The sequence below is a fragment of the Nicotiana sylvestris genome, chromosome 4 (assembly GCF_000393655.2).
Source record: "Nicotiana sylvestris chromosome 4, ASM39365v2, whole genome shotgun sequence".
NCBI classification, from domain to species: Eukaryota; Viridiplantae; Streptophyta; class Magnoliopsida; order Solanales; family Solanaceae; genus Nicotiana; species Nicotiana sylvestris.
The window spans coordinates 24,856,115-24,926,913 of record NC_091060.1 but is presented as its reverse complement, the minus strand read 5'-3'; the positions used below and the strand labels follow the sequence as shown (position 1 = coordinate 24,926,913).

The following is a 70,799-nucleotide window of genomic DNA, read 5'->3' as shown; positions in this document are numbered from 1 at the left end:
CTTTGCCTATTCCTAAAAGGTCAGTATAATCTCGAGAAGAGGAGAATTTATTATATAAGTAGTGGATGTATGTGCACTTATATATACAAAATGGCTTATAACTTAGTAGCTATGTTGCTCGGATATCCCAAAAATGAGTGATTTTTGGAGGATTTGACATACAGCCGACAACATTTTTAAAAGGATCCAAGCAACATACCTTAGTAGTACTAGTTAAGTGTGAGTTCAATTCTCACTATCTTCTTTCTCCTTATTCCTTCCCCCCTCTCCCTATTAAATAGCAACAATATAAACAAAAACTACACATACACAGTAGCAAATATTAGCAAGAAACATTGACTCGCATACAAGAAAAGTTAAGAAAATAAGTTGATAACGCTTCCAGCTTACATGCCACTACATATATTTATACAAAAAATGTGAAAAGAGTAAAATATGCCTGATACACATGTATGTCAGTATATGAAGATGTGCATATGCCTATTTAAATCATGGATTCGCCTCTATCCTAGAAAGACCTATAGTTCTACATACCACATCCATTATTTCTACTTAAAACAGGTACTCCTAATAAAGGTTATAGGAGTACCTTATTATAAAAAAAAATAGTAGGAGTACCATTTTGATGGAGATTCAAATTAACTGCTATTTCAGGTTTAAGAAACTTGATCGACCTCACTACGAATTCAACACCTTGAAGCTGGAGAACTTAGGAATGAAATTCAAGTCCATTGAAGAGATGTTTGACGATTGTGTCGCATTCTTCAAAGACAAAGGCCTTATCTCTTCCATCTAAGAGACAGCATTTCTGCATAAAAGCTCTTTACTGTATGACCCTTTGGATGTTTTATTTTTATGTACCTCATGTGTTGATCCTTAGTTATTTATACCAATAGTTACCTCATCTATGTATTAGTAAATGGAAACTTGCTGTTACATGGTAGCACATGCCCCGATTATACGATTCAAGGCATCTTTTGTGTCTGAATCCTTAGCATTTTCAAACATTGACAAAGCATTTCTAGCAAACCACAATAGCAGATTAGCAGCACAAAGGAAACAAAAATAGAGAAAAAAGGGACTTACTTAACAATAAAAGACAGGCAATTTTCATCTGGATCTGATGATCCAAAAAGCAACCAGAGGTTGATATCCAATGAATTAGCAGTCAAATTCAGTGCCCTTTGTACCTTCCAATTCCATGAGCTTTTGCTTTTTTCGACTAGTAGCAACTACCTAAACTAACCAACAATAGTCGTTGTCACATTGTTACATACATACAATCGGAAGAAGTGGTACAAAATAGCTTAAGAAGAAAATAAAAACCAAGTTTCACTAAATCTAAAAACTCAAAATTTCCAATTTCATCTCGAAAAGTCCCTGAAATCGCAATTATTAAAGGATCAGCTTTTTTTAGAAAGAGACTCACTAACTACGAGTTCATTTACCAAAAACTATGAACCCATCGTAACTGTCGATGAAAATGCAGATGATACACAAACACGATTAGATAATACTCCCAAAGTCCCATTTTATGTGGCACACTTTCTTTTTAGTCTATACAAAAGAATGACATATTTATATATTTAGAAACACTTTAAATTTAAACTTCTCATTTCACGTTTAATGAGATGATTTATAGCTATATTAATATATATGGCTTATTTTAGACCACAAGTTTTAAAAATTTTGTTTTCTCTTAAATTTCATACCCAATCAAACAACATTACATGAATTGGGCCTTAGGGAGTAATCTAAATGGATAGGAAAAGAGGATCATATTTTAGCATTGTTGTTAGAACTAGAACTATACTCCTCAATGAGAAAATATGAATTAAGGAAGAAAGTATAAACTTTGAAGGCATTTACATAGGACGCCACGCGATCAGCAAGAGAGATTCCACATTAGGTAGCAAACACTGAGAGTTCACTAAAGGTCGAAATAATACTGCTAATTGATCACCAAGATAAAAATAAACAAAATAAAAAAAATTAGAGAACCCCATTTGAGAAACTTTTTAAAAAATGAAAATTTTGCAGAATCCACTTGGGGTAAAGGGAAGAAAGAATGAAAATTTGGGAGCAAAAAAGCCATTCGGGAAAAACAAATTGAAAACTTGGAGAACCCACTTGGGGAAAAGTGAAAAATAAAACATCCAAAGGGTCATACAGAAAAATAAAACATCCAAAGGGTCATACAGAAAAATAAAACATCCAAACCATATTTCTATATTTATTTTTCTGTACCTCATGTGTTGTTAGGCAACCCAACAACAACAACAACAACAACAACTCACTATAATCTCACAAGTGGGGGTCTGGAGAGGGTAGCATGTATGTAGCCTTACCCCTATCCTGGAAGTAGAGAAACTGTTTCCGATAGATCTCGGCTAAAGAAGGTGAAAGAAGCCTTGATAGCAAGTAATAGCAAGACAAATAATTAGAAAACTAAATCAAAGATAGCAACAGAGAATATGAAAGAGGTATCGATAACAAGTAATAGCAAGACAATATATTTAGAAAACTAAATCTAAGGCAGCAAACGAGAATATGAATGAAGTACTACTAGCAAACTACGGAATTACCGATGGCAAGTAATAACAGAACAAGACATGCGAATATAGCAAACTATGGAAAAAGGGTACAGTACTAGCACTAATACTATCGAACTAGAGAAGACAAAGGGAAACGCACGGCTACCTACTAAACTTCTACTCTAATCTTCAGCCGTCACACCCTTCTATCTAGGGTCATGTCCTCGGTTAGCTCAAGGTGCGCCATGTCCCGCTTGATCACCTCTCCCCAAGACTTCTTTGGCCTACTTCTACCCCTCTTCTCACCTCCCAAGGTCATCCTCTCACATCTACTGACTGGGGCATATGTGCTTCTACTCTTAACATGCCCGAATCATCTCAACCTCGCCTCACGCATCTTTGCCTCCACAGGGGCCACTCTCACCTTGTCCCGAATAACTTCATTTCTAATTATATCCAATCTAGTATGCACACACATCCATCTCAACATCCTCGTTTCAGCTACTTTCATTCGCTAGACATGGGAGTTTTTTACTAGCCAACACTATGTCTCATACAATATAGTCGGTATAACTACTACCTTGTAGAACCTACCCTTAAGTCTCAACGGCACATTCTTATCACACAAGACACCGGAAGCGAGCCTCCACTTCATTTACCCTGTTCCGATACGGTGTGTGACATCCTCATCTATCTTCCCATCCTTATGAATTATAGACCCCAGATACCTGAAACTTTCTCTCATGGGAATGACTTGCGTATCAAGCCTCACATCCCTGTCTGCCTCCTGGGTAACACCACTGAACTTGCACTCCAAGTATTTTGTCTTGGTCCTGCTTAATTTGAAACCCTTAGACTCCAGACCTCAATGCTACCTCATGTCTCATCAATCAGGACTATGTCATCCGCAATAACAAGTACCAAAGCACCTCCCCTTGAATGTGTCGCGTCAATGAATCCATCACCGGGATAAGTGTTGATCCCTGATGCAACCCCATCTCAATCGGAAAGTAGTCAGAGTTTCCTCCTGCTATCCTAACCCATGTCTTAGCTCCATCATACATGGCACTCCTCTAGCCTCCAAACAACTCCATAGAACCTCCATCGTGACTTTGTCATAAGCTTTCTCCAGGTCAATGAACACCATATGCAAATCCTTTTTCATCGCCCTATACTGCTCCACCAATCTCCTCACAATGTGAATGGCCTCAGTAGTCGACCATCCCGGCATGAAACCAAACTGGTTCTCGGGAAAAAAAAAACTTTAGGCAGCCCAATTTTTAATTTTTTTAGAAAGCATTGGAGAAGAGGGTAGACTGGGGAGTAAAGTATTGCTGTCCAACGGGACTAGTCGTCCCATTCTGTCTCGGCCCACTTCATTCTAAACGGGATGGGGCCATGTTAAACGGGACACGGGATGGGATGGGATGGCCATTTCGTCTAATTTGTCCCATCCCTTCCCGCCTGTCCCACGACCTTTTTTTTTAAATTCTAGCCGTTGGGCAACGGTTTCAATTGCAAAAACAGCCGTTCCCAATGGCCAAAACGACTATAATTAGCCTCCACCCCTCCCCCCCAAAACACCACCTACCCCCACCTCTAAGTTTATTAAATTATACTTTGACCCTATTTTCTATTATAAATATCCCCCATCCTTCTTCATTTTTTCCCACAAAAATCAATCATTCTCTCTGAAATATTTTACATTCTATTTATATTTTATAATTCTCTCAATTTTCTCATTATCAAGTGATAACTTTCAAGTATTTGGGCAAATTTTTGGAGCAACTTTCAAGCTTCAAATTAATTCGTCAAGTATTTGGAGCAATATTTTGGGCAATTTCTTCAAGTTTCAATATTTAATCATGGTGCACTCGTTCCATCTCCTAATTTTAATATATAATTTTGTGTATCATTTTAGTGCTTAATTTTTGTGTTTACTTTACGTGTTATATTTTCGTATTTCATTTATGTGTTTAATTTTTGTTGTTAACTTTTTAAATTTAATTTCGTATTTAAATTATGGCACCTAAAAATATATTTGGCTTATTTAAAAAAAAAGTAGTAAGAAAATAGTAAAGATGAAAGTAGTAGTAATCATAATCCTAACCCTTCTCCTAGAATTAGAAAACATATAGATGAAATGACTCATGTTGATGAAACTTCATTTTCCCAATCTCCCGCATGTTATAATATTAATTTCGGAGAACAACTAGATCATGAAACTTTGCAAAGAGAATTTGGCAATGATATTTTTTTGAGGACGAAGAAAATGAGGAAGAAGAATTAGATGAAACACCCACTAGTCCTGCAACAGAAGCTCCAACTCAGAGTCAATCTCGGTCTGGAGCTTTACCCCCTGTACCTCCTGTAAGGGGTAAGCCTAAGGCTGAACGTACCAAAATATCACTTGTATGGAAATTTTTTAAACATGATAAATTCAATCATCATACTATATGTGAAAAATGTAAGCAACAATTTGCACACACAAAAAGTGGTGGGACGGGGGGTTGATAGAATATATGAGTCCACCAAATTATATAAAGACCAGGTCCTCTATTAGTTTCCACTGAGAATGCTAATGAAACAGTAGGTAAATAGAACACGGAGTTTTTACGTGGAAAAATCCCTGCTCAAGGGGATAAAAAACCACGACCTACACTGGTAGGATTTCAACTTCACTATGAACAACTTTAGATTACAACCTATGCAATCTAGGAATTAAACTCTTAATCCATCACTAACTTGTAATACACATATTACAAGCCACTTTGCAATACACCTATTACAAAGTCTCCAACTCATGACAAATCTAGTCACGACACGAACACTAAAGGTTTATGGTTTACAAGGGGTTCCTAAGTAACACTTCTAAATAAGAAAAGTAGGAATTACAATGAAGAATAATTACAAAGTTACAACTCAACTAAGGACATACAAGACATTAGTTGTAGGAACTGGTCCATAGTAGTGTTAAACTTTGTTCTTGATGCACTTGAGAATTGAATGCTTGATTGTCAGATGCTTGAATGAATTCTTAAATGTTCAAGTGATGTTTTGTTGTAATGTTTTATGTTAATAAAACATGGATGACATCATTTGAATGATGTAATCACTTGGTAGGTCAAATGAAGTGATTGTAGAATTGCGCTGCACTGTTTCTGTGTACAGTGCAGGCAGTCACTTTCCAGCTGTAGATAGTTAACTTCGTACTGCTATCAGGAAAACGCGAGGGTATCAGGTCCCTGTGTTGATTCTCTATCTTCTGAAGTCATAGCAACTCGCATTCGCTGAAGTCCGTTGATTTGAGTTGTAAATCAAGTGTTTCAGGTCCTTATCTGGTTCTTTGACAGTAAGTTTATTAGATCATCAAAACATTAAGTTAAGGTCCTATAAACCCATCAATTTCCCCCTTTTTGATGATGACAAACTTAGAAATTGATAACATATGACTTAGAGCAAAATTGACCAGATGAAGTAGCAGGAACTTCACAAGTTTCCCCTGACTTTATGCATCCCCCTTAATAAGATCCTTGTTTCAATTATACTTCCCGATTTTGGGATCATTAAAAATATACAAGCAAGCAATCAGCATAAAAAAGTCTAACCTAGCTAACTCATGTCGGATATGTGCACAAAACATGATAAAAAAAGAGAAGCAGAGAAATATAAGCAATAAACAGCAAAAGAGGATAGTTTTTATAAAAGTAAGCCTTTGCCATTACAGCAAAGGCAGAATTTGGACTGTTATCAGCGGGAGCAGTACAAGTACATTCCATCCACACCACAAAAGAAAAACAAAAACAAATGCCATAGTCATCAAAAACAAAAGAGATAAGCCAGAAACTGGTCACTGAAGGGTTAACCTAGGGGACACTAGAAGGAGAGGGCTTAGAAGTTGCAGCGAGGGTGTGAGAATGAGATCAATTTGGGCATTGGCCGACATTTGCTCTGCGAGCAGTTTCTCCTTCAGGTTCTCCACTTGTTGCCTGAGATTAACATTTTCTTTGGTTAGGTGAGCAATCTCCTCATTTAATCCTGGTGCCCCTTGGGCCTGCTGACTCTCCGGTATGGCATTCCTTGCCTTCAGATTCCTAATCTCCTCAGTAGCACTATTTTGGGCATTGATAAGCTAAGAGATTGTCAAAGTGCTTCCTACTCTTCCTCCCTTTTCAACACATTCGCATTCCTCCAAAGTAGTTTGGGAGAAGGTCTGCTTCTTAGTCCCTATCTTGGGTTGTCCCAAAGTCACATCGAAGAACTTAAAGACATGCGTTAGAAGAAATCCATAAGGAAGACCATGGTTTTCATCTTTGAACGTTGCCACCTTTTGCATGTGCTCAATCATGATGGCTGACATGTTTACAGCTCGGAACCCATCCAGTGCTTCCATCAAATATAGATCAGACTTGGAAGTGATGGACCTTCTCTCAGCACGGAGTAGAAGAACCTTGTTTACCAACTCAAACAATAGCTGGTAAACAGGAAGCAGAGATTTCTTGTGAACCTGTTCCCCCTTCTGGACTGCGCCTTCCTTCACAATAGCATTCCTAAAATTTGACCCACACACGTTCTTGACAGAGGACATACCTTCAGCTGGGACCTTAAGAATGTCCCCAAGCAGAGCAACATCCAACACAATATCAACTCCATTGACCAAAGCACAGATATGATTAGTTTCAACAGGAAAGAGGTTTGCATAGAAACTTTGGACCTCATCCTCATAGACTTTAGAAACATCTACCTTGAACAGATGGACCCACTATTGAAACTCGAACATGTCTATTATTTGTCTCATTCTGGCCATTTCAGAGATTTCTGGGTCAAAAGTGCAACCCCACAGAACCTTTTGGTACCTCAGTCATTCCTTAGCAGACATACTCTCACACTTCACTCTTTTTGCAGAATCAGGTTCCATCACCGTTTCCACCTTCTTTTTTCTAGACTTCACACTTGATTTACCATTTTCAATGGACCTTACTAACACATCCTCATCAGACAATGACTATTCACTTACTACTTGTTTCAACTTTTCACCACTTTTCACTAATTTTGAACTTGGCGTAGCAACACCTTCCTCTTGCTTCCTTTTCGGAGACCTTTTGACCAAGGAACTTGGTTCCTCTGCTGCTTCCTCATCTACTTCCGCTACAGGAATATTTTTGTCACACACAACCTCTCCATTTTTCACCAACCTCTTTTTCTTCTTCTTGTTACTCCTTTTACTCTTCTGCAGGGAAGATTCAAAAGCCTCATTTGCTTGCAACCTAGTAGTAAGTCGCAGGAGAAGGCTCAGGAATGGTTATTACCCTCCTCTTGGCAATGAACGCATCTAGAGCAACATTATCTTGATCTTTTTCATCACTGGACCTCATAGCAGGAGCCTAAATTTCTAAGGGCTTAATATCAAAGTGTAGAAAAGTATCAAGGTTGAAACTGACCTGGGAAGAGAATCATTGACTTGTTTCCTCAGGAGAGGGGTCAGGTCCTTCAAGAGGGGTCCCAGTAGTTTCTGCTGGTGCAGAATTTTCAAAGAGCACCACAACTCCTTCTTCTATTAACAACTATATCTCTTTCATCAGAGACTCAGGCACAAAAGAGATCACCCCAAACATTATTCTGTATGCAGATATGGCCAATATGTTTTCTACGACCTCTTTCTCTTGAGACTCCATGGGTACCACAAACTCAGACGCGGAAACAACTATATACTAATAAATGCTAACCTATAAGACCTCTACTACCTGTGGAACTTACTCTGTTCCCCATCCTTGCTTTATTCAGTAAGAATCTCAGGCGATAGAGATGAAAGGCTATCGGGTTTTGGGGTTTCTAAGTTCTCAACATTTAGAGGGGGGGAGAGGTATGAGAGAGTGACATGAAATATAGAGGGTGAAAGAGAGTCAAGTTTGGGAGTATCCTCTGTAGTGGTGGTTGAAAAGGGGATGGTGAGAGGTGTTTCACTAGAAGGGGAAGAATCAAGGATTTGCTCTAGGGGTTTCTCAACTAAGGAGGGGATTATCGATTGATCTTCAGCCATGACAGAGAAAAAGTTTGAAAGTTTTGGAGAAAGACTGAAGAGAAGATATGATCGTTCAAAGAGATGAAGGGGTTTTAATGGGAGAGGAGATAATTATGAGGGAGAGAGAAATCATTTCTGAAACAGCGATAGTTTTGGGGGGAGTTATAATGTTTCAGAGGGAGATGAAGGTATTTGAAATGAAAAGACGTGAAATAAAGGGTCTGAAAAGGTTGATGACATGACACTCGATTTTTTTTTGCATCCTTTTAAGATATGTATGAAAAAGCACAAGACTACTAACCTGTGGTACAAGAACCAGGTTCTTGACCTGTCTTTCAAAAATTTCCATCCTTTTTTACCACTCATGCAGTGCATCTACAGCCTTTATAATCATCATGCGTGTCTACCTGCAATGGTATTGAAGTGAGTTACACTTGGCCAGAAAACACTTTTAGCTAATGTTACCTGAATGTGACTTTCATAGCCAACTGATGGGGATCAGGTTCTCAATTAGACTTTATTAGCCCCAGCTCCAGCCTATTTCTCTCAAAATGTTCTCTACTCAGTGCTTTGGTGAAGATATCTGCAATTTGGTCTTCTATACTACAGAACTTCATACATATAAGCCCTTTCTCCACGTTGTCTCTGAGAAAATGATGTGTCATATCAATGTGCTTGGTTCTTTTATGTTGAACCAGGTTCTTGGCCATGTTGAGTGCACTGGTATTGTCACATAGAAGAGGCACACAGTCAGTGTACACACCAAAATCTTCTAATTGTTGTTTGATCCATAAAAGCTTAGCGTAACAGGAAGCTGCAGCAACATATTCTGCTTCAGCTATTGAAAGAGCCACTGAATTTTGCTTCCTTGTGTCCCATGAGATAAGACATGATCCTAGAAAGTGAGCCATTCCAGAAGTACTCTTCCTGTCCACAAGATAACTTGCATAGTCAGCATCAGTATACCCAATAAGATTAAAATTATCACCTGAAGGGTAGTATAGGACCAGGTCTTGTGTTCCCTTAAGATATCTCAAAATTCTCTTGGCAGCCTTCAGATGAGATTCCTTGGGATTTGACTGAAACCTTGCACATAGACGCACACTAAAGACAATATCAGGTATGCTGGCAGTGAGGTAGAGAAGAGACCTAATAATGCCTCTATACATGATTTGATTTATAGGAGAGTCAGATTCATCCATGTCCAGTCGAGTAGCAGTGGCAATAGGAGCGTCAATCACTTTTGATGCTTCCATATCAAACCCATTCAGGAGCTCCTTGATGTATTTCTGTTGACTGATGAATGTACTCTTGTTGGACTACTTCACTTGAAGACCCAAGAAGAAGTTCAACTCACCCATCATGCTCATCTCAGACTCACTTCCCATGAGTTTGGAAAAATTTTCACACAGTGAATCAGTAGTTGCCCCAAAAATGATATCATCAACATATACCTGAACGATGAGCACGTTCCTCCCTCGTTTCTTCATAAACAAAGTGTTGTCAATTTTTCCTCTTGTGAAACCATTTTCTAAGAGAAACTTTGATAGTCTTTTATACCAAGCTCAAGGAGTCTGCTTCAACCCATATAATGCCGTGTCCAATTTAAACACATATTCAGGGTGTTCATGACATTCAAAGCCTGGAGGTTGCTTTACATAGACTTCTTCCTTAAGGAATCCATTCAGAAATGCACTTTTGACATCCATTTGGAACAGCGTGAATTCCATATGTGATGCAAATGCAATGAGGATTCTAATAGTTTCCATGCAATCAACCGGAGCAAAAGTCTCATCATAATCAATTCCTTCCTCCTGATTGTAACCTTGAACCACTAGCCTAGCCTTGTTCCTTATAGTGTTTCCATGTTCATCAAACTTATTCCTGAATACCCACTTGGTTCCTATGATGGTTCTATCTGAGGGTCTAGGTACCAGGTGCCATACATTGTTCCTTTCGAACTAATGCAACGTATTTTGCATAGCTGCAATCCAGTCTGCATCCTTTAAGGCTTCCTTTATGTTTTTGGGTTCTATTTGGGAAAGAAAGGCTGAGAAGGCAAGTGAATTTCTGGATTTTGATCTAGTTTGTACTCCTGAATCCAGAGGGGTAATTATGTTGTCAAGAGGATAGGAGATTTTGTGTTTCCAGTTGGGCACTTGAGCCTCATTTGTAGAGGAGCTGGGTAAGTCTGACTGGTTCCCTTGCATTCTTCTCTCAACTACCGGTGGAGTACTTTGGACTGCATCAACTACTCTTTCTTCAGCTTTAGTGGTTGTAATTGTGGTACCTGGTTGCTGTCTGGCTGATGAAAAAGACACTACATTGTCTTCATTTGGCTCCTTCAATTGACTCATCATGTCTGCCTTTCTATTTGTCATGTCAATGACTTTACCTGAAACTAGCAGAGGCTCTCCATTTTGATCGTCCTTGTTGCTTTTCTCATATGAAGGATACGACTCGTCAAAGATTACGTGTACACTTTCCTCAACACACTAAGTCCGCTTGTTGTATATCTTGTAGGCTTTACTTTGAGAAGAGTACCCCAAAAGGATTCCTTCATCACTTTTGGCATCAAATTTTTCAAGTTGATCCTTTCCATTATTGAGAACATAACATTTGCACCCAAATATTCTTAAGTGAGTCAGCTTGGGCTTCCTTCCATTCAGCAACTCATAGGGGGTTTTGTTCAAGAGAGACCTGATCATGCACCTGTTCACCAAGTAGTAGGCAGTGTTGATAGCTTCAACCGAGAAGTTCATAGCAATCCCACTGTCGATCAGCATTGTTCTTGCCATTTCCTCAAGGGTTTCGTTCTTACTTTCCACAACTCCACTTTGTTGGGGAGTCCTTGGGGCTGAGAAGTTGTGAATAATGCCATTCTCGTTACAGAATTCATCAAACTTAGCATTGTCAAACTCTGTTCCATGATCTGATCTAATGCATGCTACTCTTGATTCTATCTTCACTTGGATTTTCTTCATAAAGTCTACGAATACTTCAAAGGTTTAATCTTTTGTTCTAAGGAATAGAGTCTAAGTGAATCTGGAGTATTCATCTACTATCACAAAGATATATCTTTTTCCTCCCCTGCTTTGCACTCTCATAGGGCCACATAAATCCATATAAAGGAGATCAAGTGGTTTTGAGGTGCTGGCATCCTTCTTTGGCTTGAATGAGGATTTTACATGCTTCCCTCTAGCGCAGGCATCACAGACTTTGTGTTCTTTGAACTTTGACATGGGCAGACCACGAACCAGGTCCTTCTGAATCATCTTATTCAGTAGAGAGAAGCTTGCACTCCCTAGTCTTCTGTGCCACAGTTCAGCATCATCATCAAATGCTTTCAAGAAACTTAGATCACCACTTTGTAGAGACTCGAAATCAGCAACATAAATATTCTTTTATCTTTTGGCCCAAGTACCACTCCACTAGTTACTAGATTTGTAACTGTGCATATATTGGACAAAAATTCTACCTTGTTTCCTTTATCACATATATGGGAGACACTCAAGAGACTGTACTTAAGGCCATTGACATAGTACACATTCTCAATTGAGTGAGAGAGTGACTTTTCAATTTTTCCAACACCAAGAATGTACCCTTTTTCTATTTCCAAAGGATACACTCCCTCATTGTAGGGCTTTTAGTAAAAGAAAGTCCATGGTATTTCCAGTCATGTGCTTTGAGCATCCACTGTCCATGAACCATTGTTAATTGTTTCCTTTCATTGTTCCCTGCACAAGGAGATCACGGGTTAGATTTAAGAACCCAAGAAAGGTTGGGTCCCTTGTAATAAGCAAGAGGATGAATAAGTGCTCTTTTAGCCCATGCAGGTAACATGCATTTTTTAATAGTGGCACCTGGTCCCTTTTCAGCAAAAACATTGTTTTTTCTATAGAGACTGAATCCTAGCTTGGCAATTTTCTTTGAAATGCCCATTGTTCCCACAGTGGGTACACAGCCAATTATCGGGTATAGTAACATATTTGCTATGAGAGTTGTAAGGAGTTCTCTCCCTTTGAAACCTTATTCCCTGCCTGTTTTCACCATTATTAACATGCATGGCAGTAATAGCACCGAGGACCAGGTCCACTTAAGGGACTTCTCAAGATCATGTTTTACTCTTTCCAGTTCTGCTTGGAGCTGCCTATTTTTCTCAAGTTCAGCACGCAAACTAGTTCTCACAATATTTAACTTGTTTTCAAGCTTAATGTGTGCCTCACTAGCTACTTCTTTCCCTTTTTCAGAATTTTCGGGCTTACACTCAGCTTTGAGTTTCTCTATTGTTTCCCTTAAGTCTACAGTCACTATTAAGAGGTCATCTCTCTCCTGCTCAATAACAGTCACTTTCTCCACTAGGGAATCTTTTTCTTTACTGAAATTCTCAATAGTTTCTCTTAAGTCAACTACTACTACCATCAAATCATCTCTTTCGTGTTCTACACTAGTGATTTTCTCAGTTAGAACCTTCTTTTCATTTTCTAGATTATCTGCAGTTTCCTTCAAATCAACCACACAGACTACCAAGTCATCTCTGGTTTGCTCAGTATCTCCTAATTCTATGGGCAAGGCATCCTTATCATCTACAAGACTATGATAGACATCAATTAATACATTTGCTAATGACATGAGTTTCTTAAGAGAGTAGGATTTCAGATTTCTCTTAACATCCCTGAAGTTTACCTCATCATTGTCATCATCTTCATCATCGTCTGATTGAGCCATCAAAGCAAATATTGAATCATATTTATTTGCTTCACTTTTAACTGCCATCATAGAACTATCACTTGCTTCAGTTTCTTCTTCAGACTCACTGGAGGAATCTCCCCATGCTACAAGAGTTTGCTTCACAATGTTGTCATCATCATTCTTTCTTTTAAATCGTTTGTCAGGAACCGGGTTCCTCTTGGCTGCTTTATCAGGGTTGTACTTGAAGTGTTCTTGCTTCAAGAGAGGGCAATCTTTGATAAAATGCCCTGGCTTCCCACATTTATGACAAAGGTCATAATTCTTTGGTCTGTTGGAACTGCCTCTCTTGGGTATCCCTCCATTCCTTCTGACTATTTTCTAAAACCTTTTGGTTAGGTAGGCCATGTCACAGTCCTCCTCACTTGAGTCATTGCTTTCAGCTTTGAGTACCAGGTTCTTTTCTTTCTTTGGTTCTCTTCTTTCACTATCCTTCTTCCTCTTCATTTCGTAAGTTTTAAGATTTCCAACTAGCTCATCTATATTTAGGGCCTGAAAATCCTTTGCTTCAGTAATGGCATTCACTTTTCTCTCCCATGAACTAGCAAGACACTGAGAATTTTCCTCACGAGCTTATTCCTGGGAATGATTTCACCAAACGAGTGTAGCTCATTTATGATGGAAGTGAATCTTGTGTGCATATCTTGAATAGATTCATCGTCCTTCATCCTGAAGAGCTCGTACTCAGTGGTGAACATATCAATCTTTGATTGCTTTACTTGAGTGGTTCCCTCGTGTGTTGTTTGCAAAGCTTCCCATATTTCCTTGGCGGATTGACAAGCTAAGATCCTATTGTATTCATCAGGTCCTATGCCACACATCAAAATTTTCTTGGCACGAAAGTTTTTCTCCACAACTTTCCTATCTTCATCGTTGTATTCCTTCCTGGTTTTTGGTGTCGTCACTGAAGGGTCTCTGACCTTCTTTGTTGGGATATAAGGACCATCACATATAACATCTCACAACTCAGAATCTTCTGCCATGATAAAATCATGCATTCTTGTCTTCCACCACCCATAGTATTGCCCATTGAACCTGGATGGTCTATACGTAGACTAATCTTCTTCAAAATTTGGTGGAGTAGCCATGAGGATCCTTTCTACGTGTTAACCTGATAGAAAGAACCCGCTCTAATTCCAATTGATAGAATATATGAGTCCACCAAATTATATATAAACCAGGTCCTCTATTAGTTTTCACTGAGAATGCTAATGAAACAGTAGGTAAATAGAACATGGAGTTTTTACGTGGAAAAATCCTTGTTCAACGGGATAAAAAACCACGACCTACACTGGTAGGATTTCAATTTCACTATGAGTAACTTTAAACTACAACCTATGCAATCTAGGAATTAAACTCTTAATCCCGCACTAACTTGTAATACACCTATTACAAGCCACTTTGTAATACACCTATTACAAATACTTCAACTCATGACTAACTCTAGTCATGACACAAACATTAAAGGTTTATGGATTACAAGGGGTTCCTAAGTAACGCTTCTAGATAAGCAAAGTAGAAATTACAATGAAGAACAATTACAAAGTTACAACTCTACTAAGGACATACAAGATATTAGATATAAGAACTGGTCCGTAGTAGTGTTAAACTCTGTTCTTGATGCACTTGAGAATTGAATGCTTGATTGTTAGATGCTTGAATGAATTCTCAAATGTTCAAGTAATGTTTTGCTGCAATGTTTTATGTTAATACAACATGGATGACATCACTTGAATGATGTAATAACTTGGTAGGTCAAATGAGAAGTGACTGCAGAACTGTGTTGCACTGTTTCTGTGTACAGTGCATGTAGTCACTTTCCAGCTGTAGATAGTTGACTTCGTACTATTGTCAGGGAAACACAAGGGTATCATGTCCCTGTGTTGATTCTCTATCTTCTGAAGTCATAGCAACTCATATTAGCTGAAGTCCGTTGGTTTGAGTTGTGTACCAAGTGTGTCAGGTTCCTTATCTGATTCTTTGACAGTAAGTTTGTTAGATCATCAAAACATTAAGCTAAGGTACTGTAAACCCATCAGGGGTTTAACCAGACTTACTTAAGGAACACAAATCGTTATGGATACAAGCTAACATAGAAGGCAGAAAAATTATGGACCCTAGCACCTGTACTGGCACTCCTAGTGGATCTGGGGGGTTCTAATTTTTTACAACAGCAGCTTGACCCTGCTTCTGGTACTGTTTTACGCCCCTATAACAAATATAGAGATAGTGAGAACTTAGCAAAAATTGTGGTTGTTTGTGGCTTACTTTTTACTTTTCCTTCTCACCCTGCTTTTGTGCATTATATACAAGAAACTTATAATCCTGTTTTTCAAGGATTTTCTAAGACCACAGTTAGAAATGATGTTTTTAAATTTCAAACCGAATATCTTCAGTGTATTCGTTGTGTATTTTTCACTTAGATTGTAAAGTGTCTCTCACATCTGATATAGGTTGTAGTCCTAATAGTTGTGATTATTTAACTGTTACATGTCATTGGGTTGATCATCACTAGAACATGCAAAAATGTATTATTGGTTATAAATTTGTAGATTCAAAACATATTGGAGCATATATTGCAACTACTGTTCTACAAATACTTGATTTTTATGGACTCATTGATAAAATTTTAACTATCACCTTAGATAATGTTTCTGCTAACACAATCTCAACTACTAGCTTAAAAACTAGACTTTGTCCAATTAATCCAGTAATTTTTCATGTTAGATGTGCATGACATATTTTTAACTTGGTTATAAAAGATGGTATTAATTTATTTTCTGATGCTTGTAGTAAAATACAACATGCTTGCGGCTATATTTTTCGTGCTAATAAAGCGAGTAGAATTCGTGAATTTGCTCAACAATGTGCTAGTGCTAACCTTCCATATAGAAAAGTTCCAAAAGATATTTGTACTAGGTGGAATTCTACTTATGAAATGCTTAAAGTTGCTTATGATTATCGGGTGCCTATACAAAAGGTATTTAATATGCATAATGGTATCCTTGCTGATCAAATTGTTGATTCTGATTGGGATGAGATCAAAGGGCTTACTAAATTTTTAGAAAATTTTTATTATGCTACAAAATAATTTTTTGGGTATATATTATCCTACTGTTACACAAATATTATGGTATATTTATGAAAATTCTGTTGTATGTGGTAAGTATAAAACAAATCCAACTTATGCACCTGCCATTAATGAAATAATTTTAAATTTTAAAAAGTATTTATTCACTATTCCCCAAGTTTATTTAATTTCTACTCTACTTAACTCATCTTTAAAACTAAGAGGTGCAAAGGGACTTGTTCGTAAAATTTATGAGAATTTAGCAATTCAAGAAAATGAACAACCATCTCTCGAAGACTGCCAAGCTAGTATATATTCTTATGCTAGATCAATGTTTGATAAATATAAATCTATGGAAACAACAGGTGGTGAAACTGCTCCTTCTACTTCTAAATCTAGAGCAGAAGTTTTATGGAAGATATGGATGATATAACAGGATTTGATTCCTGGATCTATTGATGATGAACTTGATTCTTATCTTAATTAAGGATTGGAAAGTATTAAAGATGAAGTAGGCAACGAACAACTTTTGGTATGGTGGAGGGAGCATGGCAAAGCTTTTCCAATACCTTCAATAATGGCCCGAGATATCCTTGCTATTCAAGCATCATCAGTAGCATCGGAGAGTGCTTTTAGCGCGACAAGTTTTCAAATTGGAGATCATAGACATTCATTAGCGGAGGATAGTCTAGAGATTTCCGTATTATTCAGAGTTTGGATTCATTCAGAAAGAAGAAATCTTGGTTTTGAAAAATTTACCACTAGGGAAGAAGAAGAAGAATACAATGAGATACTTAGCACTGGGAGCGATGACGGCATGGAGCTCATGGAACATCAATCAACATTGCCAATTCCAGAACAATGTCCAAGAGAAATTATATACAAGTTACAAAGAAGCTATATAGGAGCTTACAAATATTAGTATGATAATTTGTAATTGGCTACTAAGAGGCCTAGTTCAAACAGAACCCTTCCTAGAAGGTGGTTGCGTAGATTATATGCTCTTCAAAAGAATTATATTTGTATGTGAGATTTGAAAGTTCTATTAATAAAATAAAAGGCACTAAGCGTTGAATTTTTTTTATGAATTGTCTTAGTTACTTAATAGTTTGAAATTATATTAAATAAATTATAACTCTATTATAATTACTAGAATATTTCATTACAAGTCTTTTGTTTTAATATTTTATAATTATTTACTTAGTTTTCTAATTTCCGTTTTAACATTTAAGTTTATTAAATAAGTCGAAAAACTAGTCGTTGCAAACTTTAAAAACTTAGTCATTGTCAAAAAACTAGACGTTGCCAAACTTAATGCTTAAATAATTTTTTTTAAACGACCCTTAAGGCCCGTGAACCCGTCTCGTCCCGTCCCGTCCCGTTTGTTAGCGGGACGGGATGGGCCTATTGTTTCATCCCGTTTGTCCTGACCCGTTTCGTCCCATTCCGCCACCGTCCCGGCTAAATATCGTCCCGTTCCATTAATTTTGTCTCATCCCGTCTCGTCTCGTCCCTCCTGTCCCGTCCCGTTGGACAGCCATAGAGTGAAGTGGGATTTTGAACTGAGAGGCCATTGTTATCATAAGAGTCTCGTACATCGCAATTGACAAATTAATGCGACTTATATGTCTGCAATTGACAAATTAATGCGACTTATATGTCTGCAATTGACTAATAAGAGTTATACATCGCAATTGACAAACAACACTTACAAGTCGCAATTGACAAACAACACTTACAAGTCGCAATTGACAAACGAGACTTACAAGTCGCAATTGACTAATGCGAGTCTACCTCTTCCTACAAAACCAACCCTTGAAGTTTGAACAATATAACTTTTCCCCTCTTAATTTATCTCCTCCCTTTATCCCTCAATTGAACATTTTAAATACCTATTTCGCAGTCTAAATTATCAGTCTATCTCAGTTTATTTCTTTTTAATATTATGATATTTTTTTTCTTTTAAGCTATATTATAATCTCACCTATAGACTTCATAAATCTTATTTATGACTAAACAATATTGTAAAGCATTTCTATTTTTGGAATGAAAGAAAAAACGTGAAAAAGAAGAAAAACTTTTTAAACATATATTAAAACTATATAATAAATACATTAGTGATTCTCTATTAAGGTGTATATATATATATATATATATATATACACACACACCTTAATATTAAAAGAACAGTCATACAAGATATGGTATATTTTATTTTAAAAAATTGACAAAATTAAAGGATATTCTACTTATACTTTACATGAACTTAAGTACAATTTATATTACTTAATATAGCCAAAGAAGCTAGGTGAAAGGATAAATATCACCTATAATAATAATAATAATAATAATAATATATTTCTATATATTATTTTGGTAGAATTTGTGTAACTTATCTTCTTTTTTTCCCCTTCTTATTATTGCATTTAGTGAAAATTATAACGACACTGACAAAAAAACACAGTAAGACCTCTTGAATGGATATTAAAAAATATTTTTTAAGAAAACAAAAAGAATCCATAGACTTTTTCTTTTCTTATGGAGTATAAGTTATAACATCATTAAAATAAAACATTTACTTCATTTTAGAACCATATTTTATTATTTATATTCATCTACATGCCACAGGTAGCAACACATAGATTGGTACACAGATAATGAAAGAGAACAATACGCGTGCTGGTGTTGCTTAGAAATTATGAAGGTATTAAACATAGCACACAATATAAAAAGGCAATCCGGTGTACAAAACATCCCGCATTCGTGTAGGGTTCGAGGAAGAGTCGTATTCTAAGGGGTGTAATGTAGACAGTCTGTCGTAATGCAAGTATTAGTTGCTGCTTCCATTGCTTAAACTCGTGACCTATAGGTCACACAGAGACACACACGCAATCTACATATAAAATGCCACACCCTCCTTTAGCTGCCCTTCAAAGAATCCAAAAGCAAAATTATCAATAAGTCTAGATTTATACAACTGAAAATAAGACAGATTATGAATCAGTCCCCATTTCCTAAAGTTTATGACTGCTCAAGAAAATACAGCTAAACTCTCACACGAATGAATTCTAAAGAGATATTTGCAAGTATAATGAACATAACAACTAAATCAGATAAGGATGAAACACTGGCATTTGAAACAACAACAATAACAAATGCAGTTTAATCCCATAAATCGGGTCTGGGAAAGATAGTATGTACGCAGCCTTTGAGAGGTTGTTTCCACTAGACCCTCGGCTCAGGAGAAACATAGTCACAACATTCGTTGAAAAGAAAATAATAGTAGTATATAAACCATGGATAGGAAACAATAACATGAAATAGTACCAACAAAAGCAAGATAACAAGAAAACCTGCTGAAACACATGATGATAAAGAGTCTCACTATGATCATAATTAAACTGTCCACATTGATAATCTATCAAGAGGTAAACATTGGAATTTCCCATTTGAAACAACAATGTAAGCAACAGCATTGTTGGAAGAACTAGATCAAATCAGAAAACAAAAGAACAGCAAAAGGAAAAAAAACACATTGTTGTATTCACTGGCTACTTGAACCTAAGCATTGTAAGAATCAAAATGCAAACACTTTGTCCAAATTTTCTAAAGAACATATAACATTTGGTTGTGAGCCTACAACTCAATACTTACGCCGATTTCTATCTGGAAAAACCTTTTGAAATCCCACCCGTTCACTTTTTATCCTTCATTTTCTTCTCAATTATCCATAGCTAGAACAGTTACACTTTCTTGTTATCACCATGCTTCTGATCCTTATTCAATTTTTCCTCGTCGCCTTTGGCTCCTTCAAATCTTCAATCTTGGAATCAGGCAAATCCTCATAAACAGGCAATGCCAATGAATCCGAAAACTTCAAATGAAAAGCTCTAACACCACCCAATTTCTTTGGAACAAACTCAACAATTCCTTCAATAGCAGCCAAAACATTCTCCATAACTTCACCACTCTCCATCCCTCCCCTCCCAACCTTCAAAACACTACACGTCCCACTCCCTAAACACAACAAACTCGACGCGCAGGCTCTTTCTATCTCCTCTTTCCAACTACTATTCCCCCTCAAATCTACTGGCACAGGTACCTTCCTCTTCTTCTTGTAAAATTGCTTCCCTAATAAAACAGGAAGCAAGTGTACCACTCTTTTATCAGTCAAAAACAGTTCATATGAACCATACAACTCCCTTTTTGCCTCAAAAGACTTGTACTCAGCCTTCAACTTTGAAAATTTCAAAACTTTAGTTATTGGTATTCCTTCAGCTTTTATCTTCTTTTGCACTGTTTCAACATCAAGTTTGGATTTTGACATATGGGGTTTGTTCTTTTGCATTGTTTCAGCATAAAGATTGGATTTTGAGTTAAGGGGTTTTTTGGGTCTGTCATCAATAATGAGACAAATATCGGAAAAAGATTCAAGGGGGTGAAAAAGGGGGTGGGGGAGGGGGATTTTGTGGGGGGTGGTGAGTTCTTTTGGTGGGATTTTCTTGAGAGTTAACATAAGATAAATGAAATTATCTTCTAATACCTCAGCTTCTGTTTCTTCTTCTTGTTCTGCTTCTTCATCTGATAGTAAAGATTGGTTCTTGGATTGAAGTTTCTTCCATTTGAGGAGAGCATTTACTGCCTTGAGCACTTGAGCTTCGTTAATTTTCGCCATTGTTGCTGAGTTGAGGAATGGTGACGGCGACTGTGAATTTGCTTGGTTAGGAAAAGGGTGAATTACAATTTTGGTGCAGAAGGTTTGGAAGTTGTGAGAATATTGTCCTCCTTTTATAGATTTTGCATATAGATTCCTTACTATCGAAATTTTGAACCTTAACCTAAAAAACAAATCAATTTCGTTATGTATTATCAATAGATTAAGTTATATTTGTTACGATAAATATCATATCATGGTGGATGTCTACTCTTCCTTCATGATTTTCATGTCAAATGTTTGTTGACATATTCACTGACATATTTTCTATGTTCAATAACATATTTCATGACATATTTTCTTCATTTTTCATGTCTATATAAAGACCTTGTAATAGATAGGAAAATACACACAATTGAAGAAAAAAATCTCTTCCTTCTCTCTATCTCCATTTCTTGTTCATGTTTTACTAAATTATTTTTATTCTTTATTCCATATTGCTACTTTGAGTTATATGTCATAACACGTTATCAGCACGAGTCTCTAACCAATTCTATATATATCTACAAACTTGTCCTACATCCGAAAATATTGCAATCAGAAGCCATATATATTATTTCATGGTTGAAAGTAAAGAGAAATTACATATGGTAAGTAATGAAACATAAGAAGGTATGATTATCTTATACTTGTCATTCCTCTAATGTCTCGTATGCACACAACTTCATACCATACATGTATTACATAAGCACATATTAATATTACATCTTTCATATCACATGAATGGAATAAAATTTTCGAAGTTCTATATGTGAAAATCATAGTAGCAGTTAATTGTTGATATGAGGCATGTCATAGTAACCAAGGATATGTTATATAAGTTGTCTTATGCATATTTGTGTGTTAACTATCTTAAATATATCCTACCGCTTTTAACATTTTCTTTTACTTGGATGAATATTTTTTCCTTTTGGATTTTTGCACTTGCATATAGTACCAAAAAAAAAGGGAGAATAAAAAAATGTCATACTGATTAGAAGCATAAATCATCTTGAAGAAAACAAGAAATACTTCACATCTTTATCTAGGTTGATTAATTATTTCTTTGAAATTTGGAAAATAAATCAGCTACTGAGAAAGTATACTTCATAATTTATGGTCGTATCATTTGAAAGCAAACAGTGATTAGTATGACTACTAGAAGAGGAATTTTCGAGTATCCATGATCTACTTGATGCTTGCTACTGACTTACCATTTTCAAGTATTTTATATGAATGATGCATAAGCTACAACTGGTAAGTTGTTACCTATAATGTCACTTTTCAGGTAATATAAATGCTGAATTTATATATTAGTACTATATATGTGTTGTTACCTATATGTTGTACTTTTGATAAATTTATTCACTAATTGCTTAGTTGAATTGAGTGAAGGAAAGTCATGACGTTAAATCAAATCCAATAGGTAGGGTATACCCCGAAAACAACAATATTTTCGAGAGAGGCTCAATAAATATTATGACAATGACTTTATGATCCAATTAAACTCTAATAGAATTTAGAAGAAATATTCTGACTACAAATGGTTGTATTTCATATAGATGCTACAAATAATTGATAAAGCTTTACGCTGATTTGAGATTTGTACACTTATTTAAGAAAACAAATTTGATTTGTTAAGTTGCAAATTAGTTGTGTACAACTTTATTGGCATGTGATTGAAATTAAGGCTTGGGAATGAATCTCAATATTGTTTAGCCTATTATGCCATTGATTGAGAGTAAGACATCAGGATCAAGTCCTGATGCTCCATAATGATAAGAGTTGGGTTTGAGTCCCAATTTATTATGGCCTAACATGCCTTTCTACTGGTAAGACATTGGGTTTGAGTCTCAATGTACCATATTGATGATATAATGATGACTAAAGAAAAATAATATATTTTTCATGAAAAGGCATGAAGATTGTCCCACTTGATTAGCTCTATTCTTGAAGTGAATGTGGTAGCAGTGCATAATAAGTCTAAATGAAGACAAGTAGTTGAACAATGAACTGAGCGTTCCAAATAATAATAATCATCACAATGATTATAAAAGGAGAACAATAAGGGTTCTCAAAATAGTCCTTCAAAATATGAAGGCAATGTTTACCATCAAATTGGTATGAAGCACATCGCTCATTATGATCCATTCCTTGAAGAGAATGTGACTTGTGATAAGCATTGAGAATGCTGACTCATTCCTAAAGGTGAATGTGGTAATATGTGATAAAAGTAATGAATAAAGACATGCAAGGCATGATTGGATGAATAGCACACAACTCACCTTTAAGGGAGGTTTGAGTGAAATAAAGAGAATAAATATTATTGTGTGGTTACATGAATATGTCATTGGTCTCGTACATGTGATACGCCAAAATATTTTGACATGCCTTATAAAAAATTATTAAAGGAAAAATTAAAGCAAGAAATGATTTTGCTTATGATAATTTTGACCATGACAATTTATTATGATATAATTTTCTCAGTAAAGGAGACATTTACCATATGAATGGTATGATAAAAGATCTTGTAGTACAAAAGTTGTTAAGAGCTCCGAAAAAACTAATTTGTTACTATCCGGATGAATAAAATTATTCATGCCATTGATATTGTAAAGTCTCAAAAGAAACTTTTCTAATTTCAAATGTATAAGTCAAAGTGATTGGCACATTGAGACTATAAATGAAAGGAAGATTGAATATCTTCATATTTCTATAATCATACCAGGTAAATATGAAAGATTACCCGATTTTTTTTAATTTGTACTACACAAATATAAGCATGATGCTGGAATTATATGCCACAAGTAAACTAGAGGTTTACTAAAATAAATATTAGTTGGCATGACCAGTTGACCATTCCGGTTCAATTATGATGCAAAAAATTAATTAAGAATTACATTGACATATATTGAAGAATAGAAGATTCTTCAAGAATTCTCTTGTGCTGCTTATTCTCATGATATACCAGTTAAGGTTGGGATTGAATCCCTTGATTTCTGGAACGAATAAAAGGTGATAAATATATGGGCCCAGTCACCTGCCATATGGACCATTTACTATTATATGATTTTAATAGATGCATCTATTCTATGGTCACATGTGCATTTGTTATCAACTTGCAATTTGACTTTTGCAAGATTGCTTGCTCGAATTATTAGAGCACAGTTCCAGAATATAAATTATGATGATTTATCTTGATAATACTAGTTTAAATCCAAGTTGGTTTAGCAAAAATTGTATGCCTCCAATTATAGCTAAATCATTGGTTATGAGAACAAAACTCCCAAAAATAAAATTTGGTATGAGATGTATTATTTAATATACACCAGCACTTGTACGCATCTAGCCAAGTTATGAAAATTTCTCCCTATCACAATCGGTTCAGGGTCAGGAACCAAATAATTTCTATATAGAAATATGAATGTGCTATATGATTTAATTATGCCACCACAATGCACAAAGATGGGTTCCCAAAGAAGTTTAGGAAATGTGTTGGTGATCCCAACATTAGGGGGAGAAAATGGATAGCTGAGAAAGTGATACGTGAAATGAATTATTATGAATACATTGCCAGTGATAATATGAACTTGAAGTTCAAGTGATAATATGAACTTGAAGTTCAAGTGATAATATGAACTTGAAGTTCAAGTGATAATTAATTTATAAATTATTGCCAGACGCATTTGCTGACCTAAAGCTAAATGTCATATTTCAGTTGTTAATGCTCCAAACAGAATAAAGTCCATGAGGGACAGAGTCTATGGCACACATGAAGCGTAACAGACTAATCGGTTCCAAAGATAAAACTCTTTGAAGAAGGAGAAGGGCAAATGTTCAAAATGATCATAATAAGGAGGCAAGTGCTCTAGAAGAGCACCACGATATAATACTTCGTAAGACCTCTTGTGAGAGGCTCAGGTACCTGAAAATAATGAGATAAAGATATCTCAATAAGTTATGTCTTTATTGTGTAATAATTGAACTGATATAAAATGATCATCGACGATATTGTTAACATAAGTAGCGCTCAATATTATTAATATTGATGAGGATCTTGAGCTCAAATCTATCATGAAATTTGGACAGATAAATGAATGGTCAAATGAAAAATACGCAATGAAAATTGACTTCACTTGAAAAAATGTAAAGTTGGGCGGATAGTCCCAACACTTGAAAGTATAAAGCCAATGGAAGTATAAATGTGTTCTTGTGCAAAAAGTTCATGTCGATAGACATAAAGACGACTTGTGACACAAGAAAATTAGTAAATATCCTCACATTGATTATATGGAGAGATGTTCTCTTATGGTGGATATAATTATTTCAGGTTTTAACCTGGCAATACATGAAAACTTGATATGCGTATAATGGAAATCATTGAAGGATTAAAATTGTTCTGAAGCATATTAATGTTTCCAAGAAATTCATTAAATAAAACTTCAAAAATCCTTATACGGATTGAAACAATCAAGGCGCATGTGGTATAATCGCTTGTGTGAGTACCTATTGAAAGAAGGGTACAAGAATGATTCAATTTGTCCTTGTATCTTTATAAAAAGATCTGGATTTGAATTTGTTATAATCTTTGTGTATGTTGTTGATTCAAATATCATTACAACTCTCAGGGAGCTTCCTAAAGCAGTAAACTGTTTAAAGAAAGAATTTGAAATGAAAGATCTTGGAAAGATAAAATTTTGTCTTGGTCTACAAATTGAGTATATGAAAGATGAAAATTTTATCAATCAATCAGCATACATTGAAAAGATTTTAAAGCGATTTTATATGGATAAAGCACATCCATTTAGTACCCCCATGGTTGTGAGATCACTCGATATAAATAAAGATCCATTCCGACCTCATGAAAATAATGAAGAACTTGTTGGTCTTGAAGTACCATATCTTAGTGCAATTGATGCACTAATGTATCTTGCTAACACTAAAAGGCGTGACATAACATTTTCAGTTAGTGTTTTAACAAACTATAGCTCTGCTCCTACAAGGAGACATTGGAGTAAAATCAAACACATATTGTGTTATCTAAAAGGGACTATCAATGTGGGCTTATTTTATGGCAATGATTGCAATCCTGACCTTGTTGGTTATGCCGATGTAGAGTATTTATCTGACACACACAAGGCTTGATCTCAAACATGCTATGTGTTTACATGTGGAGGCACTGTCATATCTTGGCGATCGACTAAGCAATCAATCGTGGCTACTTCTTCTAATCATGCTGAGGTAATTTCTATTCATGAAGCAAGTCGAGAATGTATCTGGTTGAGGTCTATAATATATCTTATCTGAGACAAATGTGGTTTGAAGTGTGAAAAACTACCCATAATTTTGTATGAAGATAATGCAGCATGCATAGCCCAATTGAAGGGATGATTCATAAAAGGAGATAAGACAAAGCACATTTCACCAAAGTTATTTTTCACACATAATCTTCAAAAGAATGGTGATATCAATGTGCAACAGATTCAATCAAGTGATAATATGGTTGATTTGTTCACCAGATCTCTACTGGCGTCAACCTTCAAGAAACTGGTGTACAAGATTGGGATGCGAAGGCTGAAGGATGTGAACTGATGCTTCTCATCAGGGGGAGTTAATACGCGGTGTACTCTTTTTCCCTTACAAGATTTTGTCCCATCGGGTTTTCCTTGCAAGGTTTTTAACGAGACAACCAAAAGGTGTATTTCTAAATATGTGTACTCTTTTTCCTTCATTAGGATTTTTTTTCCCATAGGGTTTTTTCCTAATAAGGTTTTAACGAAGCACATTATTTATGGACATCCAAGGGGGAGTGTTATGATAAATATCATATTATGGTGAATGTCTACTCTTCCTCCATGATCTTCATGTCAAATGTTTAATGACATATTCACTAACATATTTTCTATGTTCAATGACATATTCCATAACATATTTTCTTTTCATGCCTATATAAAGGCTTTGTAATAGATAGAAAAATACACACAATTAAAGAAGAAAATCTCTTCCTTCTTTCTGTCTCCATTTCTTGTTCATGTTTTACTAAATTACTTTTATTTTCTTGTTCCATATTGCTACTTTGAATTATATTTCATAACAATATTATCAATATTGTGTATAATGTATAAGGTTAAAGGTAGAGGGTTAAATTTACTATGGAACTGTGAAATGGTGTAATTTTATTATCTGTTAAATTATGTGGTTATTCATGTCCGTTTAATTATATAATTTTAACTCGAAATATTACTTAAGCAATTTGTTCCTGTTTAACTTCATTCTCCGTTAAAACGTAGCCATTAAAGTCTGGACTCAATTCAGTTAACGGAGGGTAAAATTAAACTTAGTTCGGCTTGGTATTTTGATAAACTTTAACTTATGCTAGACTCTGCTCAATTAATTCGGTTTATATGTATTATATCGATCTAAAAAATAAATTATATCAATCAAGCATAATTATTAGGTGAATTAATTTACAAATAAATGTTAATTTGATAATTAATAATATAAGTATTTACTAATAGCGTTGCAATTTTATACTTCTTTATTTTATGCAATTAGATTGTAGTTACATTCTAATGCAAGCCTACTTTATGATAGAAAATTAGAAATGAAATGAGATGTAAATAATAGTTTAAAATTAAGAATCAAAATTAATAAAAAAAAGTTAGTACGAAATTGGTTTGAATTTTAATTTAAACTCTTGATTCATAAAATTCAACTGCACGGGAATTCAATTGTCAAAATTGTTATAAATATATTATATTATGGATGTTCATTTAGTACTCCGTTGTAAATAAGCTTCCTGAAGAAGCTTATCCATATGGGACTCCACCGTAAATATGTTTATCTATTTAGTACTATATTGGAAATAAGCTTCCTGAAGAAACTTATCACTTCGGTACCCGGTTATGGATAAACATTACCCCCAGTAGAAGTTTATCCATACCGGGTATAATAAGCTTATCTTTTCAGTACCCGGTTATGGATAAACATTACCCCCGGTAGAAGATTATCCATACCGGATATAATAAGCTTATCCATTCAGTACTCCGTTATGGATAAATATTGCTCTCAGTAGAAGATTATCCATATCTGGTACAGCAGCAGCTTACACAGCAGCTTGTAGTAGCTTACACAGCAGCTTGTAGTAGCAGCTTACACAGCAGCTTATAGTAGCTTACACTGCAGCTTGTAGTAGCAGCTTACACAGCAGCTTGTAGTAGCAGCTTACAGAGCAGCTTCCTTTCTTCTATAAATAGAAGAGATTTCAGTTCATTATGTACATCAGTTTGAATTCGAATAATATATCAGTTTCTCTCTATACTTGTCTTTACTTTATAGTCTTTATTTTATAACACGTTATCAGCACGAAGCTCTACCATCTCGAGCAAATATTTTGAAAGTATCTAAGGTAAGAACTTTCTTTTCCTAAATAATGTCAAATCTTTCTAAACTTGAATTTGTAGCCCTGGATATATCGGGCAAAAGCTACATGTCTTGGGTACTTGATGCTGAAATTCATCTTGATGCGATGGGTCTGGCAGACACCATCAAGGATAAAAACCAGGCATCAAACCAAGACCGTGCCAAAGCAATGATATTCCTACGCCATCACCTTGATGAGGGCCTGAAAATGGAATATCTCACTATTAAAGATCCAGTCATACTGTGGAATAATTTGAAAGATAGATATGACCACCTGAAGATGGTCGTTCTTCCACAGGCACGTTATGATTGGACTCATCTAAGGCTACAAGATTTTAAATCTATCAGTGAGTATAATTCTGCTATGTTCAGAATTATTTCCCAATTAAAATTATGTGGTGATAATATTACTGATCATGATATGTTGGAGAAAACTTTCACCACTTTTCATGCCTCGAATATGCTCCTGCAGCAGCAATATCGAGAGATGGGATTTAAAAAGTATTCTGAACTTATCTCACATCTTCTTATAGCAGAGCAACATAATGGGCTATTAATGAAAAATCATGAAAGCCGACCTATTGGTTCTTGTCCATTCCCTGAAGTGAATGAGACGAACTTCCACCAAGCTAAACGTGGAAGAGGTCGTGGCCCCAGTCGTGGTCATGGCCGTGGTCGGGGAAGAAACCCCAATCATGGTAATAATAATGCACCAAAGAAGCCTCCTCACCACCAGCAGTGGAAAAGGAAGGAACAAAAGCATGAAGCGGTGCAAGCGCCAAATGCAGAAAATGCATGCTATAGATGTGGAGGAAAAGGGCACTGGTCACGTACTTGTCGTACGCCAAAGCACCTGGTTGAGCTTTATCAAGCCTCCCTGAAGAAGACAGAGAAAAATGCTGAAGCAAATTTTATTTCTGAAGATAATTTAGACTTCATGCATTTGGATGTAGCTGATTACTTTGCACTCCCAGAAGGAGAAATAAGTCATGTAATCGGTAGTGAATCTGTAGAAATGTAAATATTTTAATTTGTGTTGTTTGTAATAAATAGTATGGTTATGTAATTATTGTACATAAATAAAAGTTATGTTTTGATAATGATATTTACTATAATATATTTTATTTATGTTATTTTGAAGAATATGGATAACCCTCAAATTATGTTTGGATCAAAGACAAATCATGAAGATATGTGTGTTATTGATAGTGGAACAACACATGCCATATTCAACGATCAGAAATACTTTTCTTATTTGCATAAGGAAAAAGCAAATGTTTCAACAATTTCTGGTAATATAAGTTTGATTGAAGGCTCCGGAAGAGCCATAATATTTCTGTCTAAGGGAACAAAACTTATTATAGACAATGCATTGTTCTCCTCCAAGTCCCGAAGAAACTTGTTGAGTTTTATAGATATCCGCCGAAATGGGTATCATGTAGAGACAATAGATGAAATGAACAGGGAATATCTTTGTATTACAAAGAATATTTCTGGCCAGAAATGCATTGTAGAAAAGTTACCAACTTTATCTTCTGGCTTATACTATTCAAAAATTAGTACAATTGAAGCACACTCTATCGTAAACCAGAAGTTTACGGATTCAAATACTTTTGTGCTTTGGCATGGCCGTTTGGGCCATCCCGGATCAATAATGATGAGACGAATTACTGAAAATTCGAGTGGGCATCCATTAAAGAACCTGAAGATTCTTACAAATGACGAATTTTCTTGTGATGCTTGTTATCAAGGAAAAATGATCACTAGACCATCACCAATGAAGGTTGATATTGAATCCCCTGCCTTTTTAGAGCGTATACATGGGGATATATGTGGACCTATTCACCCACCAAGTGGGTTGTTTAGATATTTTATGGTCCTAATAGATGCATCTTCAAGATGGTCTCATGTGTGTCTACTATCATCTCGCAACCTGGCGTTTGCAAAGCTATTAGCCCAAATAATTCGATTAAGGGCACAATTCCCAGATTATCCTATAAAGGCTATTCGCCTTGATAATGCTGGAGAATTCTCATCTCAAGCTTTTGATGATTATTGTTTATCCGTTGGGATAAAAGTTGAACATCCTGTAGCTTATGTTCATACTCAAAATGGCCTTGCAGAGTCATTTATTAAACGCTTGCAATTGATAGCAAGACCACTACTTATGAAAACAAAATTGTCCACTACTGTTTGGGGCCATGCTATCTTGCATGCAGCATCACTTATCCGTCTTAGACCGACACATTATAATAAATATTCTCCGTCACAATTAGTTTTTGGTCATGAACCAAATATTGCCCATCTACGAATTTTCGGATGTGCTGTATATGTGCCAGTAGCACCACCACAACGTAGTAAGATGGGACCACAGAGAAGGATAGGAATATATGTTGGGTTTGAATCACCCTCTATTATTCGCTATCTTGAACCATTGACAGGAGATTTATTTACTGCTCGATTTGCAGATTGTCGGTTTGATGAAACAAATTTCCCACAATTAGGGGGAGAGAAAAAGGAAATCAAAAGAGAAATTGTGTGGAAAGTTTCATCATTATCTCACTTTGATCCCCGTACCCCTATATGTAATCAGGAGGTCCAGAAGATCATCCATTTACAGAATATAGCAAATCAAATGCCAGACGCATTTACTGATTTGAAAAGGATAACTAAGTCACATATCCCAGCAGAGAATGTGCCTATCCGAATTGATGTCCCAATGGGACCATCTACTAGCATGAGAGCTAGTGAACCTAAAGCACGCCTGAAGCGTGGTAGGCCTTTGGGTTCTAAGGATCGAAATCCTCGAAAAAGAAAATCGACAAATGATCAAAACGATACTATGAAGGGATCCCCTGAAGAGACCCAAAATCTGATTAGTTCTGAGATTCCTGAAGAAATCAATGAACCTGAAGCTCATGTGAGTGAGGAACTTTTAATAAGTTCGAACGGTGATGGGATTAATTTAAATCGATTTGAAATAGTGGTGGATAATATTTTTGCATATAATGTTGCACTTAATATTATGCAAGATAGTGAGGATCTTGAACCTCGATCTGTCGAAGAATGTCGACAAAGATCTGATTGGCCAAAATGGCAAGAGGCAATTCAATCGGAATTGAAGTCACTTGCTAAAAGAGAGGTCTTTGGACCAGTAGTCCAAACACCTGCTGGTATAAAACCAGTTGGTCATAAATGGGTTTTTGTGCGAAAAAGGAATGATAAAAATGAAGTTGAAAGATACAAAGCTCGCCTTGTTGCACAAGGATTCTCACAACGACCTGGAGTCGATTTTGATGAAACATATTCACCTGTTATGGATGCCATAACATTTCGATATCTCATCAGTTTAGCACTACATGAAAAGCTTGAAATACATCTAATGGATGTAGTTACAGCTTATCTGTACGGTTCACTTGATAATGAAATTTATATGAAAATTCCTGAAGGATTTAAAATGCCTGAAGCAAAATCTCAGGAAATGTATTCAATCAGATTACAAAGATCTTTGTACGGTTTAAAGCAATCTGGGCGCATGTGGTATAATCGCCTTAGTGAATATTTGCTGAAAGAAGGTTACATAAATGATGTTATTTGTCCATGTATTTTTATAAAGAAAATGGCATCAGAATTTGTTATACTTGCTGTTTATGTTGATGACATAAATCTTGTTGGAACTCCAGAAGAGCTCCAAAAGGCAATTGAATATCTTAAGAAAGAATTTGAGATGAAAGATCTTGGAAAGACAAAACTTTGTCTTGGTCTGCAAATTGAACATTTAGCAGACGGGATCTTTATCCATCAATCTGCCTATACAGAAAGGGTCTTAAAACGCTTTTACATGGACAAAGCGCACCCATTGAGTACACCAATGGTTGTTCGATCACTTGAAGTGAATAAGGATTTGTTCCGACCTCCAGAAGAGGACGAGGAACTCCTTGGTCCCGAAGTACCCTATCTCAGTGCAATTGGTGCACTAATGTATCTTGCTAATGCTACAAGGCCTGACATAGCATTCTCTGTTAATTTACTAGCAAGATATAGTTCTTCTCCTACACGGAGACATTGGAACGGGATTAAGCATATATTGCGATATTTAAAGGGAACTCTTGATATGGGTTTGTTTTATGCTAACAAAGATAGTGCAGACCTTGTTGGTTATGCAGATGCAGGTTATTTATCTGATCCCCATAAAGCTCGATCTCAAACCGGCTACGTATTTACATATGGAGGTACTATCATATCATGGCGCTCCACAAAGCAATCTATTGTTGCTACTTCTTCAAATCACGCTGAGATAATAGCTATTCATGAAGCAAGTAGGGAATGCGTATGGTTGAGATCAATAATTCATTTTATTCGAGAAAAATGTGGTTTGGAATGTGAGAAAAGACCCACAATTTTATACGAAGACAATGCTGCATGCATAGCCCAATTGAAGGGAGGATTTATAAAAGGAGATAGAACGAAGCACATTTCACCAAAATTATTCTACACGCACGATCTTCAGAAAAATGGTGACATTGATGTGCAACAAATCCGTTCAAGTGATAATCCAGCAGATTTATTCACTAAATCTTTGCCAACTTCAACTTTTGAGAAGATGATATACAAGATTGGAATGCGGAGACTCAAATATTTGAAACAAGGTTTTCATCAGGGGAGTAAAATACACAATGCACTCTTTTTCCCTTACTAAGGTTTTTTCCCATGAGGTTTTCCTTATAAGGTTTTTAATGAGGCACCTAACAATGCGTATTACTAAATATGTGTACTCTTTTTCCTTCACTAGGATTTTTTCCCACGTGGTTTTTCCTAGTAAGGTTTTAATGAGGCACATTATCTTTTAATGAACATCCAAGGGGGAGTGTTATAAATATATTATATTATGGATGTTCATTTAGTACTCCGTTGTAAATAAGCTTCCTGAAGAAGCTTATCCATATGGGACTCCACCGTAAATATGTTTATCTATTTAGTACTATATTGGAAATAAGCTTCCTGAAGAAACTTATCACTTCGGTACCCGGTTATGGATAAACATTACCCCCAGTAGAAGTTTATCCATACCGGGTATAATAAGCTTATCTTTTCAGTACCCGGTTATGGATAAACATTACCCCCGGTAGAAGATTATCCATACCGGATATAATAAGCTTATCCATTCAGTACTCCGTTATGGATAAATATTGCTCTCAGTAGAAGATTATCCATATCTGGTACAGCAGCAGCTTACACAGCAGCTTGTAGCAGCTTACACAGCAGCTTGTAGTAGTAGCTTACACAACAGCTTATAGTAGCTTACACTGCAGCTTGTAGTAGCAGCTTACACAGCAGCTTGTAGTAGCAGCTTACAGAGCAGCTTCCTTTCTTCTATAAATAGAAGAGATTTCAGTTCATTATGTACATCAGTTTGAATTCGAATAATATATCAGTTTCTCTCTATACTTGTCTTTACTTTATAGTCTTTATTTTATAACAAAAATAAACTATTTCCAATTCTTATAATTTGTAGCAGCTCAATACCATTACTCTTCATACGACGTCGTTACGTCATTACATTTTTCTTCTCCTTACTTCTCAGACTACTCTGAAACGCCGTCATCAATCAAGCTACAATCATGGGTTTCGGAGCCCTAAGATCCATCATCCGACCCGTTTCGAGAGCACTCTTATCGACCCGAGCATCATCCGCTTTTCCTTCGTTCAACTGTACGGCGACCACCATCTCTCCGGCGCCGGAGCTCCGTCATTTATTCAACAATCTCCGCCCTAAACTTCCATGGATTCCACCGTCCAGTGCTTTCCACAGCTTAACTGACACTCGCTTCCCAAAGCGAAGACCCAGTCTCAAGTCTCGACGGAAAAGAGCTAGCTTGAAACCGCCAGGTTAATAATTTTCATTTTCCTGTTGTAATTAATTACTACTCTTTTTAGTTTGATTTTGAATCTTAGGGTTTAAGATTTTATGCCATTTTCGTAGCTGGGCATTTCATTCCGCAAATTATGATGTTTTTGTTTGCTTTTAGCATAAACGAAAATCTTTTACTCCATAGAAGAAATGTTAAAAAGTTAAATCATAAATTAAGGTGAGAATGTGTATTAATAAAAGTATTTACCCCATAGAAAGTTTCTTCCATAGAAAATGTTTTAGCTTGGGAAATCATTTTCTAGTGTTTGGTTGGGATTTTAATCGTACAAGGTGGAGGATAGGACATGCGGATGGTGGTTTGATGATATATTTGAGTATTAAAGGTTCACAACAATGTCTAAATGTTGGTTGATATAGAGTAAGATTTGGGATTGTAAAGTAAAATGGCCCATTGGTAGGCAGAATTAACTGGTACTTGTGCCGGTGGGAGGTGGTAGGTACCTGATGGAATAGTCAAGGCACGCGTTTCGTCATAGTTATGGAAGTTACTTCCCTTCTTTTGGTGGAAATTATATTCCGTTGCAGAAAATATTTATCAACGGTTCAAGCTAACCACATACTTGAAAAAGGAAAACTTTTTCCGTAAACACATTTCCTATTGTAGCAAACACACTTTGTATGTTTAGGATTTTAATCAACTTTTGGACTAGAAAGAATGAAACGAACTTAGAAGCTTTGTTTTTCTTTTGGAATTTAGGTCCATATGCGTGGGTCAAATATGTGCCTGGCGAACCTATAAGTCCAAACAATCCCAATGAAGGAAGTGTCAAGCGAAGGAATGAGAAGAAGAGAATTGGGCAGCGAAAGGCGTTTATTTTGGTATGTTGCTACAGCTTTTGTTTTCATTTGTCTTTTCTGAGATGAATCCTCTTTGGTTCTTGAGAAGAGTGCGTTCTTCGTTCTTCTCTCTTTACCTTTTCATTAGAATACAAAAAAGTGTGTTCTTTTCTTGATAAGTAGATAATTGGATTATTGTAAGGTTTTGCTGCACATTTAATAGTATTAAACATTTCAGGGCCGCAGCACTCTTTCAGAAACTGGATATTAGCATTGAACTTAATGTGCAAAACGCCGTTCATATGCTATTTTGCTGATGGTTAATATATTGATATGATATTGTGTCTACTGCACACACAACATTGAACAGATGATCCCCATTTCAAAAAACATTGAACAGATGTCCATGTTGTGTTTGCCATTTTGACGCAGCACATGTTGGTACTTTCACGTCTCTATGTCTGAGCATGTCTCTTAAGTCACTCTGGCCTGCACCATGAAATGTTAGGGGTATGCCCATTTAAAGCATTTTTACTTGAATAAACTCCTGTCCCAGATAATCGAATCCAACTTATCCTGCTGCGGAGCTAGTTATTAGGACAGTAAAATAAGAAAGTGCTTAGCTTATTGCATCAAAAGGCTCTCCTGCTACAAGTTGATCGCCCATTCATAAAAGCTAGATTGTTATTTTGCATGGTATGAATGACTATTCAGAAACAAAGGAAGTGTCTTTCAAGGACTTCTGCAAATTCTCTGTGCATTCCTTGAATTAATACGTTTTTGTTTGCTTCCTGAGATCCTAGTTTCGTTAATTAGTCCTTTACTATAAATTTGGTTTTATTTTCATGGACAGGCTGAGAAGAAGAAGCGCAAAGCTCAATTGCAGGAGGCCCATCGGAAAAAAATGAATAAGAGAGTAGAGCATAAAATGGCTGCAGTTGCAAGGGATAGAGCATGGGCGGAAAGACTGGCAGAACTGAAGAAGCTCGAGGAAGAGAAGAAGGTAGCAATGGCTTGATGGTTATTGAGCAGAGTTTCGATCTGTTGATTTTTCTCTCTTGTTTTTGAGAGTGAAAAATAGTTAATCCCTTATTTAATAGGCACAATTTCCTTCACACAATTTTTACTGCTGTCAGTTTTCTTGAGGTTAAATCTACCTGTCTTTGTTTTGTTATCTTGCCTTAGTCTTGTTTAAGCAGAACGTGTGTCCTATCTCCAAAGTATACCCGTATGTTTGCCTAGGCATCTTGAATAATTTTGAGAGGAAGATTAGACGTAGAGAAATGAGAAATCTATATTCTGAACATGTGATATCGATAAAAAAATTTACCTAGAGAGATTGTGTGGCTGATGTATTTTGTAATTTCAAATAGACTAGATTTAGAGTAAAGCTAAGTTGTTTAAACCATCCAGAAACAAAAAGGAAAACTTTTCGAAAAGGAAAACTTTTCGAAATGGTGCATGATATTTTTCTCATTCATGTTTCCAATCCTCGTTCATTATCTACCTCGTTTCTTATCTATACATCTCCTGCTTAAAATTTGACTCTACTATACCTACTGGCACTCAACTGGCACAAAATGTCACTTTGCCCTACATTTTATCGACTAATTTTTACTGTGATAACTAAACAAGTGTTAATTTGCTACTCATGTTTATACTTTATTTCTACCAAGATGGTTAAATTAATCTTCTTTTCTTTTCGGGGCATTTGCATCTATACCCACTTTTTGGGTCACGTTTTAACTTGTGCCCGCTTTGCAAAAAAATTTGCAAGCGTACCCACTTTTTCGCGTAACTTCAGCATACGGGGCTGAAGTAGCAAAGACAATCACGCAAAATTTCAGCATTCTAGTAGACGGGACTGAAGTAGCAAGTTTTTGTTTTTGTAACTAGCAAACTTCAGCTCTAGAACTGAAGTTTTTGATTTTGTAACTGGCGAAGTTTTTCTTATTTGCTCTTGTCTCACACATGAACAATAGGAAACAAAGCCGAACAGATTTCATCATGGTGATTAGTTTCCAGTCTGCAAGATTTGAGGACAAGGAATTAGCTGCGAGAAAACAAAGCCGACGTCGGACTGAATATGCTGCGAGAAAACGCCGTCTTTCTGAAATTTCTTCCGCCAAACCTTCTGATCAAAGTCATTCTTCTTCCGAATCTCATAGGATGATTCCAGGACAAGCTGCTACCTTCATCCGAGACATACCTTCTTCTTCCCGAAATGGTTGGTTGAATTGAACTGTAATATTCGATTAACTTCCGGCATTTTAGGTTATCTTCAGATAGTTAACATATTTTGAGGTGCTGCCTGTATATTACACGTTGGCATCAGGAACATATAATAAAAATTTAACTACTTATGATGTTGCAGGACGCACCTCAACACAGGTAGGGTGCTGGAATATCAACCAGCTACCCAGTTGTCCTTCCGTTCTAAAAGGGGTTCCAAATTGTAAATTCTGCGGAGCTAGAAGATTTCAATATGAAACTCCTAGCTTCTGCTATAGTAATGGTTCAGTAAAATTAGTTTCACAACGCCTACCTTCTGAGTTAAAAAGCCTTTACTTTGGCGTGAACGATCAATCCAATCATTTCCGTATTTATATTAGAACATACAACATGTTCACATTTACTTCCCTTGGAGTAAAGTACGATAAGGAATTAGCAAAAAGAACTCAAGGTGTCTATACATTTAGAGTTCAAGGACAAATGTACCATTTTATAAATGACCTCACCCCCAGAGATAACAAAGCCAAAAATTTGCAGTTTTATTTTTATGACAATGATGAGGATATAGTTAACAAGATGGCTTTTTCCGAAAAACTTGATAGGTCGGTTATTGCAAAATTGATGAACATTCTAAAAATTAATTCATACTCCATCTTTCTGAAATCTTTGACAGACATTCCAGATTTATCTAACTTTTACATCGCACTGAAGTGTGATTCTACCTTGGACCAACGAACATATAATTTACCTAGTGTATCAGAAGTCGCAACAATATGGGTTGACGAAGAATTGGAATGTTCTTTATCTACATCCCATATTCGTATCTACACCCATAGTAACAGTAACCAACTGGTTCACTATTGCTATGGCTGCTACAACCCATTACAATATCCTTTGTTGTTTCCCTACGGTGAAAACGGATGGCATTGCGACATCCAAAAGGTTCAACAAAAAACTAGCTCTCCTACGCCTCGTGCTTCCTGCAAACATGAGAAACTTCCAAGTGTAACTAATATGTGTTCAATTGATGGACTACTTAACATAGAACAAGAAATCTTGAAAAAAGAAAGGAAGAAAAAAATATTGTTTCCTGTCAAGAATATTACTGCTACAAACTTCAAATTAGAGATGATGAAGAAAATGGAACTTTACATTCTGGAAGATTATTCCAACAATATTTTGTAGATGAATATATAAAACTCGAAACACAAAGATTAGACTTTTTCCTATTCAATCAAAAATTATTTCGGATATTGAGGTATTAGAAGGACATACTGATCTTCTAAGACTAGGCGAAAGAGAAGCTTCAAATATTGGTAGAAAAACATTCCTTCATGTTAGCTTTACTAGAGGTCCAAGAGATATGCGACGTCGATATATGGATGCCATTGCGTTAGTACAACATTTTGGAAAACCTGATATCTTTCTAACGATGACATGTAATCCTTCATGGCTAGAGATAGAAGATTTCTTACTACCAACTGATGAAGTACAAAACAGACCAGATTTAGTGAGTCGCATATTTAAAGCAAAGGTAGAAGAGCTTAAGTCAGATATAGTTAAAAAGAGTATATTTGGAAAAGTCGCTGCTTTTATGTATACCATAGAATTCCAAAAACGAGGTCTTCCTCACGCTCATTTCCTCATTATACTTGCTGACGGGTATAAATTATTGACACTTGAGGCTTATGATAAAGTTGTTTGTGCCGAACTACCAGATGGTAATACAAATAGTTATTTACATTCTTTGGTTGTTAAGCATATGATGCATGGTCCTTGTGGAAGTTTAAATCCTACAAGTCCATGCATGAAAAAAATGAGACAAAGTAAATTTAAATATCCCAGAGATTATGCCAACGAAACATCTAAAGGTCAGAATTCATATCCAATTTACAGAAGGCGAGATACTGGAAAATTTGTCATTGCCGCCACCCACTAAACTTGCTGTGACGTCCTTTAGAGACATTAAGGATCAAGCCTCTCGATCTATCAAGAATCCAACTAAGAACGTAGAACACAGTATGAAAATTTTATTCTTTAATCAATGAACAAGTAATTTAATAGAACTTGTGAATTTATTATTTTATACATTTACTTATTAACTTTAATAAATCCTTTTGTCAATAGATGTGCTTGCAATTGTTGTCAAGTGCTTTCCGCCAAGATATGTTGCAAGTCTGCAGAAAAGATTGCAGGAACTCATCTTCATTGATACTCGGTAGGTCTATTAGCCAAGTCATAAGCTTTTCAGACACTTCTTTATACTTATTATCTAATTATATAAAAAAGTAATATAAATATTTGTCCCTTCAATTTACACAGGAAGCAAACTTTCACATTCACAATATGGGAAGAAGGTATTATTGAAGATGAGGGAAAGAAACTCCTTGGGCAATTCCAAGAGTATCCCATCATTCTTGCAAGACGTATTGGGGTGTCGAAATACAATGGTAAACTAAAATCAGCAATATTTCATCTTATACAAAGAACCAATGTGATTTTGTAATTTCTTAATGTAATTTATGCAGGCACATCATTGACAACAAGGTTTAACACAACCATACAGATTAATCCACCTTATCAACAAACAACAATGTCTGCAACTACGTAAATGGCATCACATTAATTGTTCATGTTTCTTTCTTATTATTAACATTCTAAGGTTTGTCATTTTTACTTTTGGGACAGGATCGTAGAAAACAAAGACATGCTTGCTTCTTTCATTGTGAGGAGCACATCCACATTCGGATCTCTTATTTCTGTTCCAGTGGATGAAGAAATAGTGCCAATTGCAAATGTTCAATCACAGCAGGACGTCAGTATAATTTCTATTCACATATTTTATACAATGATATAAGTATTTGTCCTTACAAAAATTACTCACTTTGGTAACATAAGGACACACCTTTTTCATTGAGGCAAAAATATCACTTCCAAGTGACCTCGAGTGTTTTTACGTTTTAATATGTCCAAACTGTGGACAAGAAGTGAGGAATCCAATCAGAAGAGAAATTCATTGTATGTGTTGCGGAAGCCAAATGTATATAGTGTGAATAAGTCACAACTACTATACCAAAAATTATGACAGCCACCAAATAATAAATAAGACAATAAAGCAACAATAAAGGGAACACCAGAATTTACGAGGTTCGGCTAATTTTGCCTACTCCTCGGACACAACCAATATTTTATTTCACTCCAAAAATACAAGTGAAATAATACTAAAGAGAGAAGATACAAATGCCTTAAACAGATGAGAAGGCAAATGAGAGGTGTGTTTCAATCCTAAACATTAGGCCTTCTTTTATAGGGAAAATTTCCCAACCAAATGGCTAACCCACCGATGTGGGACTTTGCCAAATTCAACAAATCTCCACCTTGGCAAAATTCCACATCTTCAATCTTCTCTCAATAACAAATTTTGGTTGTGTCTTCATCTTCAATCTTCAGTGTTCAACAATGTTGATCAAATCCAAACAATGTTGAAACTTGACCGCAGTCACCACTTTTGTCAGCATATCAGCAGGATTCTCTGTAGTATGAATTTTCTTCATCGTGACTCCACCTTCTTCTATGATTTCTCGTACAAAATGATACCGAACATCAATGTGCTTCGTCCTTGCATGATAAACTTGGTTCTTCGCTAATTGAATAACACTTTGACTATCACAAAAAATTGTGATACCTTTTTGTTCAACACCAAGCTCCTTTAGCAATCCTTGAAGCCAAATTGCCTCTTTCACAGCCTCTGTAATAGCCATATACTCTGCCTCTGTTGTAGACAAAACAACTGTTGACTGCAAAGTAGACTTCCAACTAACTGGTGCCTTTGCAAAAGTAAACACATAACCAGTAGTTGATCTTCGTTTGTCCAGATCACCCGCAAAATCTGAGTCACAATATCCAATTACAGACTGATTATCTTCCTGCTCAAAAACTAACCCGACATCTACAGTATTATGAATATACCGTAGAATCCACTTCACAGCTTGCCAATGCTCCTTTCCTGGATTATGCATATATCTGCTAATAACTCCAATAGCTTGTGAAATGTCAGGTCTCGTACAGACCATTGCATACATCAAGCTACCAACAACATTTGCGTATGGTACTTTTGACATATACTCTCGTTCAACTTCATCCTTTGGCGACATAGTAGTACTCAGCTTAAAATGGGGAGCAAGTGGAGTACTAACTGGCTTAGTCTTGTCATCTATGCCAAAACGTTGAAGTACTCTCTTCAAATATTCCTTTTGAGATAAACAGAGTTTCTTTGAACGTCTATCTCTTATTATCTTCCATGCCAAGAATTTTCTTTGCCTCACCTAGATCCTTCATCTCGAACTCCTTCTTCAGTTGAATCTTCAACTTATCAATTTCTTCCGAATTCTTGGAAGCTATCAACATATCATCAACATATAGGAGAAGATATACAAAGGAACCATCTTTAAGCTTGCGCAAATACACACAATGATCGTATTTGCTTCTCTTGTACCCTTGCCGCAACATAAACTCGTCAAATCGCTTGTACCATTGTCTAGAAGATTGTTTCAATCCGTACAACGATTTTTCAAGTTTGCACACCATATTTTCTTTTCCAGCAACTTTGAATCCTTCTGGCTGAGTCATGTAGATTTCCTCCTCCAAGTTTCCATGTAAAAACACAGTTTTTACATCCATCTGAACTAGTTCCAAATCCAATTGTGCTACCAAAGCCAACATAATTCTAATGGAGGAATATTTTACAACTGGAGAAAACACTTCATTGTAATCAATTCCCTCCTTTTGAGCATATCCTTTGGCCACCAATCTTGCTTTGTAGCGAACATCTACTTGGTTAGGAAATCTTTCTTTCTTTGCAAATACCCATTTGCACCCAATTGCTTTCTTTCCCTTCGGGAGATTGGTCAATCTCCATGTATGATTCTGATGAAGGGACTGTATTTCATCATTCATGGCAATCCTCCACTTATCTTCTTCTGAACTTTGGACAGCATCTTTATAAGTAGTAGGAACATCATCAGCTACAATTGAGGTTGCACAAGCAACCGTCTCTATGAGATGAACAGGTTTCGTTATTGTTCTTTTTGGCCTGCTGGTTGCTATTGATTCAAGTTGTTGTTGAGGTTCCTGAGTTGGAATCTCCTCTACTGGCTCTCCTTCTAGAGGATAATCTTCATTTGTTTCCTCCTCTGCTTCTTGTGTAGGAAAAATAAATTTTCCCTCAAACTCCACCTGCTTAGAAGCACCTTTATTTTGTTTGGTATCTTCTGTTACCTTATTTACCATAGCAGATTCATCAAAGGTAACATCCCTGCTGAATATTACTTTCTTTGTCATAGGACACCATAAGCGATATCCTTTGACTCCAGAAGTAATTCCCATAAAAATAGCCTTCTTTGCCCTTGGATCCAATTTTGACTCTGTCACATGATAATATGCAGTTGAGCCAAACACGTGCAAAGAGTCATAATCTACAGCAGGCTTTCCATACCATTTTTCAAATGGTGTCTTGCCATCAATAGCAGCAGATGGTAGACGATTAATGAGGTGGCATGCATATGTAACTGCCTCAGCCCAAAATTCTTTGCCCAAGCCAGCATTGAATAACATACACCGTACCTTCTCCAGCAAGGTCCGGTTCATACGTTCTGCCATTCCATTCTGTTGTGGTGTATGTCTAACAGTGAAGTGTCGGACGATGCCATCATTTTCACAGACCTTATTGAAATGATCATTTTTGTATTCACCTCCATTGTCTGTGCGAATACACTTGATCCTCTTGCCTGTTTGATTCTCCACCATCGTCTTCCATTTGAGAAAAATTCCCAACACTTCATCTTTGCTCTTCATTGTATACACCCATACTCTTCGGGAAAAATCATCAACAAAGGTTACAAAATAGTGCTTCCCACCCAATGAAGGTGTTTTGGAAGGACCCCAAACATCAGAGTGTACATAATCCAAAATGCCTTTAGTATTATGGATCGCTGTACCAAATTTAACCCTTGTCTGTTTCCCTTTAACACAATGCTCACAAAACTCCAAGTTGCAAGCCTTGACTCCTTTTAACAATCCTTGATCTGATAGAGTTTTCAAGGATTTTCCTCCAGCATGTCCCAAGCGCATGTGCCATAGCTTGGTTGCTTCTGCCTCTTTGTCGTCACTGGATGTCACTGTCGCTGTCCCAATAACTGTACTGCCACGATAGCGGTACATATTATTATTCTTCCGATTAGCCTTCATTACCACTAGTGCACCGGAGCATACTCTCATCACTCCATTTTCTGCAATGATTTTGAACCCTTTTGATTCTAGGGCTCCTACAGAGATGAGATTCTTCTTCAAATCCGGTACAAATCGAACATCTGTTAATGTTCTGATCATTCCATCATGGTTCCTTAATCGTATTGAACCAATGCCATATGAGGTACCTTGGCTCTGATACCAATTGTTGCGGAAGCCAAATGTATATAGTGTGAATAAGTCACAACTACTATACCAAAAATTATGACAGCCACCAAATAATAAATAAGACAATAAAGCAACAATAAAGGGAACACCAGAATTTACGAGGTTCGGCTAATTTTGCCTACTCCTCGGACACAACCAATATTTTATTTCACTCCAAAAATACAAGTGAAATAATACTAAAGAGAGAAGATACAAATGCCTTAAACAGATGAGAAGGCAAATGAGAGGTGTGTTTAAATCCTAAACATTAGGCCTTCTTTTATAGGGAAAATTTCCCAACCAAATGGTTAACCCACCGATGTGGGACTTTGCCAAATTCAACAAATCTCCACCTTGGCAAAATTCCACATCTTCAATCTTCTCTCAATAACAAATTTTGGTTGTGTCTTCATCTTCAATCTTCAGTGTTCAACAATGTTGATCAAATCCAAACAATGTTGAAACTTGACCGCAGTCACCACTTTTGTCAGCATATCAGCAGGATTCTCTGTAGTATGAATTTTCTTCATCGTGACTCCACCTTCTTCTATGATTTCTCGTACAAAATGATACCGAACATCAATATGCTTCGTCCTTGCATGATAAACTTGGTTCTTCGCTAATTGAATAGCACTTTGACTATCACAAAAAATTGTGATACCTTTTTGTTCAACACCAAGCTCCTTTAGCAATCCTTGAAGCCAAATTGCCTCCTTCACAGCCTCTGTAATAGCCATATACTCTGCCTCTGTTGTAGACAAAGCAACTGTTGACTGCAAAGTAGACTTCCAACTAACTGGTGCCTTTGCAAAAGTAAACACATAACCAGTAGTTGATCTTCGTTTGTCCAGATCACCCGCAAAATCTGAGTCACAATATCCAACTACAGACTGATTGTCTTCCTGCTCAAAAACTAACCCGACATCTACAGTATTATGAATATACCGTAGAATCCACTTCACAGCTTGCCAATGCTCCTTCCCTGGATTGTGCATATATCTGCTAATAACTCCAACAGCTTGTGAAATGTCAGGCCTTGTGCAAACCATTGCATACATCAAGCTACCAACAGCATTTGCGTATGGTACCTTTGACATATACTCTCGTTCAGCTTCATCCATTGGCGACATAGTAGTACTTAGCTTAAAATGGGAAGCAAGTGGAGTACTAACTGGCTTAGTCTTGTCATCTATGCCAAAACGTTGAAGTACTCTCTTCAAATATTCCTTTTAAGATAAACAGAGTTTCTTTGAACGTCTATCTCTTATTATTTTCATGCCAAGAATTTTCTTTGCCTCACCTAGATCCTTCATCTCGAACTCCTTCTTCAGTTGAATCTTCAACTTATCAATTTCTTCCGAATTCTTGGAAGCTATCAACATATCATCAACATATAGGAGAAGATATACAAAGGAACCATCTTTAAGCTTGCGCAAATACACACAATGATCGTATTTGCTTCTCTTGTACCCTTGCCGCAACATAAACTCGTCAAATCGCTTGTACCATTGTCTAGAAGATTGTTTCAATCCGTACAATGATTTTTCAAGTTTGCACACCATATTTTCTTTTCCAGCAACTTTGAATCCTTCTGGCTGAGTCATGTAGATTTCCTCCTCCAAGTTTCCATGTAAAAACGCAGTTTTTACATCCATCTGAACTAGTTCCAAATCCAATTGTGCTACCAAAGCCAACATAATTCTAATGGAGGAATGTTTTACAACTGGAGAAAACACTTCATTGTAATCAATTCCCTCCTTTTGAGCATATCCTTTGGCCACCAATCTTGCTTTGTAGCGAACATCTACTTGGTTAGGAAATCCTTCTTTCTTTGCAAATACCCATTTGCACCCAATTGCTTTCTTTCCCTTCGGGAGATTGGCCAATCTCCATGTATGATTCTGATGAAGGGACTGTATTTCATCATTCATGGCAATCCTCCACTTATCTTCTTCTGAACTTTGGACAGCGTCTTTATAAGTAGTAGGAACATCATCAGCTACAATTGAGGTTGCACAAGCAACCGTCTCTATGAGACGAACATGTTTCGTTATTGTTCTTTTTGGCCTGCTGGTTGCTATTGATTCAAGTTGTTGTTGAGGTTCCTGAGTTGGAATCTCCTCTACTGGCTCTCCTTCCAGAGGATACTTAGACAGTACCTTGGCTCTGATACCAATTGTTGCGGAAGCCAAATGTATATAGTGTGAATAAGTCACAACTACTATACCAAAAATTATGACAGCCACCAAATAATAAATAAGACAATAAAGCAACAATAAAGGGAACACCAGAATTTACGAGGTTCGGCTAATTTTGCCTACTCCTCGGACACAACCAATATTTTATTTCACTCCAAAAATACAAGTGAAATAATACTAAAGAGAGAAGATACAAATGTCTTAAACAGATGAGAAGACAAATGAGACGTGTGTCTAAATACTAAACATTAGGCCTTCTTTTATAGGAAAAATTTCCCAACCAAATGGCTAACCCACAATGTGGGACTTTGCCAAATTCAACAGTATGAACTGCAATCAACAAAATATGTTGACTCCCGGGTACTTTCTTATCTAATTTTATAGATACATCCAAAGCATAATCAGACTCTGCCCTAAACTCTTATTGACTTTCACACATATACTACAGGTATCGATTTGATGTGAATCTTCAAGATACCTCTGGCTCAATATTTGGAATGGTTATGGGTAAAGAAGGAGAGAAAATATTATGTCTTACTGCAGAAGAAGTTTATGAGCGAGCTTCAGTTAATGTATGTATTCTAAGTAAACAATTCACACACGATCACTTTACTATTGAACTTGCAAAATAACTTAATATATTTCCTTTTTTCAGAATGAGTCCTTGCAAATGCAAGATGTGCAAAGCAGGCTTAGTCAAAAACTGTTCAAAATTCAAGTGAAAAAAGCATTCGCACGCAATTCAGGAGCAACATCTGGAAAATTGTATATTGTATCATGCGTTGAAAAAGAAAATATCATTCATTCTCTCCCTGCACCAACCACAACGGATATAGGTGAAGGCAGCAAGAGAAAGAAAGAAGATTTGTCTTCCTCTGATGGAGAAATAGAGCTAGCAACTGAACGAGGTGAATTGTTCAAGCTAAAACAAAAACTGGAGCAAACGACTCCAGTGAAAATGAAATGAAGGTCACTCAAAAATTTCTCTTCCTCATTCATTGTTTGAATTATATACTAAACCTATCCTTTAACAACAACCATTTTCATTTTCATCTTCTTTTTTTTCCCCGAAAATATTTGCAGGTTAATCAGCTCCTTTTTGCGATCAGTTTTGGCTTTCATGGAACAAAGGTAACTAAATAGAAAACCACATCAGAGATAGTTTGTATACTCTGATGTCATGTCAACTCCTATGCGTTTATCCACAAAATAGAAATAACCTACCAGTGTTGTGAAAAGCGCTCACTTCAGCGCTTAAATCAAGAAGCGTAGCACGTTAGTTGAAGCGTGCGCTTCTGCCAAAAAGCGAGAAGTACGATTGTAGCGAGAAGCGACAGTAGCGATTGTTTCAGTATTTTTAGTGACTGCCCCGTCCTTCGGAGTTGCCGGGTCTAGAAGTTTTGTGTACATCTTGTGCAACATTAAAAAAAATGTATCTTTTTCCAAACATCATTGAGGAGCAGAGCAAAGTTCAAGCTCATCGAGTTCAAGGCCAGGTATGTGATTTCATCTTCTTCTTCTTCTTCTATCCTAAAATAGCCACGAAATGCTGCCAATTTTTTTCCCTTCAGTTCTTCTTCTTCTTCTTCTTCTTCTTCTTTTTATTTTCGTTTTGGTCCTTAAACTCGCAGCGAAATGCTGCCCAATTTTTTTCTTACTTACTGCCAATTTTTCCGTTTTAGTCCTCCAGTTCTTCTTAGTTCTTACTGCCATTTTTTCTCGCTTTAAGCAAAAAGGAGCTTCTCGCTTTTCCTTACTTGACGCTCTTCACAACACTGACCTACCTACGAAAACTTAGAAATTTAGCAACATATGTACATGTGGTAGTTCTGTAAAAATTCTAATTGGCTCCATTACATGTAAATTTATTTAAAAAATTCATATTTATCAACAGTTGTTTTGCAGGAAAATAAATTTTGCACTGCAGCTTGCTTTTCACTTTTTGTCCTGTACACAAACATTCCAGTAACCACTATGTTCCACTAACCATAGGCATGAAACAAAGGTAATCAAAATTACCTCTTGACCTTATTCTTCACTTGCATCTCTTCAATAATAACTGTTGTGCTGCAAGTTTGAGCAATACTTTTTGAGAGGATAATGTTATCCAATTTCTGTTCTTGAAATGGATCATTCTACAGCAGTAGATAGGGATCCTAAAACTGCAGAATTTGTAAAGGATAAGAATTGGTTTATTATATGTAATTGCTTAATTGTTATTAAAGTGGAAATATGATTAGCATTTTCATTTCTGATTTGAACCGTATTTTCTGTCTTATTCTTTGGAGTTACTCCATTTGAAGTTTGAGAACCTTGTGTTTCTTGCAACATATTGATTGAAAAAGAGTTTATAATGATATTTTCCTGTCTCACTGTAAAAATTCAGTAATATATATCTTATATCCTATAGTTGCTCGTAGGGGTGTACATGGACCGGGTTGGTTCGGTTTTTATCAAAACCAAACCAAATCAACTATATCGGTTTGGATTGGTTCGGTTTTGTCGGGTTTTTTGGGTTTTCAGGTTTTTTTGTTACAAGAATATTATTTCAATCTTACTTTGTTAAATTTATAGATAAAGCTTTGATAAGTGAATATATTTTAGTAAATATGGAAAAAATTGACAAATATATGATCTATTAAAATATTCTAATGGGAGAATTTTTCTAGTAACACATGATAGTTATTTTCTTAGTCGTCTAACAATAATTTTTTGTTAATTTACACTTTCAAGCTTAATATATGAGAGGATCCCAAATATTTCTACATTTTCTAAAGAAAAATCACTATAAAGTCTTAAAAATATAAATACAATTTATATATTTATATGTCGGTTTGGTTCGGGTTATTGTAACGACCCGACCGACCGCTTCGAGCTTTTGCATTTCGCCCGCCAGTTCTCGGGCATGACTTGTCCCGTGTGGTGTATTATGACTTATGTAAATCGTTGGTGTTGGGTTTCAAGTTAATCAGAATGAATTTGGAAGAACAGTCTTAGTTGAAAGCTTAAAATTTGAAAGGTTTGACCAAAATTTGACTTATGTGTATTTTTTCTCGGATGAGAATTTTTATGATTTGGTTAGCTCCGTTAGGTGATTTGGGACTTAGGAGCGTGATCAGAATGCATTTTAGAAGTCCGTGGAAGGTTTAGGCTTGGATTAGCGAAATTGAGATTTCGACACTTTCCGGTCGATAGGTGAGATTTTGATATAGGGGTCGGAATGGAATTCCGAGAGTTCCAGTAGTTTCGTTGTGTTATTTGGGATGTGCGTGCAAAATTTCAGGTCATTCGGACGAGATTTGATAGATTTTTTGATCGAAAGCATAATTTAAGAGTTCTTGGAGTTCTTAGGCTTGAATCTGAAGTTGATTTTGTGTTTTGATGTTGTTCGGAGTGATTCGAAAACTCGACTAGGTGTTAATGATGTTATGGAAGGTGTTGGTATGTTTGGGTTGAGGTCTGATGGCTCCGGGTGTATTTCGGGTGAGTTTTGAGCGAGTACGGACATTTCGGAACTTAGAAAATAGATGGGGGCAGAATTGTTAGCGCTGGCCACGGTAGAATTAGCGTTGGGCGCGCTGGCTTAGTGCTGGGCGCGTAAAAGTGACCGCGGCTACGGTTATGAAGATCTGCAGATCGTCGGTCCAGCTTCGAAAGCTCATATCTTTTGATCCACAAGGAATTTTAAGATGATTTAAAAACGAAAGTTGTAGCCCTTCGTGTCTAGTATACAGAAAGGTAAAGCTATCACAATTTGGACATCTGTAGCAAAGGTTATGGCCAAAATACTAAAACCTGTCACTGTAGAGGAAGGCCTGTGCGGCCGCGGTTGTGTTTGCGCGGACCGCACTGGCTTGCGCGGACCGCGGTCGATTTGGTGCAGCCCGCGGAGGCTGAAACCTGAGGGGTACCCTATAAATACGAGGTTTTGGGTTTATTTAATATTTTGACCTAGAGAGCTCGGATTTTGGCGATTTTTTGAAGGGTTTTCAAGGAATTCATCGGGGTAAGTGATTTTAACTCAAATTTCGCTAGCATACATGAATCTATCACTGAATTCATCATTTAATTCGTGATTTGGGAAGAAAATTGTGAAACCTTTCAAAAATGTAAAATGATGATTTGAAGGACCAAATGGTATCGGAATTGAATAATTTTGGTATGGTTAGACTCGTGAGGGTATGAGGATTCTGAAAATGTAAATTTTAATCGATTCCGAGACGTGGGCTCGGGGCTCGAGATTTGCTAATTTCGGGATTTTTGCTATTTTTCGAATGTTTTCGCTTGGGCTTTGTTCCCTTGGCATATTGTGGTGTATTTGTTCTGATTTTGGATAGATTTGACGCGTGGAGGCTAATTCGAAGGGCAAAGGCGTCGCGAGCTAGAGAATTAGCCAGTTCGAGGTGAGTAATGGTTGTAAATGATGTCCTGAGGATTTGAAACCCCGGATTGCACGTCGTGGTGCTATATTGAGGTAAGATACGCGCTGGATGATGAGCGTGAGGGTCTTTCACTACTGGGGATTGTGACTTGGTCCATCCCGATTGATGATTTTACCGAATATTTGACTGAAATTCATTTGTTATCATCATGATTTGGGCTGATTGCCATATTTGGGCTTCGTGCCAACTATTTGAACCCTTCGGGGGATTTTTATCACTGTTTCCTTACTGCTTGACTTATTATTTGAACTCAGTCCTATTGATATCTACTGTTTTACAAAACTCAGCCACTTTTACTCAGATTTGAAACTTAAATGATATTTCTACATCATGTTTTGGGCTGAGAACTACTGTTTTACTAAGCCCAAGGGGCTTGTGATGATTTTTGGACAGAGTGAGCCCGAGGGGCTGATACTGTTCTGAGTGATTGATACTGAGCCCGAGGGGCTGATACTGTATTGAGAGTGAGTCCGAGGGGCTGATACTATGCTGAGCGATTGATACTGTGCCCGAGGGGCGGATTTCTACTTGTTATTTACCTGTTAAACTACCGGTTTTACTTGTTTTAAAAGGAATATCATTTGATTTCTTCATTGATTTACTGCTTTAAGTGATTTTACTACTTGATATATGGAATTGCTTTGTGCCTTTACGTGTTTTCATACTTTCAGCCATTATTCATAATTATTACTCACTGAGTCGGAGTACTCACATTACTCCCTGCACCTTGTGTGCAGTTTCAGGTATGTTTTGGCTGATCGGAGGCAGAGTCATCAGAGTTTAGCAAGGTAGCTGCCGACGTTCGCAGCGCTGCTTTTCTCTCTCCTTATTTAATTAGTCTGTATTTGTACACTCCAGGCTTTCAGCTGTATTTATACCCTAGTAGATGCTCGTGACTTGTGACACCCCGGTTTGGGCATGTGTCGGGATGGTTCTTGCGGTTATAATTGTTAAATTCTGCAATTTATGAGTATTATATTATATGTTATTACCGTTTATGATGATTAACTGTTTAAAAGAGGTGTTCCGTTTTGGTCTGGCTGGCCTTGTCTTCACGAGAGGCGCCATCACGACCAGATTCGGGGATTGGGTCGTGACAGTTATTTTACTCAATACCAAACCAAGTCAAACCAAACCTAGTCGGGTTTTTTAATCGATTTGGTTTGGTTTTTCGGTTTGGTGCGGTTTTCCAGTTCGGTTTTTACACCCCTAGTTGCTCGTGTTAGTGTAGTATATTTGGTATCGACTTCTTTAACTAACCTGCTTCCATATTTTCAGGAGTTCTGAATTTTGACATTTTGATGTTATAATTTTTTATGTCACAGATAAATGAACTGGTAGATATTGGTCGATGTGTGGCAAATACACCTTTAGATGATGACCAGTCTGTGTCCTATTTGCTCTTTTGCCTTGAAGATCTGAAAGTTGTGACGGAACGCAGAAAGTTGGAAGCACTTACAGTGAAAACGTTGGGAAACCGGATAGAAAAGCTGATAAGGTAATTTAATCTCTTGCTTGTGATTTAACCCTGCTGGTGCTCTCCGAGAAAAAGATAAATTGTAAGAAGTGTGACATCATGCGGTGACTACGGAGGAAATAAAAGGAAGGAATAATACTTTTTTGCTTGTTTCACATTTTGGTGGTAATGTGGACTTCAGAAATTATTGGTTTTGAACTGATTGCGAGTTTATCTAAATGTAATCATTGATTACTCTTCTAGGCAGTATGGAGTGTGATAAATCCTATATGATTTATTTGACAACATTCTTTTGCATAGACTCTCAAGAATATGTGAGCTGATTAATCATGGGTAAAGATTTTAAGAGATATGACTTGAAGTAGTAGATGAGAAAAAATTGTTGACTATTGTTTGGCTCATACATGGCATAAATCTGCATTAACCTGAGAACAATACTTTTATGATAGAGAATAAGATAGATAAGATCCATTCTTCATCGTCTCAGGTGTTGGTCTTTCATTGTCTATTTGTTGCCATTATCTACATGCAAGAAAATAAAATCTTTGATTCAACGAATACACACAAAGAATGAAACTAGACAAATAAATAGGTAAAGGTAAGGTGATTTACCATTCTTATTTGTAATAGGCATTTCTGTTTTTTACAAGTTGGAAGAATGGTAGATGAAGGAAGAAGTAACTCATAAATCCAATGTTTTCCTCCTCATATGTTTGTTACTGGTTTAGTTTTTATCTTTTTGTTTCTAAGTTTATCTATTGGTAGATTTTCATTTCATCTTTCTTGCCTCTTTCTGAGTATTATTTTTGTTTATGAAGTAAAATAGTACATTCTCAAAGTTTCTCATTTTTTGCGGAGGAAATTCCTACTCTACATGATGTCCCTCTTTGGCTAAAAGATGATGAGAATGTAAAACAATCGAATTCTAACTTTTAGTAAAAATCTCTAGGAACCAAAATAATTAAAAACAAAATAAAGAAGATTGCCATAGCAAAAGATAATTGGTCCGTCTGATGGTAGGTGAGCAGTGACGAGTAATCTATAGTTATTCAGGGAATTAGCTCTTCCTTCCAAGTCTCCTAAATATCTTTAATTTTTTAATACTTGTTGGGAAGTGGTTGACTCAAGTTGGGCGCCACGAAAGTGTTTCTCAAGAAGGAGGCACTACATAAAATTTTAATTTTCATGTTGGTAGTTGGAGTTTGTATGGATTTTATTGTTTGTAAACATTCTTCCTATTAATAAGCTCGGGTAAAGCACAAATGAGTTTTGGTGGGAAAAATAGATAGAAACTGATTGCTTTGGCATGTCATTTGAGATTAGTTCATTTTCTCCATAGCCTGTGTGTTCAAGAAAGAGACCTATATCTCTTAAGAATCCTACAATCTTTGTCGTCTCATATATTATGTTTAAGAACCTCACAAAAGGTCTCGATTGACGGGCATATGCACAACACTTGAGAATTATCTTTGTTCACTTAGAAAACATAGGTGACATCTTATTTTCCTCCTGGTGTTGTATATAATGTGTAATTGTTCTCTCCTTACCCTTTTAAAAGGGGTTATAAGGATTTCTAACTTACAATTGATAGCTTTCTTATTACATATAGAAATGGTGCATTACTTTCATATTCATTGTTGAATAATCTTCTTCAGATATTTTGTTTAAACTCTGCAATGGAGACAATAAAATATTGGTCTTCTTTTGGATACTAAATTTTGGATATAACTTTAGAATCGGATGACATTTCCCCATTTGCTTATGTGCCACTTACGTATATTGTTATCTCCAGGTTAGCCTGCATGGAAAACAGGTTCTTTCATGGAAGAATGACCATGGTGAAGAATTACTTTATATGAGCAGTAAGGTCCATTTTTGACTCATGTTCCCACTGATCTTACATTATGTTGAAATTTTTGCTACCATGGGATTCTGTTTCCAGCATTGCCACAATTTTCTCAAGAATCCCTTTTACGCCTCACCAATATTTCCTGTTGTTAATATTTTGTCTTTGCCACTGCTTTTATTGTAGATCATCATGGATTTACCTTCGTATACTATGTTTTATTTCTAATGCATGCTTTTCCATGTCTTTCAGTGAATAGCAAGATGAAGCATGGGTTACCAGTTGCAACTCCTAAACTCAAGATTTTATCCAATCTCGCCAACATGAACATGAACAATTTGACTGTTTTGGACTTTCTAGCAAGCTTAAGAATGTACCTGTACAACTTTGTTCCGCATATACATCTATATGTATGATGTACTTTATGTTAATATTAAACACATTATGCCAATAGTTAGCTTTGTGGTACTACTATCTTGCGCACACAATTACGCACAAAGAAGAAGAAGTTATTTAAAAAGTGGGTACAAGTTAAAACTTTTTAAAAAAATGGGTATAGGTTTGGTCGACCCGTGCAATTTTTACTTTCTTTTCTTTTTAATTTGTTTTAAGGTGGGATTGGCCCATAAAAAGGGCAGGAGGCTTACTATTAATCTAAATATTTAATTGATGTAGGGATGAATTGTAACCATTAAACTGTAGTTTTAATTCATAAAGATTTAACTATTTGTTCGTTATCTATGTAGCATTTAGTTTATGGGATTAAGAATAAAATCAAGATGCTGTTTTCATAATTGATTGATAGCTACAGCCTGTAGGGAAACCAGGTGTTTAGGTTAGGCAGAGTCGCTTATTTACCCATGCTCTAATATTTCTTTTGCCTTCAATAAATTTTGTAATAAACAATTTGTATTTATTACCAAAAGAGAATATGTACAGCTCAAACAAATATAAAACTGGCTGGACAGAACAAGCATATGCTGTAGAGCAGGGGTGTCAATGGATATTTGAAAACCGACCGATACCACACCGAATTAAGTTTTAGGTTTCTTTTTAAGAAACCGTATGTTTTTATATAAATCTATAACCGCACCGATAATTAGGGTAAGTTTTTTATTTTATAAAAATAAATCGAAAAAATACTGAACCGTACCGAATAAATTTTACATGTAGAAAATATATTTATTTAGTAAGTTTAAAAGTAATAATGCATTAAATTTTCTTTGGGCCTTGAAATTATGAAAACTATTACAACCCAACAAGTAATTAAACTCAAAATACTAATTCCTAAAACCTATTATGCTATTTTTACTTAAACTAAGTTATTTCAAGTATCTTTATTAGCAAGACACAAAGTATTCTAGCGATTATGAGTAGCAAACTACAATGTACTAAATATGTTTCTTTTCATATAATTTGGATTTATCTTTTTGAATATTTAATCTTCTATAAACTCTATTCTTGAGTCCCAGCTTGGTATATCTTTCAACTCGTGTGATTTATATTTTCTTTGCCTTTGTTTGATTTCTTTTACGCTGTTGTAGAATAATTGATGGATCTATACTCTTGCCATCTTTTTGTTAAGTCTTATAAAAGAACGTATGTTATTGCATTCTACTTCTACTAGTGAATTTTACATGATATAAAAAAAATACAGAAAATTAACCGAACCGTATCGATACCGAAGAGAAACCGACATGATTGGGACAGTTTTGAAAAGTCTAATTTTGGTTATACATAATAAAATAATCGAAAAATTGATATGGTACAAATTTTATAAAATAACCGGTCGAACCGAACCATTGACGCCCCTACTGTAGAGTTTCTTTTTCAATAGAAACGCTAGTATACTCGAGTATTTACCCTTTGCTACTTTGTTTTTACCTTTAAGTTTCAAAAATTGGCCATAAAACCATAAAATGATTCCATACGAAGTGACTTTTATGATAGCTTTAAGTCAAATTGAAAAACTTTTGAATGATTTTTCAATATCAGACACGGAAAACGTTGCTATCTCAAAGCCAAACTTAAAACTTGATCCAAAACACTTTCTGTAAGGTGAAAGTGAGAAGAAATTTCAAAAGGAGTCGACAGTTTTTTTGTTGGGTGTAAGCAAAGAGAGTTCAATTGCAAAGGCTATATAAGCAATAAGACGAACAACAGGCCTGTTTACTTGAGATTTGCATGCACAAATTTAATGATTGTTCCAGTAAACTAAATAAAGAAATCCACTTCAAAAACTCATCTCAAATTAACTAAAACCCAAATAGCCTAACAGCAGTAGATCAAAATGTAGGCACTTAAGTGCGAGCTGCAGTAGGAGCTCCGGCAGGGCGTGGAGCTTGACCAGGCTTGGGAGCATCATCCTGAAATAGCCACAAAGAAATAAAGCTCTAAGCAAGCAGAATTACATTGATTCAGCAAAAGCAAGTGAAACAGATATGACCCCTGTTATTTTCTCTAAACAAATTGCAAGCATTTCATAAGCAGATGATACTTCACAAACATAGAACAATCTACTTCTTGATAACTCAAAAAACTTACACACATTAAAGTAGGTGAAATAAGTACTTAATGTTTTAGCAGACAAATTGTTTTGTTGAATTTAGGTGAAACAACAAAGATGAGATTCAAACATCAGCAGAATTGACAGAATAGCCTATTACTACATTAACGTATCTAAAAAGACGTCTTTCTTCTCCAAAGCAGGAAATAGACTTTAACAACTAAAATTTGATCTCAATAGAGAAAATACTACAGAAAAGAATTAAAGATAGTATAAGTAAAATTCAGTACCCTTGGGCGCCTGAAGCGCTGTGGAGGCTCGCGGACCCTCCTATCAGTAACAGAGCGGACCCTAACAACTTTGGAGTGAATGGCGCATGAGACACAATATTGCATCTTCAAGTACAGCTTAGGAAGAGTGTACACTGTAAATACAAAAATATTCATCTTATTACATTATGCAATATTGCATATAAATACATTGTCAATGCACTAAGAAGCTCACATTCAAAAGCACAAGCTTCCTGAACATCCCTCACTGCTGCTTGCTCAACGATGTTCCTCACAAGGAACCTCTTGATTGCTTTGTCCTGATAGACAAATCAAAAAGAAAGCAAGCTATCAGATTCAATTAATCTTCAATTGCAAAGAAGTTGCATCTGCTATACAACACCTCTAACATGAAAAAAATTTCTCCAACATCTACCCTACTCAGGAAAAACGGGTCTCTTAATTTAAAACCAAATTGATTCTGCAAAGCTGAGATGAAGAAAGGAGCCATAAAACTTGTCTTATTATCCCGCGGGCAAAAATATATTGATCTGTTAAAGCATGGATACTCCATTAATTAGCTTAGACAGCAAATTTGCACTAAATCAAACATTGTGAAGATCCATGACTTCTCAAGTTGCCTGAGTTCTAAGCAATTATCCAAAAACCATACACAAAGCATTTTATCTCAATCAACCAATCAAGTATGCCTCAATCCCAAACGACTCAGAATCAGCTATATAATCTTGTACGCATTCAGCTATATTCAGTAATAGATAACTTTGTCTTATAAAACAAATTAAGGGGTCTTTAAAACTAGAGTCTCTCTGACAAAAGAGTAACAGGTGAACAAACTCAAACAGCAGGCTTACAATTCCTATATAACAAGCTATAGCTCCAGATAGCCCACAAGACTTTAGTCCAGCAGTAAGAACACAACTTGTGATGTGTCGTTTAGGCGCACAAGTCACGGGTTCAAACCCAACAAAGACATTAGTATTTATGTGGAGAAGGGTAGACCCCATTGTGTGGGATTGCACTGGGTTTGTTGTTGTTGTTGTGGAGAAGTGTAGAGGGGCAGTTAGGACCGGGTACCACTGGACCTATTTCTCGTTTCTTTTAAAGTTATAGCTCCATTCAACAACACTAGACATTTACAACAAACCGAATAAGCACTCAAAAACAAAATATACTAGCAATAGTCAGATAAACATCAAAACCATAACAAAATAAAGCTTGCTCCAACAATCTAAGCCCATCATATGCATATGTGTATATCCTTAAACGTACTTTTATTCACAAGTATATCATTTATGCACATATGATTGATATAACAAACCCATCTAGTTTGATATAGAGATGTACAAGTAGTTATTGTTGTTGTATAAACAATAATAACGAAGGAACAGACCTTAGGGCAGCACTTGCCGCAGTTTGAGCAGCGAATGAATTTGGTGTGGCCACGTCCATGCTTGTTACGACCTCCGTTTCTTCTCTTGAATGTCTGTAAATTTAGAGAAATAGATTTAGAAATTATACAATTTTTTCTAGGTATAAAGTTACGTTAGCTGAGGAAATTCAAAATTTTAGCTAACCATTTTCGCCGGACGAGTTGTAGCAGCTGCTGAGCAGTGGATACGATGGAACTCTAATGGCGACCACTCTGCTTCTGACGCTATCAGCTACTAGGGTTTTCCTTTGATAAGAGATGTGAAATATAAGCCTTCTTTGAAAAGCCCAATAAACATTGGCCGTCTTCGGAAATTAGTGGGCCTTCTTTGAAAGCCCAATAAGCATGGGCCGTTCGGAAAGCTCGAATACAAATATGGGCCTTCTTTGAAAGCCCAAATATGGGCGTCCATTTAGTAAAAACAACACGGTATAACCAGTTTTCGGACTGGTCATTCAAAAATAGCCAGTGTTTATCAAGTCAATGAAAAATAACCACTATTTTACTGCAACAGAGACCGATCCAGCATAATATATTGGAGTTCAGTGCACCTGTGTATAAACTCCAGCATATTATGCTGGACCGGTATACTTGCTGGAACTTCAGTATATTATGCTGGAGTTCTAGTGTACTTATGCTGGAACTCCATCATATTATGCTTGAGTTCCAGCATACTTATCCTGGAACTCCAGCATAATATACTGGCGTATTTTTCGGGTTTTGAACAGTGTTTTCGCTCAATTTTATATTTACATGAAAAGTGACTAATTTCAATTACTTTTGAAACTGGCTATTTTTGAACGACCAGTTGTAAATCTAGCTATTTTTGAATTTCTCCCGATATGTTGTGCACACATTGGCATGTCGGCCAAAACTAATTATACTACTAGCCAAATATAATCAAGATTGAGCCTATCCTCTAGTATGATAAAGATTATGATATTGTCTTTTTCTTAGGATAACATTAAATATAAATAATATGCTTAGATAATAATACCACAAGATATACGGTCAAACTTCTCTATAGCAGCTTTGTTCGTTTCAATATTTTTTGGCTGCCATAGTGAAGTGCTGTCATATAAAACATATATTATAATATAATTTGAAAAATTGGTTCCAAAGAAAATTGGTCTGTTATAGTGAAGTGCTATTACAAAGAATGACTAATATAGAAAAGTTTGATTGTATCTTAAAGAGTCATAGAGATGTGAGATTATGCATAAAAAATGTGTTGTATATTAATATATAAACCATATATATTTTATCGGTTATTATTTTCGGAATTTCTATGTTTTTGTTTCTTTAATTTTTTTCATTTTCCCTTTATAAGAATATATTGAGGTTAAAAAAAAAAAAGAGATGGAATGGGACATGGCATTTGGTATAATTAGATTAAGGGGTGCGGGTTAGTGTACTAGTGTATGTTTACACTGGAAAAATAAAATAAAAAAGAGAACTTATTACGTAAACGATCGTGAGCCGTCCAAAAGGAAAATTCCCCAATCCAACAGTAGATACACAACCCACGTCATCGATCCGAGCCATTTCACATTCCACCAAAATCCCTTTGGCGGGTTTTTATAAAATTCAATGTGGCGCCTAATTCGAAAAATGAAAACCACATTCCCTCCCTTCATATCCTTGTTTAAACCCTCCAAATCCCCACACTCATTTCCTCAACAATCTCACTTCTGTCACATTTCCGAAATTCTCTTTGAAAAGTTCATTAAAAAATTAGCTGTAAATGGCTGGTGGTGGAGCATCAAAGTCGTCAAATGGTCCAACTAGAGTAAGAAAGAGGGTGGAAGTTGTATCTGCTACTGCTGCTAGTCTTAAACGTGCTAAAGATGGCAGCGCTTTTGCTCGTTGGTATGCACTATTCTATATTATCTGCTATTGTTTCTAACCATTTGATTTATGGTGCTGTAAATTTATTCATCCTATGGATTTATCGGCAGATTCAGTATTTTAAGTCTCTGAATGTAAATTTCCAGGCATCCCTTTTTGCTTGGTACTATTTTTTGTGGATTTAGTACACATGTAATTTTCTTCTTTAAAAAAGGTTAAATATAATGTTCAGTTTGGAGATAGTGTGTGTTTTGAGTCATTTAGCATGTTCTTCGTTGTTTATAAACTTGGAATTAGTATAAACATCATTATATTCTTATTTGTAAGAGTTAAGTGTGTGTGTGTGTGTGTGTGTGTGTGTGTGTGTATACATATATATAATATATATATATATTTCAAGTTGAAAGTGGTGATTTTTTTTAAAATTTTTTAACCCATGCAAAAAGTAAATGTATTTGTGGTTGGGAAATTCAGTGAAAGATAATACTGACATGAATTGGGTTTTCTCTTCCTTTCATTATTGCAGTGAAGAGTGTAACAAAGATGTACCCATAGCATTGATTAATTTCCACAGTTGTAGCCTTGATGCAAAAATCAAAATGAATTTGGGTAATTTACACTCTTTATTCACTTGGAATTAATTGTATTAGGCATTTTATTGGACTTTGTTAATGGACTGATTTGTTGTTTGTACACAGAGGCTCAGGTTGTGGAAAATGCAAGTGAAACAAAGAAGCCAGCAGCAAAGTAATTTCCTAGATCCTTGGATATTATTTGCCATTTTCATTCTGTGCTTGATCTTTTAACGTTTGACAGTATTCTTACAATTTGTAACATGGTACTATGTGATTTTGCACAGGGGTAAGGAGAAATCGACAGAACCAAAAGCTAAGAGGGAAAAGAAAGCAAAGAATCCAAATGCCCCAAAACGCCCTCCCACTGCTTTCTTTGTGTTCATGTAATCTCTCTACCTTTGTGTATGAGTTTGCATTTATATATAAATCTGTTGTATGTTTGATAAGTTATATACAATGCTCTGACATGAAACAAACATACTTGCAGGGATGAGTTTAGGCAGACATTTAAGGCTGCAAATCCTGATTGCAAAAGTGTCTCCATGGTAATGTTGAATTGAGCTCTTCCTGATATTAATGCCTTTTGGCTCCATTTAGTGCTAATCTGTCTGTACTTTTGAACCATTTAGGTTGCTAAGGAAGGAGGTGAGAAATGGAAGTCACTGACTGATGAGGTGAGTGGCATGTGTAAAATGGTTTCTACTAGTTTGTTGTAATTGTGTCCAATGTGATTCTTACTCTGTGTGGTTCAAATGGTTTCATCAGGAGAAAAAGCCTTATCAGGATAAGGCAGCAGAGCTCAAAGCAGCATATGAAAAGGCCTTGCAACAGTCCAACACTGATGCTGAGAATGCCAATGTGGGTTCTTGTTCTCTTTGTTATTGTTGTAAATTGTAGTCTAAAGTTTTTAAATTGTTGTGTACTTTCCCTATTCTTACATCTAAATTAATAATTTCAGGATGAAGTTGAGTTGCCTGAGAAGGAAGTGAAGGAAGAGGTAGAAGTAGATGAGGAATAGAGCTTTTGGTGTTTGAAATTTGTAGCTATTTTTCAGCTTTTTGAAATGACTAGTCTTGAACTTATGTAAATTTTGATCATTGTCAACTTAGGTTTATTAGAAGTAATATATGGAAGCTTATGTTTAAGTTCTTGCTTTCAAGCCTTTTTGGAATTAAATCTTATGTCTATTTTCTGATGATTCTTAGTTGCCATCTCTTATGTCAAATTTTCTCCCCTCCACACCCCCTCTCCCCCTTTCTTTTGAGGGGATTTGTGTTTACCAATTGATAATTGATTTGTGTATAAGGTGATTGCAAGACATCAGCAGAGAACTTGAAAATGAAAATTTCCAATTCATGTCAAATTTATCTCTAGGAACATTGACTAACAAAGTAAGACAAAGTTGTACAAGTAGTACTAGAATTCAAAAAAAAATGTGTTTGGTTATTGCAAGCATAAATTCCTATGATTGGGTCAGCATTTACTGGCCCAACTTGTCTTGTTTCTTTCCCTTACAAGGTGGCAAAGGCTTGGCACACAGGCATAGATTGTGGGCATAAGCAGCTGCAGGAAATATGTTGTATGGTCTGCCTTGTGGGATTTCTCCACATAATCTGTTTGCCCTGAAGTTTGCATGTCTCAATTCTTCAATCCCCAACAAGCTATCTGGTATCTTGCCTGAAATCTTGTTAATTGACAAGTCTAACCATTGCAACTTCAGCAATGATCCTAGACCTATAGGGATTGTACCAGCAATTTGATTTCTTGATATATCTAACCTCTCAAGCTTATCCAGATTTGAGATTGAAGTGGGGATTTGACCTGCAATCTTGTTACTGCCAAGGTTGAGCACTTTCAGGTTTAAGCCATTACTGAATTCTGGGATGTTTCCAGAAAGTTGGTTGTTTGAGACATCGATCACCTCCAAAAATTTGCTCGTCTTGTTGCTTAACATCTTTGAAAAAGACCCGAAAAGCTGGTTTGAATGCAGATCAAGAGATGAAATTCCATCAGGCAATTTGATCAAAGCAACATCAGATTTTAATTGGTTGTTTGATATCTTTGCCTTTTGCAAGCTTGACATTCTTGCAAAGAAATTCGATATCCCATCACAGAAGAAGTTATCCGATAGGTCTATTGAGTTCAGCGAATCGGGCCTTGTAAAATTCGGAAGCCTCCCACGAAGCTTACAGCCTGCTAAGTTAACATCAGAAAGTTCTCTATTTCTTATCCAATCAGGCACTGTTCCCAGATTTAAATTGTTGTAAGACAAGTCTATTGACAGAAGAGAATGGAGGCCATTGGAAAAGGCAATAGGCAAAGGATCTAAGAGGGAATTTCTGGATAAACTAAGGTTCCAAAGATTTGGTAATCCTGCAATAGACTCAGGAATTTGGCCTGTCAACTTGTTAAAACTCAATGACAGAGAAGTGAGTGCCTTTAACCTCCCAATTTGGCTAGGAATTCTTCCTGTCATCCGATTATGATCAAGCGATAAAAACGAAAGCTTGAGCAAATTGCATAAGGAAATTGGAATTTGCCCTGACAATTGGTTACTGGAAAGGTCAAGATATGTCAAATTCTGAAGCTGTCCTAGAAAATCCGGAATCACCCCAGATAACAAATTGTGACTAACATCCATAGACTGTAACTTAGCAAGATTTTTGAAGGCAATTGGTATAGGACCAGTCAGCAAATTTCCAGCCAAATTCAGCTGCTGCAGATTCTTGAAATTTCCTATAGTAGAAGGAATTTGTCCTGACAAATGATTCTCACCTAGTGAGAGTGTCTGAAGTGAGGACAAATGACCTAAACTAGTAGGAATATACCCTTGTAGAGAATTATCATCTAAGATAAGCTGCTGCAATTTTGTGAGATTTGAAAAGCTCTCTGGGATTTTACCTGCGATGTGTTTCATCCCACTAATTATCATTGTTTCCAAGAAATGCAAATCACCAAGTGTTGGTGATAAAATTCCCTTCATATAAATGCTAGTATCCCTCTCAGAAGGTCTTTGCAAAATCAACCTATTCACTCGTCTCGTAACAGGATCACACTCTATACCTTCCCAACCACCCCCACAACAATCAGTACCTGTCCAAGAAGACAGAATATCAGTAGTGTCTTTCAATATCTTGTCTTTGAATCCAAGAAGAGCTCGCCTATCGGCCTCTGCGCAAGCTGACTCTGACACTGCAGGCGCGGGTTGTGGTTCTTGGGCTAAGGACAATGAAGTTGAAAAGAGGTGAAAGAATGTAAGAATGAACAAAATCTTGAAAACCAACATCAGAAACTGCATTATGTGATGTGGGTGTTGATCTGTTTGGAAAGTTGGACAAAGATATAATGGGAAATAGCTTTGAAGGAAAATAGTACTATATGCAACTAGAGTATATTATATGACTGTTATAGTAATAAAATATAGGAGTAGCTTAAAAGATTTGAAAAGGAAGGATGGGCTTTATGACTTAGACAACAAGGTACAATGATGAAAAATATATTGGAAAAATCTGAAGAGAGAATGATTTGGTCTGAATTTCTGAACAATTGTTTCACTTATTTATAGAAAGTTTTGAGTAGGAACTGTAATTTGTGGTTAAAATAGTCCAGTAGTTTTTTCTCAGGTGTGAGTGGGAGGGTGAAATTTAAGTGACTTCACATGTAAATATGACCGTTTTTTAGGCTCATTCACGAGTATCCTAAAGTCCATAGGAACGTTGGAGCGCACTATGCATAAGGTTTAAAATTCTTTCCCACCTTTTAGGAACATTTAACTAAGGTTTTTGAATTTTTCTAGTCCACCATTTCACCTTATGCACCGATCCATACGGGTGAGAGTGCCGAGAGCAGGTTCGGCTAAATCCAATAATTTTAGTTCGAGCTTTGTATTTGTCTTAAAATTTCATTAAATATATACAAATTATTAATCTAGAATTTAGTAACTTAAAGCGATTAAAATCCCGAATCCATAAGCTTGAAATTCTGACTTCGCCTCTGGATGAGACCATAGTGATTGAAGATTTTAAAAGAGGATGAGTTCTAAAATCATATTAAAAGAAGTTGTCTTAAAGTGACGGGCGCAGCACTATCGAATAAAAATTTGAGCAAATGCTGTAGTGAGAATCGAACCCAGATAGTGTACTAAAAGCTCAAGTGCCCCAAATTAAAGAATGCTGCTAACTAAGTTTTGGGGCATTTGCATCTATACCCGCTTTTTGTGTCACATTTTAACTTGTGCCCGCTTTACAAAAAAAATTGCAAACGTACCCGCTTTTTCGCATAACTTCAGCACACGGCGCTGAAGTAGCAAAGGCAATTACGCAAAACTTCAGCATTCTAGTAGTCGGGCCTGAAGTTCAGCTCTAGAGCTGAAGTTTTTGTTTTGTAACTAGCGAACTTCAGCTCTAGAGTTGAAGTTTTTATGTTGTAACTAGAAAGCTGAAGTTTTTGTGTTGTAACTGGGAAACTTAGTTTTTTATGTTGTAACTTGGAACTTCAGCTCTAGAGCTGAAGTTTTTGTGTTGTAACTGGGAAACTTCAGCTCTAGAGCTGAAGTTTTTGTCTTTGTAACTGGCGAACTTCAGTTCTAGAGCTGAAGTTTTTGTTAATTTGCTGTATTTGTCAATTATAATTTTCTAGCTGTATTTTTGCTGTTTTGCCTTAGTTGTACCTAGTGGCTGTTAGCTGAAGTGGACTAGAATGAGCAAGTTATGTTTTTAAGAAAGCCACTCGATATATGTCCTCTGAGACAAAAGAAGGAATAACGGTGCCCAAACAAACAAAAATAAGTAGAGGGACGTATGAATATATACTGCACAAAAATCATACCAAGAAATATATATATTTCCAAAGGACACACAAACAATTGGCCTTACAAAAACGCTTTCCAACGGTGAGCAATCCAAAACAAACCCAACTGGTAACTTAAACTTTTTCCTAAGACTAATTTACTGTAAATTTGGAGCAGAAGTATAACTGCCGAACTGTTCAATTAAAAAAAAATTGACCTTATAACTAAAGCAGCATTGCTTTTGGAGATAAATACCAATTTGTTTTGTAACTTGAAGAAGAAAACAAAGGAGGAGAAGAAAGAGGGCTGACGTTATTTAAAAAGCAAGTACAAGTTAAAGGTTCTTAAAAAAATGGGTATAGGTTAAATGGGGGCGACCAAATAGGGCACCCGCAATTTTTACCTAAGCTTTGAGTCTTATATATATTGATTGGCACATATTTTTTCTGAAATTACCAAGGACAGGTGATGTGCATTATCCTAAGGGTAGGTCCGCCTATGCTTAGACCTACAATCTTTTGGAAATCTATTGAAAATATGACATGAAATAAAACGATCTATGCATGCAATATAGATTATTCTTAATCATGTTAAATACGTTTTTAGTTCCAATGGTCAGTTGGAGTTTTTGGCCTAATTAAGGAAAAATATACTAGTAGAATATATATGTAGAGAACTTCTAGTACTAGAGAAGTTATTTTATATTGTATTAAATGAAATAAATTCAAATAAAGTGAGGTAAAAAGTGAAAATTCATATATCTCACCTCAACTTACTTGAGATTGTGACGTAATAATTGTAGTACTATTTCACCTTACTATTCCTCGTTTGTAGTTTTTGCATTTAATCTAAATAATTTTTGCTACCGCTATAAACTTGATAGAAATTTAACGTGTTAACTAAGTTAGTTACCTATTTTTATTGGGTTATAAGTCTAATATATATTATAAAAATTTATATATAATTACCTTATAAATAACTTAAAAGTAAATATTATCCGTACATAGAAATTAAACTTATCTATAATTTATCGTTTGCCTCATTTTAATGTATATTGAAAATACATTGAATATCCATTAGTACAGATTAAAAGAAAAATACCAAAAGAAAAAAAAATGTATACTAGGATTTAAATCGTCAACCTACTACGTGACAAAGGCATGTGATTTCTTTATTGATTGGTTGAATTGCTGTTGCACAGACTGAATTGATTATCTACTTTCCTCTTTTGGAAGCTTGCGTGCAACTAAATTAAAACGGTCCAATCACAGAAAACAACTTAATATAAATGGTATCTAACATCTTGTTTGGATGGTTGTTACCAATTGTATTGTATGATAATTGTTACTTCTGTAGCGAACTCAAATATCGATCGTGATGATACCTATCACATTACTAGACAAGCCAACCAATCAACTAATCACGATCCATTTTTCTTTAACATTTAAGTCATATTCTAGCCCACAAATTTTAAATACTGAAGTCATTATAAGCGTTAAAACAACAGAAATATGCGGAAGGTCAAAATAACAATAACTACACAACCCCAAGAATTTGGTGTCACGAATCTAGAGCCTCTAATACAAGTCTGAATACCTAATACATCGATAGTCTAGGAAATGCGGAAAGATAATAAGATAAGAGGGAGAGAACAGGGTTGCGGACGCCATGCAATTACCTCGAAGTCTCCATCAAATACTGAAACAGCTGAAAGCCCTCACTCGGCCGCTCGGGCGCCTGGATCTGCACACAAGGTGCAGAGAGTAACGTGAGTACGCCAACTCAGTAAGTAACTAGAGTAAATAAGGACTGAAAGCAATGACGAGTAGTTCAAAAATACATAACTGGATAATCAATAGCATATCAGGTCATCTTTACAATTTAAAAATCAGTTTTCGTTCTAAAATCACATTTCCAGTTTAAACATTTGGAATCAAATACTTAATGGTATATCAAACAGAGGCTTATTTAAGAGAATAGTGAAATCAGTGAAAACATCATAACAAGGCCTCTCCTCAAGGGATCACTCAGAATATGGTCCCTCAGGCAGCCTCTCAGCCACTCGTGACTCGACTCTCATCACACATTACTCACTCTCAGCACTCGGCTCATTAGTATCTCATAATAATAGAAATCATAGTAACCGCTGTGGCATGCAGCCCGATCCGTAATTTATAGTCGACTACGCTTACTAGGGGTGTACAGACTCCGGAGAGGCTCCTACAACCCAAGCGTCATATTGTTGCGGCGCACAACCCGATCCAATATACATATTACTGCAGCATGCAGCCCGATCAAGTATATATATCGCTGCGGCGTGCACCCCAATCCATAATGTATACATATCATATCCTCACTATTAGGTTCTCAACCTCTCTCAATCATTAACCTCACAGCCTCTCGGGCACAACAATAGAAATTAGAGAACTCAGCCCAAACATTCCTCACAATTAGAAGTGGAAAGATAAAGCCAGTTTTAAGCATTTAAACAGGTAAGACATGACTGACGATATGTTTTTAGCAAGTAATAGTGAGGAAAAATAGTCAAAATGCCCCTAAGGGTTTCTACAGGTCGGCACAAGGCCCCAAACATGGCATACAACCCATAATACAGTATAAATATCCAAAATGCGGAATAATATAACGTTTCCAAGTCAAATACACTGCTTAATAGTCGTTATGGGACAGACCAAGTCACAATTCCTGCCGGTGCACGCCCACACGTTCGTCACCTAGCATGTGCATCACCACGATTATCAAGACAAGTCAAATACCGGGGTTTTGTACCCTCAGTTCCAGATTTACAATGGTTACTTACCTCAGACTGGTGAAATACTACTCCACGACGCCTTTGCCCGTCGAATTGGCCTCCACGCACGTCGAATCTATCCAAAATCAGAACGAGGACGTCAAAATATGTCAAGGGAATGAAGCCCAAGCGAAAACAATCGAAAAATACCAAAAATCCCGAAGTTACCAAAACCCGACCCCCAGGCCCACGTCTCGAAATTCAGAAATTTTTACATCAATAGATTCCTCGTCTCCTCACGAGTCTATGCATATCAAGAACACTAAAATCGGAGTCCAAATGACCCCTCAAATCCTCCTTTAAAAGCCTCTTAAGCTCAAACCCTAATCCTCTATTTTTAGCCCTTAATCTCCACTAAAACCAAAATTAAAGAGTGGAAAAATGATCTTAACCCAAGTAATTAAGCTTAGGGAACTTACCCAACCGATATCCTTTGATTCCTCTTGAGATTCTATGCCTTAGCCTCTTTCCCGTCTTCAAAAATGGAGTTCTTTACAAAATTTGCGAAGAAAACAATATATACCTTTTGTCCAGGGATTTTCGCATCTGCGACCATCCCACCGCTTCTGCAGTCATTCATCCGCTTTTGCGGAAATCTCTTAAAAGGCCCAAATCCGCATTTGCGGTAAATCTTCCGCACCTGCGGCTTCACAGATGCGGCCCATCAATCGTATCTGCGGCTCCTGACGAATCCCTTGAAAACCGCTTCTGCGGCTCCTCTTCCGCATGTGTGGCGCCGCACCTGTGGTCCCCAAACCGCAGGTGCGAAAACACCAGAAGTAGCGAAGTTTCTGAAATTTTACAAGTCTCAAACCTTCCCGTCAACCACCCGAAATCAACCCGAGGCCCCCGGGACCTCAATCAAAAGCACCAACATGACCCAATACCTTATTCAAACTTGTTCCAATCATCGAAACACTTCAAACAACACCAAATCAAACCAAAACACATCGGATTCAAGCCAAACTTTCTAAAATCTTTCAAATTACGTTTTCGATAAAAAACCCAACCAAACCATGACCGAATGACCTGAAATTTTGCACACACATCCCAAATGACATAACGAAACTACTACAACTCTCGGAATTTCATTCCGACCCCTATATCAAAATATCGCCTACCAAACGAAAATCGCCAAAATATCAATTTCGCCAATTCAAGCCTAAATCTACTACGAACATCTAAAATTCATTCCGATCGCGCTCCTAAGCCAAAAATAACCTCCTGAAGCTAACCGAACCATTAGAACTCATATACGAGCCCTCTAACACATAAGTCACCATCCGGTTTACCTTTTCAACTTAAACTTCCTTATAAGAGACTAGATGTCTCAAACCTTATCAAATTCCTTCCGGATTCGATCCGACCAACCCGATATCACATAACACGGATAAACAAAGCATAAAGAAGCAAAAATAGGGAAAACGGAGCGGCAACTCATGAGACGATTGGCCGGGTCGTCACATTCTCCCCAACTTAAACAAACGTTCGTCCGCGAACGAATCAAGAAACATACCTGAAGCCTCAAACAGGTGAGGATATCTGCTCCGCATCTCCCGCTCGATTTCCCAGGCAACCTCCTCCATGGGCCAACCTCTCCATTGCACTTTCACTGAAGCTATATCTTTTGACCTCAACTTTCGAACCTGACGATCCAAAATAGCTATTGGTTCCACATCATAAGTCAAATTATCATCCAACTGAACCGTGCTGAAATCCAAAACATGAGACGGATCCCCAATATACTTTCGGAGCGTAGAAACATGAAATACCGGATGCACACTTGACAAGTTGGGTGGCAAAGCAAGCTCATAAGCCACCTCCCCAATCCTCTGAAGCACCTCAAAAGGCCCAATGAACCAAGGACTCAATTTTCCTTTTTTCCCGAATCTCATAACACCCTTCATGGGCGAAACATTTAATAGAACCTTCTCACCAACCATGTAGGACACATCTCGAACCTTCCTATCAGCATAACTTTTTTGCCTCGACTGCGCTGTACAGAGCCTCTCCTGAATCACCTTCACCTTCTCCAAAGCATCCTGCACCAAATCAGTCCCCAATAGCCTAGCCTTATCGGGCTCAAACCAACCAACTGGAGATCTACACCGGATCCCATACAAAGCCTCATATGGAGCCATCTGAATACTCGACTAGTAGTTGCTGTTATAAGCAAACTCAGCAAGTAGTAGAAACTGATCCCATGACTCTCCAAAATCAATGACACAAGCACGCAACATGTCCTCCAATATCTGAATAGTGCTCTCCGACTGTCCGTCCGTCTGAGGGTGAAAAGCTTGCTCAACTCAACCTGAGTACCCAACTCTTGCCGCACAGACCTCCAAAACTGCAAAGTAAACTGAGTGCGCCTATCTGAAATGTTAGAAACTGGGACACCATATAAACGAACGATCTCCCGGATATAGATCCCTGCCAACCGCTCTAAAGAATAGGTAGTACACACTAGAATGAAGTGTGCAGACTTGGTCAGCCGATCCACAATCACCCAAATAGCATCGAACTTCTTCAAAGTCCGTGGAAGTCCAACAACAAAGTCCATAGTGATCCTCTCCCACTTCCACTCGGTAATAACCATCTGCTGAAGCAAGCCACACGGTCTCTGATGCTCATATTTCACCTGCTGACAATTAAGACACTAAGCTACAAATACCACAATGTCTTTCTTCATTCCTCTCCACCAATAGT

General features: G+C 36.5%; 10 protein-coding genes and 2 long non-coding RNA genes across 12 annotated transcripts in view; 7 read left to right on the top strand and 5 right to left on the bottom strand.

The window, feature by feature from the left end:
* Positions 1–1,029, top strand: part of LOC104226578 (tetraketide alpha-pyrone reductase 1) — a 3,400-nt gene extending 2,371 nt beyond the window's left edge. Inside the window, exons 4-5 of the mRNA XM_009778606.2 lie at positions 1–19; positions 655–1,029. The exon at positions 1–19 is cut by the window's left edge and continues 337 nt beyond it. Of these exons, the coding sequence (XP_009776908.1) occupies positions 1–19; positions 655–796 (161 nt within the window). The 3' untranslated portion in view covers positions 797–1,029. The remainder of the gene's footprint in view (positions 20–654) is intronic.
* Positions 1,030–9,062: 8,033 nt separating this feature from the next.
* LOC138889341 (secreted RxLR effector protein 161-like) lies at positions 9,063–9,812 on the bottom strand. Its single transcript, XM_070172636.1, has one exon. The coding sequence runs from the start codon at positions 9,810–9,812 to the stop codon at positions 9,063–9,065; it is 750 nt and encodes a 249-aa protein (XP_070028737.1).
* Positions 9,813–12,585: 2,773 nt separating this feature from the next.
* Positions 12,586–13,752, bottom strand: LOC138889340 (uncharacterized). The gene is made up of 2 exons (XM_070172635.1): positions 13,671–13,752; positions 12,586–13,535 (listed from the first exon to the last, which is right to left on the bottom strand). The coding sequence occupies exons 1-2, from the start codon at positions 13,750–13,752 to the stop codon at positions 12,586–12,588; spliced, it is 1,032 nt and encodes a 343-aa protein (XP_070028736.1).
* A 6,010-nt stretch (positions 13,753–19,762) lies between these two features.
* On the bottom strand, positions 19,763–21,146 carry LOC104226577 (uncharacterized). The gene has a single exon (XM_009778605.2). It carries the CDS (start codon positions 21,048–21,050, stop codon positions 20,157–20,159), a length of 894 nt encoding a protein of 297 aa, XP_009776907.2. The 5' UTR covers positions 21,051–21,146; the 3' UTR covers positions 19,763–20,156.
* A 12,848-nt stretch (positions 21,147–33,994) lies between these two features.
* LOC104226576 (uncharacterized) lies at positions 33,995–36,373 on the top strand. Its single transcript, XM_009778604.2, has 3 exons — positions 33,995–34,379; positions 35,120–35,241; positions 36,053–36,373. Exons 1-3 carry the CDS (start codon positions 34,112–34,114, stop codon positions 36,215–36,217), a joined length of 555 nt encoding a protein of 184 aa, XP_009776906.1. The 5' UTR covers positions 33,995–34,111; the 3' UTR covers positions 36,218–36,373.
* A 797-nt stretch (positions 36,374–37,170) lies between these two features.
* LOC138889339 (uncharacterized) lies at positions 37,171–38,616 on the top strand. The gene is made up of 2 exons (XM_070172634.1): positions 37,171–37,426; positions 37,574–38,616. The coding sequence occupies exons 1-2, from the start codon at positions 37,171–37,173 to the stop codon at positions 38,614–38,616; spliced, it is 1,299 nt and encodes a 432-aa protein (XP_070028735.1).
* A 193-nt stretch (positions 38,617–38,809) lies between these two features.
* LOC104226580 (uncharacterized) lies at positions 38,810–39,370 on the top strand. The gene has a single exon (XM_009778608.1). It carries the CDS (start codon positions 38,810–38,812, stop codon positions 39,368–39,370), a length of 561 nt encoding a protein of 186 aa, XP_009776910.1.
* Positions 39,371–46,992: 7,622 nt separating this feature from the next.
* LOC104243707 (uncharacterized) lies at positions 46,993–48,063 on the top strand. Its single transcript, XR_011406656.1, has 3 exons — positions 46,993–47,051; positions 47,166–47,213; positions 47,988–48,063. It is a non-coding gene; the product is annotated as an uncharacterized lncRNA (long non-coding RNA).
* A 3,809-nt stretch (positions 48,064–51,872) lies between these two features.
* Positions 51,873–54,200, top strand: LOC104243708 (uncharacterized). The gene is made up of 3 exons (XR_715272.2): positions 51,873–52,022; positions 53,794–53,868; positions 54,100–54,200. It is a non-coding gene; the product is annotated as an uncharacterized lncRNA (long non-coding RNA).
* Positions 54,201–55,874: 1,674 nt separating this feature from the next.
* LOC104243709 (small ribosomal subunit protein eS26x-like) lies at positions 55,875–58,337 on the bottom strand. The gene is made up of 5 exons (XM_009798947.2): positions 58,218–58,337; positions 58,034–58,126; positions 56,858–56,942; positions 56,644–56,777; positions 55,875–56,213 (listed from the first exon to the last, which is right to left on the bottom strand). Exons 1-5 carry the CDS (start codon positions 58,218–58,220, stop codon positions 56,148–56,150), a joined length of 381 nt encoding a protein of 126 aa, XP_009797249.1. The 5' UTR covers positions 58,221–58,337; the 3' UTR covers positions 55,875–56,147.
* Positions 58,338–59,685: 1,348 nt separating this feature from the next.
* LOC104243710 (high mobility group B protein 7-like) lies at positions 59,686–61,693 on the top strand. The gene is made up of 8 exons (XM_009798948.2): positions 59,686–59,941; positions 60,447–60,529; positions 60,619–60,667; positions 60,780–60,878; positions 60,983–61,040; positions 61,125–61,169; positions 61,261–61,353; positions 61,454–61,693. Exons 1-8 carry the CDS (start codon positions 59,817–59,819, stop codon positions 61,511–61,513), a joined length of 612 nt encoding a protein of 203 aa, XP_009797250.1. The 5' UTR covers positions 59,686–59,816; the 3' UTR covers positions 61,514–61,693.
* A 128-nt stretch (positions 61,694–61,821) lies between these two features.
* LOC104243711 (LRR receptor-like serine/threonine-protein kinase GSO1) lies at positions 61,822–64,022 on the bottom strand. The gene has a single exon (XM_009798949.2). It carries the CDS (start codon positions 63,791–63,793, stop codon positions 61,976–61,978), a length of 1,818 nt encoding a protein of 605 aa, XP_009797251.1. The 5' UTR covers positions 63,794–64,022; the 3' UTR covers positions 61,822–61,975.
* Positions 64,023–70,799: the final 6,777 nt, after the last annotated feature.

Bases quoted from the DNA above. Each gene is read 5' to 3' on its own strand.
- LOC138889341 (XM_070172636.1), bottom strand. From the start codon at position 9,812: ATGGAAGCATCAAAAGTGATTGACGCTCCTATTGCCACTGCTACTCGA.
- LOC138889340 (XM_070172635.1), bottom strand. From the start codon at position 13,752: ATGAAGAGGAAGAAGGATAGTGAAAGAAGAGAACCAAAGAAAGAAAAG. The intron at 13,536-13,670 runs GTGAGGAGGACT...GTGGGAAGCCAG, and splicing joins AGCTGAAAGCAATGACTCAA to GGCATTTTATCAAAGATTGC.
- LOC104226577 (XM_009778605.2), bottom strand. From the start codon at position 21,050: ATGGCGAAAATTAACGAAGCTCAAGTGCTCAAGGCAGTAAATGCTCTC.
- LOC104226576 (XM_009778604.2), top strand. From the start codon at position 34,112: ATGGGTTTCGGAGCCCTAAGATCCATCATCCGACCCGTTTCGAGAGCA. The intron at 34,380-35,119 runs GTTAATAATTTT...TTTGGAATTTAG, and splicing joins AGCTAGCTTGAAACCGCCAG to GTCCATATGCGTGGGTCAAA. The intron at 35,242-36,052 runs GTATGTTGCTAC...TTTCATGGACAG, and splicing joins AGCGAAAGGCGTTTATTTTG to GCTGAGAAGAAGAAGCGCAA.
- LOC138889339 (XM_070172634.1), top strand. From the start codon at position 37,171: ATGAACAATAGGAAACAAAGCCGAACAGATTTCATCATGGTGATTAGT. The intron at 37,427-37,573 runs GTTGGTTGAATT...ATGATGTTGCAG, and splicing joins ACCTTCTTCTTCCCGAAATG to GACGCACCTCAACACAGGTA.
- LOC104226580 (XM_009778608.1), top strand. From the start codon at position 38,810: ATGGATGCCATTGCGTTAGTACAACATTTTGGAAAACCTGATATCTTT.
- LOC104243709 (XM_009798947.2), bottom strand. The intron at 56,943-58,033 runs GTCTGTTCCTTC...TTTGTCTATCAG, and splicing joins GCGGCAAGTGCTGCCCTAAG to GACAAAGCAATCAAGAGGTT. The intron at 56,214-56,643 runs GTACTGAATTTT...TGGCTATTTCAG, and splicing joins AGCGCTTCAGGCGCCCAAGG to GATGATGCTCCCAAGCCTGG.
- LOC104243710 (XM_009798948.2), top strand. From the start codon at position 59,817: ATGGCTGGTGGTGGAGCATCAAAGTCGTCAAATGGTCCAACTAGAGTA. The intron at 59,942-60,446 runs GTATGCACTATT...TCATTATTGCAG, and splicing joins GGCAGCGCTTTTGCTCGTTG to TGAAGAGTGTAACAAAGATG. The intron at 60,879-60,982 runs GTAATCTCTCTA...ACATACTTGCAG, and splicing joins ACTGCTTTCTTTGTGTTCAT to GGATGAGTTTAGGCAGACAT.
- LOC104243711 (XM_009798949.2), bottom strand. From the start codon at position 63,793: ATGCAGTTTCTGATGTTGGTTTTCAAGATTTTGTTCATTCTTACATTC.